The 60,948-nt window shown below is 37.3% G+C and overlaps 1 protein-coding gene across 1 annotated transcript; it reads right to left on the bottom strand.

Annotated features, from left to right (window-relative positions):
• Window positions 1–14,929: 14,929 nt before the first annotated feature.
• LOC140234685 (copper-transporting ATPase 1-like) lies at window positions 14,930–60,652 on the bottom strand. Its single transcript, XM_072314720.1, has 20 exons — window positions 60,524–60,652; window positions 55,065–56,376; window positions 52,408–52,675; window positions 51,001–51,163; window positions 49,438–49,599; window positions 46,893–46,972; window positions 46,243–46,396; window positions 43,648–43,881; window positions 42,743–42,989; window positions 41,879–42,003; window positions 41,287–41,438; window positions 40,231–40,405; window positions 39,162–39,347; window positions 38,535–38,769; window positions 37,310–37,474; window positions 35,912–36,054; window positions 34,558–34,761; window positions 32,417–32,534; window positions 17,217–17,319; window positions 14,930–15,402 (listed from the first exon to the last, which is right to left on the bottom strand). Exons 1-20 carry the CDS (start codon window positions 60,650–60,652, stop codon window positions 15,171–15,173), a joined length of 4,587 nt encoding a protein of 1,528 aa, XP_072170821.1. The 3' UTR covers window positions 14,930–15,170.
• Window positions 60,653–60,948: the final 296 nt, after the last annotated feature.

A 60,948-nucleotide genomic window follows, 5' to 3' on the forward strand; every position in this document is an offset into this window, starting at 1 on the left:
TTTACAGTGTACTCCCGTTATAACGAACACGGTTATAAGTAAATTCTGGTTATAACGAAGTAAATATTTGGGCTGCAATGTCATCCACTCAATGTATTTCTATTGTTTATTTGTTCGGTTATAACAAAATTCCGATATTGAGTAACAAAAGAAAACTACCGGTCCCGAGGATTTCGTTATAACAGGAATCTACTGTATGTAAAACCCCGGATGCTCGTGATATGCTCTAATGTCTCCCGCTGAACTCCTGACCCTGCAAAATACCAACTGTAATTGCCTCGCAAAACTACCTCGTATAGGTAATAATAATTATTATCATGAACATGTCAGTATAGTATACAAGTTGAGGAAATATTTCATTGTAGTAGAGCACATAAGCCGAAGAATTGTGCAAAATTTGACTAAAGCATGAAACTTTCACCATTGTTGCTACATGCTATAAGATTAATTTTAAGATCGGGAGGTAAGTCTGAATTGACCTCTGATGACCTCTAGAGGTCAATGACCTCAAAATCTAAGAAAATTGATATTTTGCATCATTGGTTAATGATAAAACACAGTAATGATGTACTAAAACTTAATTTTTGTCACAGTGAAATTGTCTTTATATTCCACAGAGCCCTGACAGGTTTCTATCTTTGACCTCTGATGACCTCCAGAGGTCAATGATCTCAAAATGTCAGAAAATTGATATTTTAATGCGTCACTCATAACTGAAACACGATAATTATGTACTAAAAACTAATTTTTGTAAGAGGAATTTCCTCAATGTTCCACTGAGCCTTTCGAGTCAGATTTCTACCTTTGACCTCTGATGACCTCAGATGACCTATGATGAGGCCAATGACCTCAAAATGTCAGAACATTGATATTTGGTGCAATTGGTTGATGACAAACATGATTTAGATGTTATATTCATTTGTATTACAATTGAATTGTTTTCCTATTCCACAGAGCAAGAGAAATTACGTGTCTCTACCTTTGGCCTCTGAGGAAGGTGACAGGTCAATGACCTCAAAATATCAGAATATTGATATTCTACGTATAGTCAATGGTCAACTTTGTAATACCCGATGTACAATCATTTATGCTATAATAGAAGAATCTTGTCATTCCATGGAACATTGGTCATTAGCCTGTGCATTATATCCAACTTTGACCTCTCAGGACAATGAGAGGTCACTGAGGTCACATGTGTAGGCTTACCTGTATTGATGTTTGGCTTCATTGGTGTAATCGTAAATGCTTAATCATGTACAAATCGCGCATTGACGTTTTGATCAAAGTATGTATGCATATTCCACAGAGCATTGGTTTATAGTAACAGGTCTCTGAAATGTGAGAGGTCAATTACTTCAGAAATAAAGCTTAAGTTTCTTGAGTGATGGCAGTGACCTCAAATATAACTGTTATGTTTGGGTTAGTTATGTGGACTAGCAAATATAGGCAAATATGGCCATTATCTCGACACTCGAGGAAAACAAGGCCCACGAGACTGATATACAGAGTGTTTAATCTATTCAGTGTAAGTCTCATAGATCTTTTCTCCCATTTGTCGGACTCATTATGGGACTGGTTTGCCTAAGTGTCAAGCTCATGAGCAATATTTGCATAGTTTCCAGCTGGTGGGCCTGTATTGGCCAGTGTAAAGCTGGTGGGTTGTTACAGTATGACTGCGATGAATGACTCATGGTCCTGGAGTATACAGTCCACAGCTGCGACATCATGGACAATCTTGAAAACTTCGACATACTGTGAGGCCCAACATGCATTCCACATGAAGCAATCCTGTGTATTGCAACTAGCTATTGCCATCCGAGATCTTCCCAGGGAATAGATAAGCATTCATGGCAAACCATGGAGAAGGCGGATTGTGCAAAATATTTTGGAGTTCCAATAGGAGGCTCAGCTGGAATCAAATCGCCACAGCAGCTTAAAACGGTTATACTTCAACCAAAGACTCTCTCCAGACGAAGATACGAGTATCATAAAGTTCAGGTGTTTTGCTACTCCATGCCGCTCAGGACTGTCCTGGAATATGCATGCATCATCTGGAAGCCATTCACCCAGGTGAAACATCATGAAGTTTGGAATGATCCAGAGAAGATATGCACTCTTTAGCTGCAATGACCATCATATGCAAAACAAGCAGTGTTACAGCCACACTTGAAAAACAAAACAAAGCAAAACAAAACAAAACTACAATGGCAATCCCTGTAAGAAAGTACAGCACAGGCAAATTCAGCGATGATGTTCTGCATCAAGAACCCCACAATATCCACTCCGCAGGAAGTTGTGGCTCTATTGCTGCATTCTTCAAAAAGGGCAAATGACCAAAAAATAAATGTCAGGCATCATTTGCAAGAACACAAAGTAGGCCTACTCCCAAAAAAAAGGTGGCGGCTACTCTCGGCCACTGTCTCTTGTATCTCATTGAAACACTTCAGGAGAGAGATACTCAATATTCAGCTCTGTTATTAAAGATACATATGTCTCTCTTTTTGTTTTTGCATTTGTTTGTTGTTTTTTGCTTCATATAGCTCTTTGGATACCTTCTTTAACCAATTAAGAAAAGGCTCCATGGCAGAATATTACAAGATTACACAATATAATGAAGAAGAAGAAGAAGAAGGAGAAGAATATGAAACGAGATCTGCTGTCAATGATGCAGAGCCAATACCAATCAGTTCCATGGCAGATCTTAGTCGGCACTGCAAAGGTTTGGATGTCTCTCTCTGTTGACAAAGGATATTCTAAAGCTCCAAGTAAGTCCATGGGATGGTTTACATTGTCTGGACATAGAGGGTTGGGTTGGGTATATGAGGATATGATGCTTTGTTATAACAATTAGGTCTGAGATATCTGTTTTTTTTTTAATGTTTGTTTTGACCATCCCGCATGGATCTCCAACGAAAAGGAATGATAATGTGTTAGACCCAGCCGCCACCGTGTTTTTTCAATAGATTTTGATATTACAGTGTAGTTGAGAAAAAAGTAACCGCTCATTTGCCTAGATGGAAGTCAAAATTGAACTGTGTGTGGAATACTCTGCATACAATTTTGGACACACACACACACACACACACACACAAAATGCATTTTTTTTTAATATAATTATTATTTCATAAGCAGCTGGCCATTACAAACCAATGAGACCAGACATCAATATTCTTACATTTTGATGCATATCTTTCAATATCCTCCAGAGGTCAGAGGATCATCGCTAATATTCATGTGAAATGAGTACACGCCTTTTGAATTGCTCACTTTTATTGCTATAGAAATACACAATATGTGCATCATGTCAATCATTAAATATTGTATTAGTTTCATTTTCAGTCTTGGATTATTTTTTCTATGTACAAATAAAATCAAAATCACATCAAAATATAAACGAGAATACTAAAAAAGAAATAGATGTAATAACGTGAAAGGCAAATACCAGACCTACACAGGAAATCACCTTATTGATAAACAATTTACTTGACTGGGATAGCGACCGCTGAACAATATTGTTTCTTAAAACTCTCTCTTCTCTTCAACAAGTGGAATAAAACACATGCACATACCGGGGCATCAGTTTGGAGGAGGGGTGGGGTGGTGGCAGGGATAGTTGACCCCCACCCCATTAAATTCTGAGATGTGGACTATGTTTTGTTGTTGTTAGTTTTTGTTGTTTTTTGTTTTTTGCTTTTTAGACAGAAAACTGCCCAAGTTTTTCACTTTAAGTGTGCATCGGATTGTTAAAATTTAATTCTGAAATGTAAAATCTCCCTTCTGTGAGAGGGGATATCTCCTTTCGATAGACTCCTTCCCCCTGCTTGGTTCCTTCCACAGATATAACATATTTTGGGGAATTATAATTTCCCTTATACTATGAAAAATGTTTTTAAGAGATATTTTTATTTGAATTCCAAAGATGAAAAGGCTTTCCTATATACTATTATGCACGATTGTTCATTTTGGAGGGCAAGAGGCATTTGCCCCGCCTCCCGAGAAAATATGGGAGGGGGAATGGTGGGGACATAAAACTTTGTCTCCAAGTATTTCCTGAGATGGAGATTTTTTTTTTATTCACTTTTTTGACAGAAAATGAATTGTCACTGAACATTTCAGCTATAGTATGCACCAGATAAAAAAGGCAGAATCTCCTTTGCATACCCCCTCCCCCACACTATCTTTCGTTATGTCCCCTTCCATATACGCTCAGTGCTTTTGTCCCATTTTTGTTCTATATCATCACAAAGTATGTACTAGATCTTTAATTTCAGTTCCGACATATTAAAAAAAAATCACTCTTGTTGGAGGGGGTAGTGTATCTTTCAATTAAAAATCCCTCCTCGGTTTCTACCCTTAGATTTGGTACACTCCTTTTACTGATAATTTCCCAAATATTCCATCATAAATGTGTATACTAGATTTTTTTTTTTTTTTTTTTTTTTTTTACATTTCTATTCTTACTGCAAAGGCTCCCTCGCATGGGAAGGATTGGGGGACAGCCCCGTTCATACCCTCCTCTCGCTGTATCAACCTCTCCTCCATGCATTGATTATGGCTACACATTTGGGTATGAACTTTTTTTTCTTCAAAATGGTAGTTCAACCAAGAGTGGCACGAGATCATTGAATTGCAAACAAAAGAATACAAAAGCTCCATAATGTGGGAGTGGGATACCTCCACCCACATCCTTCTGTCGATTGGTCTCCCTCCATAGATGGCTGACTTACTACACCTTTTTGATACAAATTTCGAGGTATTCCTTCAAAAGTGCCTGTGTGCCAGGTCGTTGAATCTCATTTCTCAAACTACAAGAGCTCTCTCGAATGGGAATGGAATACCCTACCCTCGCCAACGCTGCGCTTGCTGGGTTCCCATCCATATAGACTTGGTACACCTTGGTGATCCATAATTTTCCAAATATTCCCCAAAACGTTTGCATCAGATTCTTAAAAAAAAAAGGGAGGAGGGTAGGTGAGATGCGCCCACACCCCATCAACTTCCGTATAAGAGATGACGCTCACATTAAACAAGAGCTACACTGAATCACTGATTTCAGGTCTAAACCTGCAAAAATCCAATCCCCCACCCACATCCTCCCCTCCCCCTCCGCTTCATTCCTTTGCACCATGAACTTATGCTTTTACATTTTCCAAGTTCCCCCCCCCCCCACGTGAAAACAGATCGACACCCCTTGCTCTGTGCACATACCCGACTTAGATAATTACCTGAAAAGTTGTGCGGAATGAGTAGCCACTTTTTTGGTAACAGAAATGAATGGTTTGTAAGCCCTACATCATAAACAATTAACTATCGCAATATCAATATTAACATCCTCACATTTCATTCGAGGTATTTGACCTTGTGTGATTTTCATAGGTGAACGGTAATGGCTCGTTAATAAACAGGGCCTACGAGTGCTCTCTAGAACATCATCATGTTTACCATTGATGATGCCAAACTATTCTGATACTTTGAGGTCAATGACCTCTCGAGATCATCAGAGGTCAAAGGCAGAAACTCGTCTGTGTGCCTTGGAATATGAAGACGATGTCATTGTACACAGATATGCTTGTTTTGTACATCTTTACCATGTTTGACCTTTCACCAATGATGTCATACTTCAATATTCTGATATTCTGAGGTCATTGACCTCTCAAGGTCATCAGAGGTCAAAGGTAGAAACCTGTCTGCTCTTTAGAATATGAAGACAATTTCATTGTAAGACAGATATGCTTGTTTTGTACATCTTAACAATAGTTACCATTAACCAATGACATCACAGATCAATATATTTTGAGGTCATTGACCTCCAAAGGTCATCAGAGGTCAAAGGTTAAAACCTGTCAATGCTCTGTGGAATCAGAAAATGGTTTCCCTGAAGTACAGATGCATGTTTAGTGAATCATAACCACATATATCATTCACAAATGTCTAAAAACATCGATATTTTGATATTTAAAGTTCATTGACCTCTGGAGGTCATCAGAGGTCAAAGATAAAAACCTGTCAGTGCTCTGTTGAATCTGGAAATGATTTCTCTGTGGTATAAATGCATGTTTAGTGCAACATAACCACATATATCATTCGCAAATGTCTAAAAACATCGATTTTCTGATATCTAAAGTACATTGACCTCTGGAGGTCATCAGAGGTCAAATCAGACTTACCTCCCGATCTTAAAATAAATCTTATGGTATGTACTAACACTGGTGAAAGTTTCATGCTTTAGTCAAAGTTTGCACAATTCACGTGATTTTGAGGGCTTAACTGCTCTACTATTGAATATATATATTGTGAAATACATTATGAAAATATAGTTTTCCCCATAGTAGCTGTGACGTCGTAATCTGTAGTAATCTTCTCATCCAGTGATGATCATGATGATGGCACTGAAACTTTAAGATAACATTTGAAAGGATCTTGTGATTTTCCCCAAACTTTACTGACGTGCGTTTTCTATTTTTGTTGCTGCATTCACTCAATCCTCGTGTATGTTTAGTTTCAACCCCCTTTAAAATGAACAAATATCAGCGTGGGGTGTTTCATACGGAGGTAAGTCGATCTTTATATTTAAGATCGACTTACAGTTTAATCATGGTAAACCAATGGTTTCCGTAGTGTTCAGTTTTATGAGCCCTTCTAGCATAATACTTCATCAAGACCTGTTCAAATAGTACGTACCTGTAGAAAGAATTCCTTTGTCACTTATTCTATTTTGTAGACCCTGTAGGCATATGATCGGCTGCATGAAAACATTAAATAAGTAAAAGAAAAAATATTAAAGCAAATTACAAAAACATTGAAGACACACACAGCGTACCCTAATATTAAGTTGATCTTAACTTTTAAGATCGACTCACTTAGTAAATTCTTCAGTGTGAAACATTGACGGCGATTACACGATCACTAATTGTTAGCAATAGGCCTACCACAAGACATGTAGATGACAGGTATAATCCAATTTGATATTTGCCGATTATAATATGATGCTGGTTGTGATGTTCACCAATCGTCATCATCATAATAATTAGTTCCCAATATCTATATAACATAATTTGAGAAACAGATTGCTCACAAAATGAGCAAATTAAGATTAAGCATGGGACCAAACAAAAGTTTTCCGTTTGTTAGTTTTGATGAATGAAGCAAAATTGGATGAACAGAATGATAAAATTTTAACGTTTCGTGAACCCTATTTTCAAATCAGCAGACATAGCAGAGGTGATGACGTCATGTCACCATGCAAGTCTCCCACGGAACTACAGGCTAATATTCATTAAGTTTTCTCTTCTTCTTTTTTTTTTTGAAATACATGTAAATCAATGAGAATAAGATGTGTCCTTGGCATAAAATCATTGTGAATGTAATTGGTTACTTGCGCACATTGTAAATCATTGGCAAAGATATGTAGATGTCATTAATTTTGTTGTAGTTAAACATGTTCCTCATAAGAATTATCAGACAATGGTATCATATTATCAATCTTTCAATTTTTTCACAGCACAAAACATTTTTTTTCATGAACTTCAATTCTGTGTCAAGTTTTGATAAAACTTCAATCGTAAATCATCTATTTTTATGATTTAACTTCACTTGTTAAAATCAATAGTGGTAGAATACCCGCATGATGTTGTAGGGGAGCTACGGACAATGAACACGTGACTGTTCAGTTCCAATTTGTTTGTAAAGGTTGGTGGTTACCGAGTACTGGTTAGGTCATCTGTTACGGTACTTTTTAAAGCAGAAATCCAAATATTATATAAAGTGAGTTATGACGGAGGAAAAGCCAGACGATCCGACAAATACTTCTTACGTAGTCGTATTTGCGTTGGGTGACGTAACTGGTTCCTAGTTCGCTGCCCCAAAAGTCTCGGGTTTAATGTCAGCGTCATTGCTATTATTACTTATCATCATCACTACTGAGATGCTGCATTAACTTACTACAGTACAGTATATGGCTATCAATATTCACATCAACATCATATCAAAGTCACGAAGGTCTTAAAAAGCAATCGCGGAGACACGCCGTGTGTGTTACATGCATCTCCATTGGGAAATGTATTTTGTACATAATGATGATGATGATGATGATGATGATGACGATGATGATGATGATGATAATAATGATAATGATAATAATAATAATAATAATAATGATAATGATAATAATAATAATAATAATAATAATAATAATAATAATAATAATAATAATAATAATAATAATAATAATTTCTTGTTATAGTTCATTCATTCATTCATTTATTTCCACAGGGTAAATAAAAATACATTCAAACATTACAATGAGCGCAAATTACATCATGCAAGATGCAATGAATATATAACACGTGGGGGAATCAACAATAGGCCATAATGGCCTTTCAAAGGCTGATCCCTTACAAAAAAAAAATGGTACAATTGTTAATAACGATCACACAATAAAACATTACAGAATTCATTGGGACTATACAGATGACAAAAACATTACAACAAGTGATTAGGCAAGCAATATATCTAACTCATTCATGCGTATGTCAAACGAGATTACTGAATCAAAAGAAATTGTTTCTACTTTCTTTTAAAGGACGAAAGACTAATGGTACTTTAAATGTTGTCTGGCAAGTTATTCCACAAAAGAGGACCAGCATACTTTATAGTACGTCTAGAAGCATTGTATTTATAAAGCGGGATATATAACTTATTACTTTGACGAGTACTGTATACAACTCGAGTATTGTTTTTAATAAAGCAGTTGTCTAAATTTTGGCAAGATATTGTTGATATAGGAATATGTGAATGTTTTTATCATCATTGATATTATTATCATCATTATCATCATTATCATTATCATTATCATTATTTTTATTATTATTTTTATTATTATTATTATTATTATTATTATTATTATTATTATTATTATTATTATTATTATTATTATTATTATCATTATTATTATAATCATCATTATACATTGTACTAACAATAAGTTCGATATAACTCCTTTCAGATTTTGAAAAAAAAAAGAAGTTAACGAGTCAAAAAAAGCCTCTACTAAATCAGACACCTCTGCATATAGATGTCATCGACTGAAAAAAAATAAAAAATCTCAGTGCAAGATTATGACTTTGGGGAAAGGCAGTTTAATCAGTCTCTGGAACTGACAGCTGAGAATTGAGTTTGTGTGTGTGTGTGTGTGTGTGTGTGTGTGTGTGTGTTTTTTACTTCTTCTTCTTTCCCTCTGCTGCCGCTGCTACAGTAAACAGATAATCACTCCTATTTTACTCTACTTTTTAGGGTAAAAACGGGTAATACAGACTTGTACAAGAGCAAAGATTTATTGTTTAGTGAATGGTGGCGCTTCATCATAAGGAATCCTTTAAAAAATCAAATGATAGTAAGAACATAATCCATACATTAAACGCTCATACACACATACACTCTCACATAACTCATGCATATACATACACATGTTCACACACACACACACACACACACACACACACACACATATATATATATATATATATATATATATATATATATATATATATATATATATATACATATACATATATTTATATATTTATATAATATATAACAGGAATTACTTTCTGCTCGGAGTCCCAAGTATAGATTCACAACAGTAGTTCAATATGACAACACCGTGAGAGACGTACACTGTAGTTTTATTTTGATTTATATCTGCTTCAAAATAAAATCTGTCATTGACTTCACAAAGCCCTATGGGCGAAAATTCGTCAAAATTACGTCTCTCACGGAGTTTTCATATTGAACTACTGTTGTGAATATATATATATATATATATATATATATATATATATATATATATATATATATATATATATATATATATATACACACACATACACATGCTCACAGGCACATACATACATTCTATGCTACAACAAACAACTCAACAGAATGTTCAAAATGCACCAAGAGTAATTTCATTTCTTCTTGGTAAAGAATCGACACTGAAAGGTCCTATTTACATTTTGGAACAGTGATTTACAAAGTTTTCAAGATATGGCATATATGTGTAGGTCTGTTCTACACAAAACATCCTATCATATAATATTTTTGAGATAAAGCCTAAAATATAAGGAGATATCTGTATTTTTCTCAACAAACCGTAACTGTAGACGGTTTAGTCTGGAAACATTTTTATTGTAACTATTGTTCACAATTTGTATATCTAATAACATCGATTTTACCTCTTCAAATTTTTGCAGTGGTTGTTTCTATCCCTAACTCATTTTAGAACTATTTTAAAGCACTAATGTTGGGTTTTTATTTCATCTGCAAATGCTAAATTATGCCTTTAATATGTTTTTTACTCTATATGTGCAACAAATTTGATTTCAAGATTATATTTGTAGTACATGTACAAAAAACAGATAATTTTGCTATATCTTTATGTATGCCTGTCTTTTATGTACATCTGGGAGAAATTCAGCAATTTCATTGCTGCAAACAAACAAAACCATACACATGAATACACTCACACTCATGCACACATACATTTACATGCATACATACACATAACATACACATGCTCACAAACACATACCGGGGTACACCCTACATTCCCACAAGCACCTCAAAAGAATGTTCAAATTGCACCAAAAGGCAATTCCTTTGTAGCAAAGATTGAAATTCTATATCTTTAAGTATTTTAATCTATATGTACAATGAATTATATTTTTGTGGATTGTATTTGCAGTACAAGCAATAGACAGTTTTGTTATATTCATATGTACCCATGTCTTTCATTTACAACTGTGACTGTGAGCAATAAGTCATCTATAAGTCACTGTAATTTTCCTTTCATTATTACTCAAAGCAAACAAGCTCCTGCCTAACACTGAATAATATATAAACATTTGAAATAATTTCTGTGACTTTTCTCCTTCCTTTCTTTTTTGGGGTGGGGTGGGGGGGGGGGGGGTGGGGGTGCAGCAGGGTGAGAGATTCCCTCATATCTTCAAAGTTATCTTCAACTGTGATGGTATAGGATTACTCAAAGCTGAGAGACATCACATGCATCACATAATAAGCAGTTTTGACACAACAATGTAGCCATGGCAGCATGAAAACATATTAAACATATAATTGTACATAATATGTATTAAAGCAAAGTAAGGTATCATCATTATATCTTCATGATACTGACAACAAATAAAAACAAAACAAATCATTATTTGTAATAATGGATAAAACATTGTTGACTAGAAATCAGTTACTCATGCATACACTCTATTGGGAAAACTTTCAGCAGCAATTTGGTAATGAGTACAATGTATATGAAAAAATAAACTCTAAATCTCCTAAATATGCAATGATCCATATCATTTACAACACTGCTCCTTTATGTGAACAAGACATAATTTGTTAACCAATTGAGGATGGTTTGATTTTGCTACAACAAGCATTTCCCACAGACGCTTGCCCGAGTATAATCGGGACTCGTCCTCAATGGGGTAATGATGATAGTAATTTGAACAAAAAATAAATAACACACACTAAGGGCATGGTAATTTGCTTTCCAAGCGTTATTTTTACAACATTGAACACGGCATAACAGCATTCGCTTACTTTCCTGTTTTTTGTTTTTGTATTTGTTTTTTTTTCACTGAAAGACTATAATATGCAAAAAGCTACACACTTTATAATCATGTATAATCCAGTTACAATATGGAATAGGTTTGCTACAAAATGATTAGAAATAACACAAGAGCACAACCAGCATTTCCAGCTGTGCAAAATCACACTGAGGCATTTGAAAGAAGTAATAGACAATCTAATAATTTACATATTGGTACATCAAGGAGGGTTTATGTGCACTTACAGTTATGTTTACCCTGTCTTATGGGCAAAGAAAAATAATGATAGTTAATAATTAATGATAGATAATTGTTCGGAAATTACCAAAAAGCTGAAGATACAACATCTTTGGTGCATTACAATTCTAATACATGGCAGGGATTATTTTGCATGAGACAATAATATTACACATACAAGAATGGGTACTTTTCATTATCAACAACATAAACATTAACTTCATGATAATTTTTGGACTTTGAAGGGTTTGAATTTTGATGTCATTGGAATATTTAACATGTCACGACAGTGTCTCTATCTGGGAATAGAACTGTGTTGTACACATTTATAGAACCTGAGTATGTACAATTCATACAGACGGAAGGAATCATCAACATCTTGGCAAATGCTGGCAGGTAAGAAGTGAAGGGACATAAAAACTAATAGGCCCAAATTCACGAAGGTGGTACAAATGAAAACATGGTTTAAACCACCGACAAAAAACCATGGAGCGCCAAGTGTCGCACGGAATATTTCGTTACGAAATTGGTCATTTCGTCGACAAAATGGCCGTTTCGTGGACGAAATGTTCATTTAGTTACAAAATGTTGTCATTTCCTTACAAAATAATCATTTCATCAACGGAATAACTGATTTCGTAACGAAATATTCCATGCAACACTTGGCGCTCCATGGTTTTTGTCCATGGTTAAACCATGGTTTCATTTGTACCACCTTCGTGAATTCGGGCCATGGAGTCTTGCATTAATGCCATTCTCGCTCTCAACCGACCATCAGGATTATATACCCACATTTGAATGCACATATATATATATATATATATATATATATATATATACAAATATATATATATATATATATTGTTTTTTTTCCCTTTATTCTTCTTCACTCCATTTTGCAGAGCTTCATCTTTAAACACACCATACTAATACAACATAAAGATTTGATCTCATATAAACATTTCTGGCAGGGTAACTCAGCACAATTCCTCCAGACCCACTACAAGTTGGACGAACAAGAGAAAAACTAGGCAAAACAAAAACAAAACACGAGAGCACAATTCAACAGGCAGGAATCCTATAGATGAGGTCACCTTTCATCTGAGCACATATCATCTGAAATATTCTCTCTGATTAAACATCTCTAATAATTGCACTTGCATTCATCTTACTGCACTGACACCATACTACACTATCTATGCCACAAAATTTGGACATATTCTGATAATCACATCTGTACCTATACGCCGTCAGAGTTTGAGTACTGCATGAACAATATCGGCAGATGAAAGCAGTGATTAAGTACAAAATTGCATCATAAAGCATCAACTGTAGATCGAGTACTGTATTTGCTGGACTAGATCAACGTCATAAACATAATATTCTACTTGGTGCATTTGTCACACCCATGAAAGCAAACATAAACTTTTGTTGTTGTCAAACGTCCAAAGGACTCTTGTTATCAATAACCCTGATTTCACAAACTAATTCTTGCACTGAAGGTCAAAAGTTTTTTTATTTTTTTTTTATATTTCATCCATTCCTATGGAATAAACTCCCACAAGATATTCATAATCTGTCCTCTTAGTGACTCCAAGATTTCATTCAAAACCTGGTTATCTAAAATAAGCATTTTTGTAAATATTTATGTTACTCCTTTTTTCATAGTTCTCTTCATAGATATTTTCTATCTGCCTATCTCTGTGCCATGAAAATCTATTCATAATGAATCCTGGTGTATGGCAAGTACCGATATCATTATCATTCCTATCATCATTATCATTATAATCATCATCATCATCATCATCATCATCATTGACATCGACATCATTATTGTTGTGTTTAAAACCCTACTGTAGCCAATTTTGATATGCTCAATAACAAGAGTTCAGTGTATCAACTCCTTGTGCTATGCACTGTATCATACCAGACTCTCTTTGCCATCTGAAACACACCACTATACATACATGTATCAACCTAACATAACCATGGGCCCTTTTGTCAAGTGCATGCACCCCATACACAGGTGACCTAGGCGAATGACCCCATCACAGACGACCTCTATGAGTTGACCCCATCATGTGACCTCTGTCACAACTTACAAGCCTCTCTTCCCTGCACACAATGCCTGCTGGATTGACTAAAGCACCATGCAATACAAAATTACATGATTATTCAAATTGATAATATTCTTGCATCAAGTTGTTTCTATTGCAACTGACAGACAAATTACCCCACATGGACGTAAACCAGTTGCAATAAAAACTGCACAATTACTCTCAAGACAATCAATGACAATAACAAGGATTCAAATGATATGAAATCCACATCCTGCCAGACCACAAATTGTTTTCTAATATTCACAGAGAGGGAATATCGAAGTTCTTATTTTTTCTTTGTTTAAAATGAGGCAGGGATTTCTGAGGTACTCCAAATACAAAACAATAACCTTCTCTGGCCACTAACACAAAATAAACTTTGTTTAAAAACAGCCTATGTGTTATGAATGCTATATGTCGGAATGTCAAGTACTACTCTTAACTTGGTCACTAGTCTTCTAGGAGATTCTACAGAATGCTATGGAATAAAATGCCACATCCTACTTTGCTGATGGTGGTGGTGTCATTTCTTAATTTTCTTTTTTTTTTTCTTCTTCCTTCTTTGTTCAGGAAGACTGATTTTCTAATTCAGGATGCAAGCTGGTTTGTGCTGATCAGTGTCAGGCTGCCAGACAAACATATGCAGCCAGTTTACTAATCTGCCTTTATTTTGTCTCAAGGATGGAAAACAGAGCCTTCATTTTCTACTTCTGCAGAATTCTAGAATTGGAGAATGAAGCACCCATAGGATGCTGGAGAACGAACAAGGGAGGGATGTTTGATAAGTTGTCCATGGATGGACAGTGTGGAATGGGTGTCAAAAACTTTCAGCTTATACCATCTGCACTGACCTATTGTACAACCCTCTCTGGCCCTTCCAAAGGGACTCTTAGCTGTTGTGTGGCTTAAGAACTGGGTACACAGCAGCAACATCAGCTTTGCCTAAAAGTTATCTTTTCACTTGTTTGTTTGTGTTCACATCGCTGCAAACAACAGCTTCTTCCCAAGAACTTGTTCAATGTTGGGCAAATCTCTATAGATTGTTGCTTCTTGCCAACTACGTAGGCAGGATTTGATGCTAAAGACTATCAGAGGGAGAAGTCTGACTTGCAATTTCAACATCTTTCAGAAGCCTGGCTCCAAGCTTTACCCACACTCGGACAAAGCTGCAAGAGATTCCATTTGAAGTATGGTGAAGATTTTTTTCTGCACATCATAACGTCCCGTCATCTTCTTCTTGTAGTAGCTTGATGCTGTAGCCGCGCCCAGCTCTGCTCCCCTGCCCAACGGCCCTCCTCAGCCACGACGCACCTCTGGTGGGTAGTCTGACGCCAACCTCCGCATCATCGGCAGACAGCCTCTGGTGTCGGTCCTGGGTGGAGAAGAGCCACCTGGACATCCACAGCTGGTGGCCAGTGACCTGCTCAATGTCTGGCTTCTTGTACCTGTAGGAATAAGGTGTATTGACAGGAGATCAACATGATACATGGCCTGAAGAATACACTATACATGGTGTTGAAACAACATTTGTATACCAGGGTAGTCTTGTCCCTGCATACAATGTGCACTGATGCATTTTGTATCACTTACAGTACTTGAATAGACCCCACTGTGAGCATGAATATATACAAATATATGTCGTACATGAACACACACACACACACACACACATTTCACACTATATAAAGGATGTTACATTTGCTATGAGTAATTACATCAGGTCCCTGGCCTCAAGCAGCAATACACCCCTCACTGCCATGTGTATATATATGTTCCTTAATTTTAGGATGATATCACTTTAAGTTATAACTTCACTGGAATGAGAGTAGCAAAGGCTACATTTATTGGAACAAGAGCAGCAGAAAATAACCCAACCCTGATCGATGAACAGAACTTGTCCCACACCATTGGTCCGGTGCGGTCCGGTAAAGTGAAGTGAAGTAAAGTATATATCATTATGCAATACATATTGTAAAGCATAGCATTTCTCTGATCACGACATTCAAGGTAATTTTGGAGTGAGGGAGAAGGAATGAGAAATACGAATTAGCCCTATTACAAGGAGCAAGGAGAGTTATACTGTAAAAGTGGATATTTTCGCGCGACTACTTCTTCGTGCTTGGCCGGGTAAGAAGAGTTTCGCGTGTTTTTCATTCCGCGGAATCAAGACATCACGCACAGGAACATATGGCTAGCAAAAATATTTGCATGCTTTTATTTATGCGGTAGTTTCTGGTTGCGCTAAATGCGCGAAAATTTCAACACCACGAAAATTTCCACTTTTACAGTATCTCCATTTCCATGAGATGGCACTGATTGCAATCTTGTTACAGAAGACAATAAAAAGGAAATTAACCCCAAATACATATCGCTGTTTGGGCGACACAACACATACAATCTGTATGTCGAAAGTGTTAATTGCTCAAGAGAGTCAAAGAACATTGCAGTCAAAGCACTGCAACAAATTAGATCACCTTTCCTATGACATGCTGTGGTGGCTTCATATTGGATAAAGACAGCTAGGATTTGGACAGAGCATCACTTACTGTTTTTCTGACAATAGATAAAAAAGTGATTTTTACCAAAATTTTGAAATACGTCTTGTCACCCTAGCGATGATATGCGGCTTGAGTTAATGTACTAGTATTAGTATTATTAGTAGAAAACATCACTGGAGTTTCAGAAAATCAGACAATCTGTTCAAAAGTTATGAATTCTTAAAGTTTTGGTTAAATCTATGAGACAACAGGACAATAATACAAACAAATTGAGATGATTCTACAAAATGTCATTTTTGTTAAAGTATACATTCTTTTGATTGCTTAGCAACATTTGTTGAGGTTAATATTGTTCCCCCTGCCTTCTGAAAGAGGTAGTCAAATGCTTTTACACTATGCTAGAAAAATTAAAATTTAAAAAAGACGGATGCATCTGACTTCATTCTTAAACATGCCAACTGTGAAATTGGCTTTATGATCTTTGCACTGCACAGTGGACTTGTTAACCAGTTGAGGACAGACTGATTTTGCTATAACACACATTTCCCATAGACACCTGTCCAAGTATTCTCTGGACTCACCTTCAGTGGGTTCATACGACTACAAAGACAAATAATGGCTGCAATCTTTAATGCAGTAAACAATGGAAGGAAATGGCTGTAATGAAGTCAGTTCACGGTAGGCAGAAGGTAGATAGTTAGTCTACATTGCATGTATGGCAGTGGGGGGGGGGGGGGGGGGCTGTCTCTGTGAAAACTTACATTTTAAGGAGCAGCGAGGAAGTGACCACCGACACGCTGGACATGGCCATGGCCCCAGCGGCCATCCAGGGCTGGAGAGCGATGCCCCAGGGCATCAGGGCACCTGGCAGGAAGCAGAGGAGGGAAAGACAAAATCAAGTCGAGGCTAAACAGACCATTTATCAATAGGGTCAGTCTGTGATCCACATCATGGATGGTTTCTGAAGGACTTTCACTGAAAAACAAACGCCTTCACAAAACTCTGCAAAACACTCAATCATAGACCTTGCAGGACTTACCGGGTCTGTACACAGTAACAAATGTTTACATTAAAAACTGTTTTTCTTCTTTATTTCTGTACAATGAAGCTATCCATCTCCCCCTCCCCCCCCCCAAAAAAAAAGATTAGGCACTACGACTATCTTAATGTCTTGCATGCCCTTGAGAAGTAGAGCAATTTGACCTATCATGTGACTCTCTCCATTCGTATTGTTTCACTTTATCTTATTTCATTCTGTCAAATTTCAACTAGAAATCCCTTGGAGAGCGCAGCCTTCTGTCAAACAGTAATTACCCCCTTTGTAATGGTCCTACATGTACACTCCCACTGCATAATGAAAATCTATTAACGGTCATCATCATAATTTAGTGTACAGAAGAGTGATGGCGGTGCTAAGCAATATGGCTATTTATTGTGGAGTTATACAAGATACCCATATGCCAAAAATGACCCTATTTCCCAACGATAAAGAATCCTTCAAAAAATCAGACAAAACCTCTGGATCCAGGTGGTGAACAGGATCACTACAAAAATATAATAATTTCTTTGTTGTGTCATAAGCATTTTACCTAAAAATTCCATCCAAGTCCATTTTAATCTAACTTTTTCATCATTTTGCAAACAGACACATGAACAAACCAACAGCAGCAAAAACACAACCTTCTTGGCAGGGATAATAACTACAGGTTTCATATTTTGATGGAAATACATATAACACTGCAATACTAACAATGACAATACCATAATGTTGATATTGATGTTGATGAGGGTGACAATGATAGTGTTAGCAATAATAATGGTGTTTACAAAAGGTGGAAACTATGGTGAGGGTGACGTCTACTTGATTAAACAACATTAACAATGATAAATAACAGTAGTAGTAAGAGGTAGTAATACAGTAATAGAAGTAATAGTAGTAGTAGTAGTAGTAGTAGTAGTAGTAGTTGTAATAGTAGCAGTAGTAGTAATAATTATAGTAGTAGTAGTAGTGGTAGTAATAGTAAACAGAGTGTGGTTGGAAATGACAAATTCAAGCATTGTCAAGTTTTCCCAAAATTCCGTTAAAAACCACAAAAATCCTCCACATGGCCACAGTTTAGTCCAAGAGGTAAAAAGTGCTGAAATTACACAGCAAAACATGACAATCCCCTTGATTTTCCACAATTCTCAACACTCCATTTGCATCAACAGTTTTGCTGTAATTTCAGCAAAACTTAGAAGTGCATCTAGGAGGGTACTTACTTCTGGAGTACTGATATCAGCAGAACAAGTTTTGCTGTAATTACAGCAAATCTGTTGGACCGTTGCAGATGCACAGTGAACACCATGCAGGTGGGGGTCTTTCCTTGCACACTATTTTTTTGTGGTCATTTATGTGTTGAAAATAATTGTATTTGGAAAAGACTCCTGAATGTATTAAAAGAGACTTAAAGGAAACCAAAACCCAACGAGAAATGTGGATTGAGTGAAAGCACTTGTAGAACACATCAGTGAAAGTTTGAGGAAAATCAGAAAATCTAGTGCGAGTGATGAGTTTTAAAAATTGTTGGTGTTGGAACCCCTGGATGAGGAGACTACTAGAGGATATGATGTCATGCGTGGACAACAATATGAAGAAACTGTAAAGGGAATTCCACAAAAAGTCACTTCTCATGAAAATTACTTATTCTATCAACTTGATACTGATACATTAAAGCGTTTATATTCATTATATTAAGGGTTTAAACTAGTAATTATTCTCCCCTTCTTCCTGAAAGGGTTTAGTCAAGTGCTCTTTCATTATGCTAGAAAAGTGAGTTTTTGTGTAATTCCCTTTATATTTTCTTTATTGTTGTCCACACATGACATCATAGCCTCTAGTAGACTCCTAATCCAGCGGTTCCAACACCAAAACTTTAAAAATTCGTAACTTTTGCATCGATTGTCCAATTTTCCTCAAACTTTCATTGATGTGATCTACCTGCACGTACTACACAATCAGACCAGTCACACAACTAGAGAGGCGAGCCGGTTCATGACTTGTTGCATGACTCAATAATGCATACTATGTATGATCAAACTACACATACATGTATCTGTAGGCTTACGGCCGTTTGGTTTCAGTACATTATAATGTAGCATGATTCTCAGAAAGCCCATGACCCGTTGTGAAAATTGGACATGTCAAATCTCTCCACCTGGCAATAAGACCCAGTCACATGACTGAAAACTGGCAAGACTGGTACGCTTCCAGTCTTAAAGGGGAAGTACGGTTTGGTTGGCCATGGCACATCTTTCTGTTATTTAGTGGTACCGGTATTAGCAGAATACATGATAACATTGTGTTAACCGGTAAATTGTGGCAAAGGCATGAAGTGTGTGATCTGACTTACAGTTGTAACTGCATAACAAAAGAATGCAAGAAACAGAAAAGTTTGCAATCACAATTACATCAAATCATTAGAGGATATTGGACACTCATTTCAAGAAGTTATACATGTGTTCCTGGAAGAGCTATTCCAAATTTCAGTTCTGCCTACACTTGTTCATCTTCTCAAAGGTCTATAGGTCACATATTTATATTCCAGATGATCACAATGCACATGATCAGTAAGATAGTGTGTCCACTAGATGTTATGGGACCGCTACTTTAATTCCATATCAGATCTGCCAGTTGTCATGTCGCCAAGTCATAATCAGCACCTTTTTGGATTCTAACACTCAATTCCAGAATCCAACAGAAATTTCACACCTTTGCATTTGGAAATTCTTTACAAATTTTTACTGCCAGTCTGATGAAAGTATCATTCCAGTATCATCCAGTGAAACACCATTAGCCATGGTTCCTCTAAAGTCCCATCCTGCTCTTGACGCCATTATACCAACTGTTCATGCTCATTCTGTGTGAATGAGACGAACTGTACAACTGACGGCTTCCATGTCACCATAATATCTTCTTCGTCAGCAATACAGTATTGCCATAGTATGCTGGTTAATTGATGAGTAGCAATACGTCTTCTGGAGTGGCATACATCTCAAAGAAAACGAAGTATACAGATTCCCATATCTGCTAACGCAGGCATGAGGTAGTACCACATTATTAGTCAACCAGTACTTCACTGTCAATTTTGGCAGGCCAGAATGTGGTATTTTCTCCAGTAAATTTGTCTTCCAAGTCACAACTCCACATAACCAATACACTGTACTTGTAGGTATGTGGGAACAGGATTGTACTACAAAGTGTAGTCTGCCCAGTTTGGCTGCTATGCATTTGACTACATATCAAGTTCAACTTGCACAGTCTACATCCAAGTTCAAGTAGAAAGGCCTACTGTGTAGTTACACAGGGATTAGCTCCTCCACAAACAATCCCTATAAGGATGCAAACATTTTCCTGTTGAAGCAACTACACCTAAAATGCAAGGCCTGGCCTCAGCTAATCCAAACAGTCAACAGGGCCTATACTTCATAATATGCTGGATAGGCCTACATGTATTAAAAGTGTACATGTGAAAAGTGTTGTTACAGTGAAGGGTACTCTCTTGCATTCTGTGTTGTGTGTGTTTCATAATGAGCAGGGAGGTGAGGCATGTATCTCACCTGCCTTGTGCAAGAAGACAATTGTAGTTTCCAACTATATCACCCTAAAATGTTACTTCTAAAGATAATATAATACATTTATGAAAAATATACAAAAGAATAATAAATGCTCCTTGAAACTTTGTTGTTGTCCAAGTAAATGATGTGATATAGAATAGAACATTTCTAAACAGCTCCGAAAATCTGTTGAAAATTGTGTTTTATAGCATTTCTAAACTAAGTTTAACAAAATTACATTGCACAGTATACAAAACTATTCTTTATAGCATTTTTGTTGGTCTATGTTGCATATACACTGTACACTACTGTGAAAACTTCAGCTATGAAATGCAACTTTCAATAGAATATTAGGGCTGCTATCTTTTCTAACCAATGATAGGCTATTCAGTTGAACAACAGCATAGATGCCAAGTTCAAAAAATTTGTATGAGTGAGATTTTCATGACTCAGCATCTCGGCGCGCGTGCATGTGCGTGAGCGAGGGAGCGAAGCGACTGAGCATGGGGAGGGTGTTGAAGGGGGGTGTCTGCCCTCCCACGGTAGGGAGCTTTTTCAATTTTTAGCTGGTCCATACTTAAGTGACTATTTTTTACTTATTTTGAAATACAAAAGATAAATATGCCTTCAATTGCAGCTCTCACTGTAATCCTTTAAGCTATGCTCCTAATGCGTGAGAAAAATTGGTGTCATATATGTGTGAGATCGTGAGACAGACCCTAAATGCTTGAGTCTCACTCACAATGCGTGAGACTTGGTAGCTCTGCAACAGCAAAGTTTCAATGAGCATTCATTATTTGACCTTGGTCTGCATGTGTTACGCCAAAATTTTTATTCTATTGGCAAAAATTTTACTACATTGCTTCTTTGAAGCAATTTTGGGACAAAGTTTTCTGTCATTCAAGTGTTCTACAAAAAGTTTGTGTGATATTGGAGTAATGCATTGTGGAAAATAAAGGGACATCCCCGCAGTACTAGTGTTTACTGTGAAAGTGCCCATATAGATTTGGCTCAAAAGATATCAAGAGAACATGTCTATAAGCTTGTCTTGTATCAAAAGAATGAGTTGATATACTATTGGTACATATGTATAAATCCCCCCAAACTATACCCAACTAAGGCCTCCTGTCAATGATGACAAGTCGTAAAAACGTGCTGACATGAGTACAGGTATATAATAAGAAAACATGACTTATGATGATTATACATTGCTTGAAATTTAAATTGCTTGATCATTATTATTAGTGTGGTCATGGATAATATTCCTTATTGATATATCTAGCTTACCTTAGCACCAACCATGTGTATAATTATGGTCATTTTCATGTGTATATGTCACGGTAAGATAAACACATATTTTTTTTTTTTATAGAATCCACTGGGAATAGTCTTTACTTACTGTGAGAAATATGAGTCTAAACTACACTAAAGCAAATATCTACAGGCTTTTATTTCTACATCACAAACATTCTTTCCTGATTGGTTTGACTGCAGTTCAGTTGTTACATAAGATTTCAATCATCTCTAGCGATAATAATAATATTCCACGATGACTAGTTCAATAACATATGTGTGCACGCTACAGTTTGCACTTTTGCCTTCAACTGGACCGGTTTGTGAAGCAATCATACCAGATGCCTGTACTTTTGATGGCTACATGTTGTGAATATAGCTACTCCATGAATATGCTGTTTTCATTTTCTTTGTACATCAGTCTTAGCAAGTACAGTCAGGTTCATTCTGTGCAGTTTAAGCCAAGATCAAACAAACTTGCCAACATCAAGGACAATAGCTGAGGCAGGAGGGAAGTTTGATTTAACCCTGATTGTGCAAACACCAGTCTCCTTCCATATAGATGTACAGTGTATATTCAGCTCTCTTTCATTAGCTCATGGAACAAGACCAAACTTTTTGGAATGCTTCATAGTACTGAACATGCTATGTGCGGAGGTATTTGGCTGCTGTCTGCTCAAACTGCAAAGGCCCATCAGGTGAGACCACAGTAATAGTGAATGATAAATGTGTTGCTTTTATCAGTGTCAGGCAACAGTATTTCTATCTGAATGAAGCAAGAATGTTAATGTTAGCTGACACTTCACTTTTTTCATACCCCTTTGAACTAGTTTTGTTGCATGCAGAATCACACACATTGTATTGTACCTTGTTACCTCCACCAAAGGGGGAGGTTATGTTTTTCGTTACCGTTGGTTTGTTTGTTAGTATACAGTAGTTAGTTCGTTCGTTAGTTTGTCTGTGTGCAAAATAACTCAAAAAGTAGTTAACGGATTGGGATGAAACTTGCAGGAAAGGTTGAGAATGACACGAGTAACAAACAATTAACTTTTGGTAGTGATCCGAGAAATTTTGGGAAATTTATGAAGGATTTTGATATTTTGACAGGTAGGGTCAATGAACTTGGGAGTTCAGGCTGCGCGTATTTGAGGTTTGCATGTTATGCGCACACTAAAGCGCGTGCTCTAGTTTCTGCTAGGGCGAGGCGCGCCGCGCATCTGAGGGTTTAAGACGTTACAAAAGCTTCTATATTGTGAAATCAGGAGACTTTCAGCATACTACAGTTGTATAAACACTTCAGCATGCTGTGAGTACGTATGGGTGGAAATCGGGGGCCCGTTGCATAAAAGTTACAATGGTGATAATTTTGCCATCCAATGGTAACCTCCATGGCAACAATACTCAACAGCCAATCACAATCAAGAATTCCATGGAAGTTACCATTGTATGGCAAAGTTACCATCATTGTAACTTTTATGCAACAGGCCCCAGTTATCTCTATGGAAGAACAAGATCAGTGATGGAAAAGAGAGCTCTGCATGCTTGGTGGAGGTCTGCGCTCTCAGAGTGCTTCTCTAGTTAAATTTGTTATTGAATTACAATGTGATGTGTTCGTATCCATTCAATTTCCAGGTTGAGTAATGAACTTGTATGAATTTTTGAATGATTTGGAAATATATAGTGTGCACAGGCCTCAATGATGGAGCATATCACTTTCAGCACTTACATGAAGTTAGATTATATTTGTCTCCTAGACTAAGTTTTTCTTCATTCAAAAGTATTTGGGGGGGGGGGGTGAATTCAAAAAGATTGAATGGATAATAATGAAGATCTGCATTTCCAATGCATTGATAAAGAGTGCTACTGTATTCTATTATACAGAAATGCAGTTGATATGTAGTTTGAAAAAAGAGTACAATTTATTTAGCATAACATTGATTTTTTTTTTGTCAAAATGAGATGAAAAATATGGAATGAATGGCATTTTAATCCTATTCCCACCTGGGGAGGCATTTTGGCCCCCCTTGACGTTTCGCATGATCATTCCGCAACGCATGATGCTCTCACTGCGACATTTTATAACTTTTTACTTTCAAGTATCACATAACTTTTGAGACCAAATTTGTCGCTCTCGGACATACCGTTTGAAGCCACCCTGTATGCCCCTTTGAAAAATATGTGTTGACCCAAAAATTGCTAAAAAACATGATTTTCTGTACAAATCCAATGTAGATTGTGTTTTTGCATTTAATTCATACAAAAATAAATATTTTTACTTTCAATAGCTGACAATTAGCTGAAAATGGCTGAAAATTTATTTTAGGCTGATGCTTTAAAAAGTTTCTGCGACAAATTTTGACAAAAAACAAAAACGAAATAAATAAGACATTCAATAAACAACAAAATTCAAAAAAGTAATTATCAAGCCAAATTTTTGCTTCAATATCATTGTTAAGGATATTGAAAATTGTATATTCACCTAAAAATTTTTATTTATGTGCAAAAAAAAAGCATAAATTAGCATTTATTAATTCAAAATACATGAATCAAAATGTGAAAAATCGAACCATACAGTCTTGTAGATTACAATGGCCTCTACCTTAGTGCAAATTTTCGCGAGGATCACGTGATCCACAACTGAGATCTGAAGTGGGGCCAAAAAGACCCCCCTCCCCCGATGGTTTTAAGTCCCTCAAAAAACCAGGTGGGTGTAGGGTTAAAGTTCTTGAAAAGTCAATAATGAATATGCAAACAATGAAGTGATGTTGCCATACCATCACAACTTGCCATACAATTCAAATTTTGAATTTTCAGTTATTCATTCAAAGGCAAACATGCATCAGTCTAAAATCCTGATAGATCGACCTGATCATTGAAGTTATTTAACCAGGAATGACACCACTTCAATAACAGAAAATTGAATCTTATCATTTCTTTGGACATGATCAATAGAGAATTGTAAGGTTATAGACAACATCAGCTCACTCGTTTGCATATTCATGTCAAATACATGCATGAAAATATATAAAAACTGTTCTGCAGTCAACAGTTCTGCTTTCAAATGTTTGAAAACTGTACTGCAAAAATTAGCAAAACTTCACAATTTCATAACTTCCCTATTTCACTATTTATCCAATTCTGATAAAAAAAAATTTCACTGTTCTCCTCCCAAGTTTTTACTCTTATCATACTATACAGGTTGATTTTACTGAGCATGTGAACCATTTGGAAAGGATGTAAATGTCAAAAAATGGCAAAGTCCAACATTCTGAAATTTTCACTTTCTTTTTTTATTTGGTGCGACAATGGCACTGAAAATAATTCTCATCATGAGTAACACACAGCTAAACATTTGTAAGTAGAAAAGCACTCTGAGAGCGCAGACCTCCGTCAAGCAGCTCCCACTTTCCACCATGATCTTGCTCTTCCATAGAGATCAGTGATTTCTGTCCACTGAAAAATCGCCCGATTTCACAATATAGAAGCTTTTTTAACGTTGTAAACCCTCAGATGCGCGGCGCGCCTCGCCCTAGCAAAGATTGGAGCGTGCACTTAAGTGCCTGCATGCAAACCTCAAATATGCGCAGCCTGAACTCCCAAGTTCATCGACCCTTCCTGCCAAAATATCAATAATCCTTTATAAATTCCCCCAAAATTCTTGGATCACGATCACTACAAAAAGTTAATTGTTTATTACTTGTGTCGTTCTCAACCTTTCCTGCAAGTTAATCTGTTAATCCCAATCCCAATCCGTTAACTACTTTTTTAGTTATTTTGCGCATGGACAAACTAACTATGTAACAAACAAACCAACGGTATAATGAAAACATAACCTCCTCCCTTGGCGGAGAGGTAGTATAATAATGCCTCAAAAGGTATGTGAATAATTTGCAGATATGTTGTAAATGATCAGAAAAACTTCACAGATTTTGCTATTGACATACACAAGATATTCTACAAACTGTTGAGTTCCATAATATAGAAGTTCACAAAGATTTCCAGAGCATTATGCACGTCTTGTGAAGGTTATATATGTACACATATGACAAGGCTTTAACGCCCTTTTTCAGAGCAAATTATGAGCAGATCACAAACAACTGTGCAAATGCACAAGAAATTGTCCTTTTTTTTTTTTTTTCCAAAAACTAAAAATGACACCCACAAATATTTCACAACACTTTCAATTCCCTGCTTAGGTTTTGCAATCATTTGCAAACTGTCAAAAATGTGCATGTTGAAGTTTGCTAGTTTTTCATCCACATCCTTTGCCAGGTTTACAAGCTCTGAAATCAGTGCTTGAACCTGGAATGGAATTCCTGGTTAATAGCAAATGTTACAAAACAGTGTAACAAGGCACCAATATGCGATATGTGGTAGACTTGCCATTATTGTGTAGGACTTAAGGATTTGAATAGAAATAATATTGTAATTAATTAAGGATACTTGTAGAAAACTTCTCAAACAATTAGGAATCTAAGGAGCAAGCATTTTGTATTTTGTTTGTTTACATATTTGTTTAGTCTCTGGCATCAGAGCAATGTTAAGCTTTAAGGGAAGAAATGAAAATGAAAATTAATGTAAGAATATGTAGCAGTACATTATTGTAAGCTTTACAGAGCAGCACACTCTTGCTTTGTGAAAGAATACATGCCGCAGTTTTTGCAGAACTCTCCTCCGTACAAATTTTAACTCTTCTGATTTGTTCATTTCATTTGTAGGGTATCAGTTTGATGGATTCCAGCTTCACGCAACATCACCAACAAGCAGCATCAGTCCAAAGTTTGATGTAAACCCAGGGGCATAATGGTCGCATCTTCAAGTATCTGGTAGTTCAACAGATGCATCAGTTATCACAGAATGCATACTGGTGTGCCACATGATTTAGGGTAGTACAGATATAACATAAGAGTTAAAAAAATCTATGACTGTAGCTTAAAGGACAAGTTCACCTTCATGGACATGTGGGTTGAGTGAATGCAGAAAAATAAAATAAGTAGAACATATCAGTGAGAGTTGGAGGAAAATCAGACAATCCGTTCAAAAGTAATGAATTTTGAAGTTTCTGCTCAGCCACAGCTGGATGAAAAAACAATAGCTTGTGATGTCACATGTGTACAACGATATAAAGAAAGAATAAGAAAATTCAACATATTCCCATTTTTCTCGCATAACACAAGAACACTCAACTTCTCTTTCAGAAGACAGGGGGAATAATATCACCCTTAACATCTCCAGTAACAGGTCGAAGAAATGCGCACTTTATTCAAAAAATCAAGTTTTGTGAAATTCTCTTTTTTATTTTCCTTCAATCGTTGTATGCAAGTGACATCCACACTGTAGCAGTCTTCACATCCAGCAGTGACTGTGCAGATACTTAAAAAATTTCATAACTTTTAAACAGATTGTCTGATTTTCCTCAAACTTTGGGTTCTACTAATACTGCTGCATTCTCTCAATCCTTATGTACATGAAGGTGGACTTGTCCTTAATTGTCTTATCACAGAATGATACAAAGTGTGATTTATAAATCCAAGTAGGTGAAAAAGAATGGAGTCACGACCATCTCTTATATACTTTGCCAGATGTTCGATGCTGCCACTCAAAAATGTTTGAAGCATGTGCCAAACTGGGTCTGCCGTGCAGATAGGAATACAATGGACTCGTGTCTCATTGTATCACCAGGCACTCTCTGGGGAAGATGTGTACATCTTTGTGATGGTAATTACTTTTTGGCTATCCCTTCTTATTAAAGACAGGTGATATAATTATGATGGTTAAGACACAGGGATGCGCAAATAGAAATTCAAAAAAAAAAAAAGGAAATAAAGATGAAAATTACCAGACTGCACAAGTGTCATCGAAACCAGACATAAAACTCTTTGTTAACATGTAACAGCGATTTCTAACGCCATACCCTAAATCCTAAGTGTACTTGGTCTCGTTTTATGAAGAGTTAGAATTTATTACAAAATTGACTTCTATCATAAGTCTGTGGCAGCAATTTAAAATCAATTATATCTTGTTATTAAACAGGGTCCTAGACTATTTTGACCCATGGAGATACAAAGGTAGATGTACAAGACACCGTTTTTGTTAGTATCGCATAATGCGTTGCCATGGCAACGGCAAATTTTCATGAAAAATTATTGATTGACCTACTTTCATTTTTTGAGCAATTAACCCCAAATGTGGCATGTGTAACTCCTATCAAAAGAAGATGTGCAAGACACTTTCTTCATTGGTATCGCCTGGTGCATTGCCATGACAACAGCAAATTTAAAAAAGAATACAGAATGTTGTGGATGGAAGTACTCTTTCATCTTTTGAGTAATTGACCCGAAATTTGGGATGTGTGACCACTTTCAAAGGAAGATGTGCAAACGCTTTTTGTTAGTGTTGCATAATGCATTGCCATGGCAACAGCAAATTTTGACAAAATCTTATACATTGTGGTTGATCAAACTACTCATCAGTTTTACAGCAATTCAGTTGAAATTTCGGATATAAGATGCCGTCAATGTAAGGTGTATTTGTGCAAGATGCTATTTATGTATGTGTGAACAAATATGTTGCCATGGCAGCAGCAGTTTTTTGTACCAATCATACAAAAAAAAAAAAGAGTGGATTGACCTAACTCACTGTGTTTTTGGAGTACTTGACTTGAATTTTGGCACATTTATGACTGTGTGTAGAAGTGCAGAACACATCTTCTATCTAGACGTTTATCAATACGTTGCCATGGTAACAGCATTTTTTCACTAAAAGCATTACCTTTATATATGCTTTTTAGCTAACTCCCTAAATCTTTAAGCATTTAGCTCGAAATTTTTAGCCCATGTGACTGCTATGATATATGTGAAAACTTATCTTTGGTTATTGTTGAATGATGCATTGTCATGGTAACAGCATATTTTGAATGAAAATCATCCAAAATTACTGTGGATTCAGTCAACTTCCTCAGTTCTTGAGCACTTGGCTTGAAATTTTGCATATGTGACCACTATAGTACGTAGATATGCAAACTTAATCTTTCATCATTGTTGAGCTATGCGTTGCCATGCTAACAACATTTTTTTTCATTAAAAAGCATACAAAAATACTGTGGATTCAGCCAACTCCCTCAGTCTTTTAGCATTTAGCTTGAAATTTGGCCCATGTGGCCACTGTGGTATGTACAAAATGTGGATGTGCAAACTTAATCTTTTGCCATTGTTGAACAATGAATTGCCACGGTAACAGCATATCTTGAATAAAAGTCCTACGAAAATACTGTGGAAACAGTTTACTTCCCTAGTCTTAGAGCATTTAGCTTGAAATTTGGCACATGTGACTGCTGTAGTACAAAAATGTGCAAATATAATCTTTTGTCATTGTTGAACTATGCGTTACTAAGGTAAAAACATTTTTTCCTATAAAGCATATAAAATACTGTGGATTCAGCTTACTCCCTCAGTCTTTGAGCATTTAGATTGAAATTTGGCACATACATTGTATGACTGCCATGCTACACAGATGTGCAAACTCAATCTTTGGTCATTGTTGAATAATGTGATGCCAATGGTAACAGCATAATATTTTCAATGGAAATCATGCAAAAATACTGTGGAAACCTTCCTGAGTCTTGAGCATTTGTAGGTTGAAATTTGCCACACGTGACTGCTATGTTATGTAGATGTGTGAACTTACAGGTGTTTTAAAGGTGAGTAAAATAATATTTCTACAGGGTCATTGGCACCTCCATGCATTCAATTGTCCCTGATGTTGGGAACTTAATTAATAATTTCATTAATTTTTACATGCAAAAATAGATAAATAAATACATAAAATGAATACAAAAACTTAAAATATGAGAGAGAGCAAAGAAATCATTTACAAAACTCATCAAATATTTTTGAAAGAAAAAAAATGTATTCATTTTCCTTCATTTTTATTTGTTTTTGAGTGGGTCCCTTATGTGTTTTATTGTTTTTCTATAAGTTTGTTGAGTAAGTCTCATAATCATGTGAAAGTATAAAAACAGCTAATTATCTCTATGTAGAAAAACTTACCACCTTTCTCAGAAGGAAACTTTTGTGAGGTAATTCTTTGTTTTGTTTTATCTGTTCAATCAATCAATGGGAGCAGTTTTATAGAATTTGCACAATTATTATTCATAAGGCCTGACTGTTAGTCATTGAAGCTATTTAAAAGTTAACAATATGACAACATTATTTTGAATGAAATTGTGTATGTCTTTTATTTATCCTAAGTTTGTATCATCTGAGCAATTCATATCCAAGATGCCATAATGATTGCAGTGTTTTTGAAATGATGAGAAAGCACATGAAGCATCCTAGTATTTTGCATGAGTTCTGCCTGTAAATGTACATGTATATTGCCTAGATTTAACAACTGTCAGTATTCTTCTTTTCTGATACAGCATTTTTCTTTTTCTTGTATGAATTCCCATGTGTATTACAAATGCCACATATCAAGTACCAAACTGTAACACCCCCCCAAAAAAAATGGAAATAAAGAAATTTATTTCAATAATAAACACAAATCTTGCTATATTATTTATAATTACTTGGTATTTGTTGATAGATGTACTGAGATATGTTTTGTGGAGTAAAAAGGAGATAGAATGAAAGACAAAAAATTGAGTTGATGAGTGACTTGTCTTACCTTTGTCAGAAATCATGGAGAGTGAAAGCATAAACATGTTTGAAATCCATCATATGCGACAAATTCATCGCATTTAGTTGACAATTACACACTAATATTGTCAATTTCAACAAACCAGGACATATGCATAATAAAAAAAATCATAACAGATAATAGGTCCTACAATATGCACTCCAGCATCTGTCCAAAGGCCTATATAATTTTGCTGAAATTACAGCAAAATTTGGTCTGCATGGAAAGACCTGCACATACATCATGTTTCCTGAGCATTTGTGGTGGTCCAAGAAACTTGCTGTAATTACAGCAAAACTTGTTCTGCTGATATCAGTACTCCAGAAGTACCCTCCTAGATGCACTCACCAAGTTTTGCTGAAATTGCAGCAAAACTGTTGATGCAAGTGGATTGTTGAGAATTGTGGAAAATCAAGGGGATTGTCATGTTTTGCTGTGTAATTTCAGCACTTTTCACCTCTTGGACTAACCTGTAGCCATGTGGAGGATTCATGTGGTTTTTAAGGGAATTTTGGGAAAACTTGACAATGCTTGAATTTGTCATTTCCAACCACACTCTGTTAGTAGTACTAGTAGTAAATAGTAGTGGTAGAAGTAATAGTAATAGTAATAGTAGTAAGTAGTAGTAGTGGTAGTGGTAGTGGTAGTAGTAGAAGTAGTAGTAGTAGTAGTAGTAGTAGTAGTAGTAGTAGTAGTAGTAGTAGAAGTAGTAGTAGTAGTAGTAGTAGAAGTAGAAGTAGTAGTAGCAGTAGTAGTAGTAGTAGAAGTAGTAGTAGTAGTAGTAGTAGTAGTAGTGTAGTAATAGTAGTATTAGTTAGTAATAGTCATAACATTCATGAAGATGATAACACTACTTCCAATAATAATGACAACAATGAAAAAATTATAAAAATGATAATAAAAATGAAAATAATTCCATGAGTGTTCTTACGTAATTAATATAAAGCTCTGTACAAGGGCATTTAGTGCTAAAGCTACCTTACAACATGCATAATCATTTAATGGAATCAAACTGCAGTCGACACTCAAATTATGCAGCAGTGTCAATTTAATTAGTTGGGCTTAACTGGTAGTTCTGGTTGAAAGTAGCTTCTCTTTTTTCATGCTGTAAGGATATTACTTTAAAGGGATAGTACAGTATTGGTGGGGATGAGAATTTGGCTTTTAACTTTTTCAAAACCAATTTTCATCAAATAAATGTTGAATTCCTCATAGAATTACGTGCTCTTTCATATTTCATAAGCAGTTTCTCAGTTTTCATTATCTCACCAAAAAATGTTAGAAATCCGAAATTAGGTCTCAACCAAAACTATATGATCCCTTTAAGCTTGATGAGGTACAGAGACCTCACCAGTCTATTAATAGGGATAACACAAAGACATCCATCAATACCAACCTCCTGCTATTGGGATCGCAACCAAGTTGTAGATGAGGGCAAACATGAAGTTGATGTGGATCCGTCTGACGGTCTTGTGAGAGAGGTCGATTGCTGCCACAACATCTTTCAGATCATCCTGTGAGTGGGCAAAGGAGGACGTGGTGTGAAGTGCCGTAATTCTAACCCTTTGACATTTACTCGGCTCATCCCAGAAGAATACTGAGGAATCAATGTCTACATCACATCATTGTCTGATTGGACATTCATTGAATGCTTCAGAAATTACAAGTATTATCAACAGTTTTGACAATGACCTTTGACCCCATGACCCCATAGTCTGATCCCTTTATCTTTGCACAATGATTCCCTGTTCAATTCTTACTCTAAAAATTTACATTTGGGGCAGGTGGAAGAGTGTAGCATTTCAGATTTGAATATGTATGTTGGGGATTATTCTTTCATTTTGGGGCTTCATACATAAGGTGTCAGATTACTTATAATTTTCACTGATCAATGGGATGCCAATGTAAGTGAAACTGTGAGTTTGAAAAAAAAAAAATGTAGGAGTAGAAGAATTTTTATGCTAAAGTGAGACTGGTAAATGGATACCACTTCAGAGCCAACTTTTACATAACTGTGTTTCAATAGCGGAGAGAGACCAAAAACTAGAAATGTCGCTACGGCGACTGATGCCTCCGCCATAATGCATGATTCTCCCAATAGGTGTATAGTACAATGTCTTGACAATGTGTGATGACAGTTTCACATAACTGGCAAAATATCGAAATAACAGGTTTGTCAGAAATATCTTGAATGTTCACTTTCCACGAACTGGGTTTGCTATAATTGTCTATTAAAGAGTGCAGGTACACATATTTGGGGAATTGAAAATTTTTACTTGACTTCTGACCGACCTTATTATAAGTTTATGCATTGAGTATAATTTTCAAGGTATGAAGAAAGAGTGTAATTACAGTACAAAATATTTCTTTTTCATTTAAACCTGACCTTTGACCCTTAACCTTTGACCTTTGACCTTCTGGCTGGAAATTTCCAAGAGAATCTCCATCAAGTAATACATGTACATATATTAAACACTTTTAAAACTAATAATGCAATCATTGCATATACTAGTACACATGTATGAGGGAAATACAGTAGTAACATTTTGAGGAGTTGACCTTGACCTTTGAACCCCTGACTATTGACCCATGACCCCTAAATTCCCTAGATAATCCCTGCCAGTCAGTACATGCATATGTACCATGTTCCATGAAGATACATTGAACCATTTGCGAGAAAAGTGATATTGCAACATTTTCACCTAACCTTTGACCTTTTGACCTTTGACCTTATGACATGAAACTCTCTCTGGAGAATCCTTACGCAGTAGCATGTCTACACTAAGTTTCAAGAAAATAACTGTGGGCATTGCATAGATATGGGGGAAATAGCAACATTTTTAGCATTTGACCTTGACCTTTTGACCTTTGACCTCGTGTCAATGTCACTAGAATCTACTCAACTAATTGTCCCATCATACATCATCCTTGGACCAAGTTTGGTGAAAGCTGCTTCATCCAGTTTTGAGTTATCACATAAAAAGATAAATTTTAGGATTTGACCTTGATCTTTGACCTTTGATCTCTGTCCGATTTCACTGAAAAACTAATCAAGTAATTGTCCCATCACACATCATCCTCCAACAAAGTTTGGTGAAATTTGCTCCATACAGTCTTGAGTTATCGCGTAAACGGATACAATTTCATGATTTGACCTTGACCTTTGACCTTTGACCTTTAGCCGATTTCACCCAAAATCTTATCAAATCGTTGCCCCATCATACTTCATACTTGGACCAAGTTTGGTAAAATTCCAGTACATATTACTCAAGTTATCGCGTAAACGAAAGCGGACGGACGTACGGACGTACGGATGTACAGACGTACGGACGTACGTACGGACGTACGTACGGACGGACGGACAACCCGAAAACATAATGCCTCCGGCACCACTTCGTGGCGGAGGCATAAAAAAAATTCTCTTTATACTGTTTATTTGTACTCTATGCATCGCTCAAATGCTAATTGTTTTGCAGTGTACACCCCCTCTCAAAAAAACAAAACAAAAAAATCGGCATGTACAAAAGGTTTCCTTACTCTGATGAGTACAACATTTGCTGCCTCCACCGCTACGTCCGTTCCTGTGCCGATCGCCATGCCGATCTCCGCCTGCGCCAGGGCGGGCGAGTCGTTGATTCCGTCCCCTACCATGGCAACTAGATGACCCTTCTTCTGCAGCTCACGCACCTTGTCCACTTTGTGCTGGGGAAGCACCTCAGCAAAGATGTGACCGATACCAACCTGGTCAGACACAAGATACCAGCAATACCATCATTACACTTTTGTTGCCTGTTTGGATCTGACTCTGATTCTTCAAGAAAATTATCGAAACCACTGGTGGAGTGACAATTATGTCATCATGTGAGAGGCTTCCTGTAGACATCTCAACATGGGTTGGTTTACTGAACTGTCAACTAACTACTCTGAGGGAAAATAAAATATTCCGAGATATCCAATATAATCTATAAAGGAAGACATATTCATCTGATTCTACCAGAAATGTGTTTTTTCATTAGACTTAATGCACCTGATAGATGTCTCACGTAATCAACATCTCTGAATGTGAAATTGAAGCATTCCGTGCATGAGTTTTTATTGTTACAATGTTACTATACTTAACTTGCCAGTTTGGTAGTTTTTGGCATTACCCAGGAAGGGTTTTTAGAATTGTTGGCATGAGTTTGACAAGTACTATTTTCCATGTGCCAAATTTGCATCACTATGGTAAATATGAGGTCATGCAAATGAAGGATTTTACCTTCATATCATCCAACATAAACTCCAACAAAGTTGATACTAATGTCTTGTCATTGCTCCCAAAAAGCTAAGACCTCACCCACTGAAGGAGTGTGAGGAAAAACCAGTATGAACATTGAACATTTATATTGCCAGTTCAATTCCCATACACCAATGAAAAACTAATTCTAATGGAAAAATTTGACAGTAAAAAGGAAGTGTGAATTGTATCCCTTCTTTGTCTACATTCCTCCACTCAATTATCCAGCCATGTAAATGTTTGATGAAGACATCAATGACACCAACTTGATCAGTCTTGGGCCTGTTTCACTATGCTCTAAAATCAATTCTAAGTTTAATTCAACTGATCTTAGGAACAGTTGTGTGATCAATCAGTCTTCAAAAGTTAGGAAACGTTTCACTAAGCCATTTTGGAATAATACCTTGCATCCATCTTGCCAAGTTCTAGAATACATCTTGAATGTCTATGTATCCTTCCCAACCAGATCTGATCTGAATCTCTCCCAACTTTGGGTTCCTTGTGTGGCTCAATATAGTTTCCATGCTAGTGAAACAGGCCCCAGATAGTATTTCTTTAGATCAACAAATGTGCACCATAAGGAGTCAGACACTGCCTCTGTGTCCCACCACACACCTGTCCAGCGATGGCCTGAGCCGTTTTCTGGTTGTCCCCCGTGAGCAGCATGACATCCAGACCCATCTTCTTCAAAGCGCAGACAGCGGCCGCTGCTTCTGGCTTCACCATGTCTGCTACACTAATCATCCCAACAAGCTCCCCTGGAATCAGGACAATATTGAGACAGACAGTATATTGTGCTAGTTTGTTTCATTTCCATCTCAGAAGAAAGCTCGTATTCAGCTGCAATAGCTAGTCCTCCATGAGGTCCAGTTAGATGTAAGGCGGGACCACTTCACCAGGATAAATACCCTGCTCTTTGTGATGAACAAATGAAGCAGGATCTTTTGCGTGCATGAGTTGTGACTCTCTCACACACGGGACCTACATTTTATGTCCTATCTGAGGGGCAGAGTGTTTTGCCTCTTACTAGAGGGACAGTATCATTACACACAACACTCCTCAGTGGGACCAAGGAATCAAACTGGGGTCCTTTGGATCATGAGACAGACGTATCACAACCTTAGTCCCTACCAACATAATATACACTTCTCATGTGTCACCCACAATTACTCATCTTAAGAAATTATTTGCCGTAAATAGGTACAGTGCATATCACAAACTCACAGATAATTAAAGGCCACTTTGTTGCCGCGTCGGCTCCAATTCGTGACAGATTCATGCCGCCAATGTTTCTGGTTTTAGAGTACTTCACTTTCACATACAAATCTTACCTCCCCAAGAGATGTGAATGGAGGTTGTGCAATGGTGGAAGCTTATAACTCATTACCTCCATTATATGGTTACTCCAATATTAAAGAGCTAATACTAGCACATTAATTTTTACATGTAACAAGCTAAGGACTTTATTCTTATACACAGTTTATCCATTTCTTTCCATGATCTGGAGGTGGAAAATATTAACTTATCACTGTTTCATTCAAGCATATGGCACAATGTGCCTGGTTGATACCACTTGCTGACTATTGCTAGTCACCTGGGACAGACCACCAGGGGTTGGCATCATTCGCCAATTCTTCTTGTGTGGGTGGGTGGGGGACCACTTCAGCGGGTTAGCATCCTGCTCTTTGGAATGAATGAAGAAAGAGGAATCTTTTTTATGTGCGTGAGTCGTGGCTAACTCACAGCGACCTCCATTTAATGTCCTATTCGAGGGACAGAGTTATTTGTTACTTACTAGAGGGGACGATATGCTTACGCACACGATTACTCAGTGAGGAAGACTCCGGAATCGAACCTGATTACCTTTGGATCTGGACGCAGACATGCTACCAACTGAGCCATATCACTACCCTACTTTTCATTGTTATCATCATGGATTGGTTGTAAGTACACATTCAGTCCACCTGAACCACTGAATAGCAAAATATTACACGTCATTCTATCCCTTCTCACCATTCACAGCTACAAGGACTGCAGTCTGTCCAAGTTCCTCCCTGGCCCTCAATGCCCCATCAGCTGTCTCCGTCACTGTCACAAAGTTGCGATGCATCCACTCCCGGTTGCCAATGGCAACCTGGTACTGGTCACTTTGATTGTCCCGTGTGTTGCGGATGTTCCCTACATCCACAAAGAAAGAAAATACATTGTACAATGCTGTGAAAAAGTGCATAAAAATCAACAGTGGAAATAGTTTTATATTACATAAAATATAGTACATAATACTTCACTGTATGTATAATTATATCATTTGTGTGGTGGCACTGTGGCATAGTGGAAGAGACCCTTGGCTTTGAATTAGAGGTCCCAAGTTCAAATCCAGTCAAGTACCTACATCCTTGGACAAGATCAAAATTCAGACACACTCTGGAAATGTTATGCAAACACTGCACTGAAATTTGTTTGCCCATATCAAACTTCACAATATCACACAAGCCTGCAACTTCATTTTTCTGCTTGACTACTGTAAAAGTGGATATTTTCGTGCGAGTAATTTTTCACGCCCGGCCGGGTAACATGGATTTCGCGTGTTTTTAATTCCGCGGAATGAGGACATTAACTACTGGGATATATGGCCTTCAAAAATATTTGTGTGCTTTTATCTTCGCGCTAGTGTCTGGTTGCGCGAAATGCGCGAAAATGTCCACCTTTACAGTACTGTGCTTTGGAGTTATGAAAAAAAATAATGTGCTACATAAAAAAAAAAGTTAATATCATTATTATCAATCCATAACTACATATGGGTTACTGACATATGTGCTTCTAGGAAATATAATCTCTAGAAAAAACAGTGGAACTGACATCCATCATCCATGTATAAGATTCTACATGTACAGTGTACAGGTGGACCCCTGAATTTCTCAATCTGAATGTCTTGATATCTTATAGAGAAGAATCCAAACACACGTTACCAGTCTCCATTTATACACTTAATCAAAATATAAATATCGGTGTTCTGAAGTACCAGAATCTTAGCATTAGTTAGAAACCATTTGAACATATAACAAGCCAAAAATCTTAATAGGAAACATGCAACCCAGAATTTGTAAAAAATGTTATATGTTCGAAAAAACAAAAAAAAACAAAGACAAAACAAAAACAAAACCATATCTGCAGTGTTGAAGTAAAGGCATCTGTAATTTGGAAGAAAAATGTAATGCAAAATTTGCATTTCACGTACCGGCTGATTCTGGAGTGATGACTGCCGAGGTGTCATTCTTCGGCCCCCTAGAGAAGACATCCACGGTGGTGCGCTCAATCTCCACGCGGAGCACGTCTGCGTCTCTGGGGACCCCCTCCTTGGGCCGGTTCTGGAGGAGGAGTTCCAGGGAGACCCCATCCACCAGACACTTGATCCCGCATCCCGGCACCCCTTGGAACTCACTGCACTTTGCCAGGCTCTCAGTGCAGAGGACCTTGAGAAGGGAGGAGGGTTTGGAGAGAGAAAACCACACTCTTCTCAGATCTTTAGACAATTCATCCTCTTATGTCCTATAGACTTATTGTCACATATCAAGCCATTTTTTTCCCCACGGTTGGTTTTTATACTCTCTTTTATCAGCCTGAACAATTGAAAAATGAGAAAATGCAACAGTTTTTGAGATATAACTGAAAATGATGTCAAACTTTTGATCTCAATACACAATACAGATGAGCTAAGCTTCTACTCTAGTTTCTGAGATACTTTTCCTATAAATAAACAAATCAACAATGAATGCAAGGGGTTCTGATTTTCTTTGAGATTTGGGATAAAACATTTCTAACACCTCTCATAAACACACATAGATACATGATCAATATGACGTACCTCTTTAGCCTTTGTTGCTATGGCAACTCCTACGGGATGCTCGCTTCCCATCTCCGCAGACCCAGCCAGAGCCAGAAGTCTGTCTGTGGAGTAGGTCTGTGATTTGGCTTGGAAGGCGGAGACATCAGTGACACTTGGTGCACCCTGGGTGATGGTTCCAGTCTTGTCAAACACAACGGTTTTAACCTGGAGGAGTGACCATAAAGTAAACATGAATACTGTAAAACCTGAAATGTTTGCCTGCATTTCAATTTCGCAAATTTCGTGTGCACCAAGATTCATGAAATTAAACTACAAGTGAAGACAGTTCGTCTACACCGTAGGCATTGAATGTCAGTGGCAATTCGCTAAAATTCCATGCTCTGAAAAAGGCCGTCACTTCCAATTCGTGAAAACATCTTGCTTTACAGTACAGGGTACCAACAGGTGAACTGATTCATAAACCAAACGGCTTCATTTCATCCCTTCATTGCAACTGCAATAATTTTCCTTGGTCCCTATGATCATAATATGTAACTTAGATGACATTTGACATTTCTAACAAATTAAAATCTCAAACTGATCAATAGCTAAAGTAGTAGTTTGAGACAGCTGCTCTTTTCCTTTCTTAACCTCAGAGCAGGAAAAACAGAAAACTTTAATGACTTCAATTTGGTGAGCATTGTTAACAACTGCACAATATAAGTCCAAGATCCACAGTACATTGTATACTCTGATAACACTGTCAAATATACATCAAATTACTCCATATGGAGCTGAAAAAAAAAATATGAATGATAAATCATACACAAATTGCATTGATCATTGGAATTTAACACATCAGAAAATGTCAAATTATCTGACAAATATGTAAAGAAAATTCTAACTTGAACGACATAAAAGCACAGTTCCAATGAAGAGAGTAAATCTGCAGGTACATTTAGAACTGCAATCAAAGGATCACACCATTTTGGCATCATGGAATCATGTCATTTTTGTTTGAGTGACTTTAACACAAATACACAAATGTGGGAGTTCTTTTAATCCTATGCTCTGCTGGGGCTTTTTCGTTTCATTTCTTCTCCCTCACCTTGTGTGCCAACTCCAGTGGCTCACCCCCTTTGATCAGGATACCATTGGTAGCTCCCACTCCAGTTCCCACCATTACAGCTGTAGGGGTGGCAAGTCCCAGTGCACAGGGGCAGGCAATGCACAGTACTGCGATGGCACATTGGAATGAATACTGCCACACCATCATGGACTTACTGCCTTTTGCATCCTGAAAGAGGAGATAACAAAATAGATGAACATGAAGAAGAGATATGATTTAATCTGAAGGTACATTTGCAACTACAATCAAAGGACAGTGTATCATATCATACATATATCTATTCTATCACTATCAATCTGCCAGCAATATTTCAAATGTTCTTTTTAAAAGAACCAAATCTAAATTCTAATATGCACAAAGTAAGCAGGTACTTTTTACCTGTAGTTTAACTGACTGTGTATAAAAGGAAACAACTTGGCAACACATTTTGGATGGCTATTAAATTTACTGTGTAAGGAGCCATGCCTAGCATGGACCATATCTAACATACATGTATATGCCAGTAAAAGTACACAACACATCAAGTGTAAAGACTGGTGTAATAAATAATTCTTTATGATTTCTCTCGCCCATGAAATGCATTGAAATGATCTTTCCAACCAATATCTACCACAAAAGCATCACATGAATTTGAACTTAATTCACATTTGATTCTCACACAAAACTTGCATGTAAAAGCATCACAGCTGTTGCAATGGCACTGTTCTGTTATTTTTAAACTTATTACATATCTTTTTAACATCACATATAGCAAGCTCAAGCAAATTTAAACACCAGTGTGCAGTGGTGGATCCAGGAATTCCGTAAAGGGAAGGCGCCTTTACAAAATTAAGGGGGTGCATGTGCCCCTCATTTTTTTCCTTTTTATTTCTTTTGTTTTAATAAAAAAATAAAGAGGGCCCCCCCCCCCCCCCATCCACCACTGAGTGTGGGTGCGACCAAACAGCAAGTGCATTTCATAGACAAACATTCAGAAACACAAAAGTTTGCCATCAGAATGCATAGATACAATGTATGTGATGCTGTTGTCTCAACATCGTACTCACTTCAGGCGTGGCCATCGGGTGGACCATTCCCGCCCCCGACATTCCCATGGCAACGTGGCAGATAAGTGTGATGACCGAGACTGCGACAATACCCGGCACAAAGTAAGCCGCAATTCTGTCCGCCAGCTTCTGGATAGGAGCCTGTAGGGGTGTGAGAACACAAAAAGACATTGGAAAAACAACAACAACAAAATGACCGAACCACAAAGTTATGACAACAAACTTTGGCCCATGTGCTCAACAACTGACGCATAGCAATTAAAAATTAAATTTTGGTGCACAACTTTTTGGTTAATGACAACAAAGCTTCCTCAAGTTCAATCAGGGACTTCGTGAGTTGTGATTTAATGTTTACATTAACAAATTTATCAATTGAACACTTGCTTATTCATTTGTTACACAAAAATCGTTGACAATTAAAGGGAAATCTACACATTTGTGACTCAAGTCTGACAAAGACAAATATCTCAGAAATCTTAGATTCGATCGACTTCATATTGTTCCAGTTTCATGGCAGCAAAATATTTTTCATTATGCTGACACTCAGAAACAAAGAGACTATAGAATTCCTTGTATCTTACCTTTGAAGTCTGGGCCTCCTCAACAAGTTTGACAATGTTTGAAAGGGTCGTCTCAGCACCAACATGAGTTGCTTTCACAAAGAGCACGCCGTTCTGGTTTATGGTACCTCCAATTACATTACTCCCTGGGATATATGAGAGCAAAATACTAGAACATGAATATATGACATTGCCCTCTCCCTTTCTTTATCTTTTGAAGACTTTTCAGTATCTGTTCACATTCAAAATCACTGCACACACACTGTGAAACAAAGTTGATGATATACAAATAATTGTTTTGTTTTACAACTCAATTACGAGTTCTTGATATTCAAAACTAAGTTAGGCTTTTTCATATACAGTATCATGTCAATTGAGATTTGAGATACCTGGTCTTGTCACCTCAGGGATGATCTTGTAATATTGCTTCCTTTCTGCTGCTACTGTCAGCCATTACTGAAATCTTTCAAATGCAGTTCATCATATTACAGAGTATAGTAGCACTATGAATATCTGGACACTCACTTTGTACCACTCCACATACCCATAATAGTTGGTTGTACTAATACTGCGCAGATTATGCATTTTCATCACAATACATGGTCCGTTGACATGATAATTTAGCAGATCTGGATACCTGTGAAACACTTCATACTACAGAAAAAGACTTATGATGGTATAAAAGGGGGGGGGGGGGTGGCAACAGAGACATAAAGTACATAAAATGGGCCCCATTTTATAAATCTTGTTTTCAGTGACAACTGCCACATTTCTATTAGACAAATTTGCTCTAAGCCAATCACATGCAAAGATTTCAGTAGCTTGTAACAACTACCACAACTTGTCACTTGTTTATGAAACAGGGCCCTGGTGAAGCTAACCCACCTATTTTCTTTGTGACAGGCATAGACTCTCCTGTGATGAGAGCCTCATCCACCATGGACATGCCCTCCTCTACCACCCCGTCTACTGGAATCTTCTCCCCAGGCCGCACCTTCACCAGATCCCCTCGCTGGAGCAGATCCACGCTGGTCTGCTTCTCTAACCTTTGACCCTTGTCGTCAGTCTCTACTAGCGTGGCATCGGTGGCCTGAAGCGAGATGAGCTTGGCTAGGGCAGCCGAGGTCTTGCCCTGTGAAAGAAAAATCTCTTTTTATTGACGAAGGAAATCTTATACAACCTTTTTAATACATCATGAATAAAAATTTTATCTTGAAAATAAGAAATTGATCATACTGTTGAACAGAGATAACCATAGATCAGCTTTGACAGGAAGAGAAAATACACTTTATGTTACATTATGAATTAAACAGAGCTTCTATAAGCAGTGGCTACATATAAGCCTTTACATTTCATTGTGGCTCATTACAACACAAGTTGTTGCATAATACTGCACTATGCTACCATTGTTCACAACACTTCATTACACTACACTACACTACACTACATTACACTACACCACCCTACACTACACAACATTAAGCCACACTACACTACATTACACTACACTACCCTACACTACACTACATTAAGCCACACTACACTACACTACCCTTCAGATTATACAGCACCACAATAAATAACGTAATGACACTTTCTGCACAAACACAACACTCTGCAACATCCTACTACACATACACCAAAAATCTCGTCTACTTCATCACATAGTATGAAATTTACCAATAGACAACATGCTGACAGGATTCAATTGGGGAAACCATTCACTTCACAGCTTCCTACACCTCACATACCAGCCATACACCTGTACCATCCTCCAGTGCAAAACAAACCTTGGTGTAGTGTTCCAGCCACCTGCCCAAGGTGACAAAGATGTAGAGCATAGGGGGCTCATCAAAGAAGGTCTTTGGGCTGAGTTTCTCGTTACGACACACGGCAATAAGCAGTACAATGACTGAGTAGGAGTATGCAATGCTTGTTGCCAGAACAATTAGCACATCCATATTGGCTGCACCATGCTTGAGAGACTTGTAGGCCTGGACGTAGAAATATCGCCCTGCAATGAACTGACATTAGAAAAGACAGATACAGTGAAAATAAGAATAAAGTCATGAAAGAACTCTTCAATATCACAAATAACAAAAATACCCACAACCCTGTTAATATCATCACTGATATATACTACCTCATTCCATGATCCATGATGCACACAATCTGCTTAACCCTTTGAGGACAGACTGATTTTGCTATAACATGCATTTCCCATAGACACCTGCTCGAGTATTCTCAGGACTCGTCTTCAAAATGTTAAAGGTCCTGTTTACTTTTGGGAACAGTGATTAACAATTTTTTTCAAGATATAACATTTAATGCATATATGTGTAGGTCTGTTGTACAGCAAAATATCCTATCATATACAATCTTCGCGATAAAGTCTAAAATATAAGGAGATATCTTATTTTTCTCAATAAACCGTGACTGTAGACAGTTTAGTCTGGAAACATTTTCATTATAATTATTGTTCAAATTTTGTATATTTAACAAAACTTAACATCGATTATACAGATTCAAATTTTTACAGTGGTTGTGTTTTATACCTAAGTCACAATTTAGAACTATTTTAAAGCACTAATGCTGGGTATTTGTTTCATCTGCAAATGGTAAATTATGTCTTTAAACAAGACATCTTAAAGTAATTTTGCGAAAGGGCTCCTATTACCGTACTGAATGGAAGGTATAACACATCACTAAAATAGTAATATCAAACCTGTACTTTGACAGATATACACATACTTTTCAAATCATATGAACAAATGTGAATGTTCACATGATACATTTCTTTCTCCCATTCTGTTTTATTGTCATTATGTTTGGTGGAGTCTGTCATCTACAATCATGCTTCATGTGCCATACTCAAACTTAAGTTCCGCAAATACAGATTGTACTTTTTATATGCCTCCGCCACGAAGTGTTGCCGGAGGCATTATGTTTTCGGGTTGTCCGTCCGTCCGTACGTACATCCGTCTGCTTTCGTTTACGCGATAACTTGAGTAATATTTACTGGAATTTTACCAAACTTGGTCCCAGTATGAAGTATGATGGGGCAATTATTTGATTAGATTTGGGGTGAAGACATTGTACTATACCCCTATTGGGAGAATCATGCATTATGGTGGAGGCATCAGTCGCCATGGCGACATTTCTAGTTCTAGCATGTCACTGTGCACCTATTCCTGTCAATCAATAGATGATGTCCTCCATAAAGCATGCAGTGAAAATCTATGGACAGACAAAACTGTAATACAGTCTTGTGACATGATCTTGTAGAGTGAGCAACCCACTGTTTTCACTGCCATGTTTACAGTGTGCTATGCAATGTTTGTTTTTACTTTTCGCATATTTGCAAACAACCAACAGCTGTAGACTATTAAAGACCGAAGATCAAGTTTTAAATGCAGTCATATGGACTGTGTGAGCATTTGGAAATATTTGCAAACTTTTAAGATACCACTTTCTCACATAATCTTGATCCAGTATTTATCAGCAAAGATTGGGAGTGTGATCTGCTCTAAAATGCATGTTTTGTTTGGAAAAAAAAATCAAATATGTTATAATCAAACCAAAACAATCATGTGACCTTACATTACAAAAACAAGAAAAAAAGTTGACAGGGCAGACATTAAAAAAAGCAGACTCAAAGCTTTAGAATAAGGAATAAAAACACATGTAACTCCAAACAGACATTCCTAACCTAGTGTACCTAAATAATGGAAAGAAAGTATGCACTCTTGCAAAGTGCTAGCTGAGAAAAAGAGGATCTGGAGTTAACCCGTTGAGGACAAGTCCCGAGTACAGGTATACTCGGGCAGGGGTCTATGGGAAACGTGTATGTAGCAAAATCAGACCGTTCTCAACGGGTTTAAAGAGTCTTTTTAAGTGCTGTGCTGTGTGTAATGATGGAACGAAAAAACTCTGAGGCAACTGCAGTGAAGGGATTATCAGATTACCCTGCAATTGTGCATGTCCATTAGCACGTTATGCATGACTGATCACACCTCTCAAAGCAGTAGCTCTTTTCTTTCAAAAGCTATTAGAGTTCAAAGTGAAGAATTTGTATTGAAAGGGCTTTTAAGAAATGAAAGGGACCTCTAGTCAAACCTAATCACACTCTTCTTTGAAAAAAAAGCACCCACGAAAAGCTGCAAAACCACAGCTAATATTCTTTACATGATCCCAAACTTGGGAATAGTGTAAAAGAAGAATTGCTCTTTCAGGAAATATAGAAACTACAAATTGACATGATTGACCCACTTCACCCATTTTGAGTCCTCATGTAAAGTCACGATGTGCAATTTTTGGGAGTCAGGAGTCTTATCCATTATGCCACAGCATCCCCTATCTTATGGAATCCTTGATGACTTTATTACCTGCACTGGTGTACAGAGGAGAAAGAGGAGGAGGTTCATCACGGACACGCCTGGGAAGATGCAGACAGGAAGAGGATGAGCGATGATGTCATAGAGGAGGATACCGATCACTGGCAGACCAAAGAGGAGCGAGATGAAGAAAGATCGTTTCCACCTAGAAGAAGATTGATCAGCATATTGACATGTGCACAAACAAGACAAAGAAAAGTACAAGAATAACTTCACAATACTGTGTCAATACTGTAAAACGAGGAATGCTGGAGTGCATCTTCATTTCGCGAGAGCCAAGATTCGCAATTTGCAAAAATATTATGCCAAGAATGAGGCCATCAGCTTAAATTTTGTGAAAATTTCATGCTGCAAATATATTGATTTCCAATTGAAAGGCTGAACAGCAATATTCACACACACAAACACACCTAGCATCCAAGCTGTGTCTTTACTTTGATAATGAAGTATCAAATTGAAAAGCACAAAGATTATATTTGTTAAATAACTTAAAAATACAATTGTAAATGATTCAGGATGAGATTCTGTACTTTTTTTTCATGATAAATGTGTTGATCTTGTTCATCCAGATGTGAAGAAAAATACATACAACTCAACAAGCAACAAAAACAAAACAAAACAAAACACACTATTCCACTCACTGGTTAATAGTTTGGGAGTGATCCACGCTGGAGTGAACATTTGAATCTTTTGGTATCATCGAAGCCTCAAAGCCAGCATCCTAAACAAAAAAAAAAAAAAAACACAAAAAAAAAAGAAAAGAAAATAATAATCAATTCTCAAAGTCAAAATTTAATGTCTGACTGCTACCCTTAACCCTATTCCAACTGGGCTATTTGAGACCAAGTTTTTACGGGGGGGGGGGGGGGGGGGGGGGGTCAATTAACCCCCCCCTTCAGATCTCGGCCGCCAATTGCGAGATCGCCGCAAAATTTTGCCTGAACATAGAGCTGGATGTCAACTACAAGATTACATGGTCATACAATAGAAAAATGTTGATTTCATATTTTTTGATAAATTAATTATGCAAATTAACGCATAAATCATATTTTCACCTGTAACTCCATCAAAAAGACTGAAGGATTATTAAATTTTTGTGTCAGAGTTTCTCAAGACACATCAAACAATTTTCTTGTAAAAAAATAGCGCAATCAAAATCATTTTCTTTTGTTTTTTATTGTTTTGTTAATTTCTTATGTATTTTATTGTTTTTTCAATCTTTTGTTTTCTATTGTTTTTTTGCCAAAATTTGTTGGAGACACTTTTTCAAGCTTATCTACAATAGAATTGATTTATTTCAATGGTTAAAAGTTGAAATAATCTAATTTATATCAATTAAATCATGATTTCGAGCGGTTTTCGGGTTGACATGCATATCATGCAAAACATTGCATAACTTCAGAACGGTGTACCTGGACGTCGCAAATTTGGTGTCAAAATATGCGGGAGACTTAAATGAAAAAAGTCATGAAACGACGCGGCAAAATCTTTGCGCGTTGCGGAATCGTGGCGTGAAACGTCAAGTCAATTTGACCCCCCCCCCCCCGTTAGAATAGGGTTAAAGAAAATTCATCCTTACTTCCAACTAACATTAATTCGTAGTTGCTTATTTGGTTACTGATAGGAGAGAATGAATCAGGTTTTGTATCAAACTAAATACATCCATATTTCGTCGTGCGCATGGCAGATTGTCGTTAGCGCGCTTCCCTGCGCCTGGCAGATTGTCGTTACAGCGTGGGAGTGCGCATGGCAGATTGTCGTTAGGGTGTGGGAGTGCGCGTAGGGTTAACAACATTCTGCCATGCGCACGGAAGTGCTCTAACAACAATCTGCCATGCGCACGGAAGCGCGCTAACGACAATCTGCCATGCGCACGACGATTTGTTCATTTTGTGCCTAAAAATGAAATTATTTCATTACTTTCCTCTCATGTCATTCTTTGGTCTACCATCACTTTTCCTTTCCTCAATGTCTATCCCTACCATTTCTAAGGGTTATGTTGGAACTTTGCCAATGGCTCATGAGCGATATTTTCTTTTCAGATAATTTGAAAGTGCATGATACGATGGCAATCACAACATCTTCAGTTTTGTAACAATACCATTAAGAATCCACACAGCCATTTTATTATCTTCAAAATATTTACACTTACGAGAAATCTGAAACTTCAACTTGAGTGAAACTATTAAATGATAATAGACATCTTTGGTGACTTCGGCAATGGTAAACAAAATCCATGACAAAATATCAAACAAGTTTTGTAGCTCTGCTGTTAAGAATTTTAACACTTATTTTGTTCTTTTCAGAATATTTATTAAGAAGTCTGAAACCCCACCTTTGTATGAAAACTAAATAATAAACATTCAAGTGACTTCAGCAATGGTAAACCAAATCCATAAAAATCTCAAATAAAAAAAAAAGAAAGTACAAACATCTGATCTGACGCACAACAAACACAAATATGCCAAATCAGGGAATACTTTTCCTGGTATCGCATCGTAATTTGCCAAGCATTTTTTTCTATCACTGCTACAGAAACTTTTGCGCAGCAGTTTTCTTCCATTGTAATGCATAATTTATCATTTGAAACATCATACATCAGCTGAAATTGCTTATCACATTCAAGTTGGAAAATTAATCCCTGCAACTATATACACAAATACACAGACATTAATCACACACACACCATACACATTATTTGCAAAATAGAAAACTCCAACTCATATACTAGTACCTTTGTAAATGGTTCTGATAATACACTTTATGCTCACTTAATGCTGTTTGCAATTATGATATGTGGGAAAATCGGTAGCTATTCATACACACAAGCTCTACATGCACTGATATGTTAGGTTTCAGATCTAAAGTTTAGCTCTCATGTTGAGTCCATTGACAACCAACCTTCTTAACATTACTGAGTCAATGTCTTTTATTCCTTTTCTTTCCTGATGAAAGACAGAAACCATTAATCACAAACCACAATCCTTGCAAACGTTCCACACTTGACGATGATACATGAAAAACAAAAATTAAGTGTCCCCCAGAAACCACTGCAAGATGTCTTTTTTTTTATATGAATAATAGAGACAGCAGTAGGACCTACCATGTGCAATATTTGCAATGTCTGAGTGGCTATTAAAAGATAAAGAGAAACAGGCAATGAAAATCTGTGAAGAAACTATGCACCTTGATAGCTCTGATGATGTCTCTAGGTCCTGTCACACTTGGGTCAAACTCAAAGTGACCCCTACTGGTTGCCAGGGCAACCGCTGCTGACTTCACGCCTGGTTGCTTCACAAGGGTTGACTCGATTAGGTGCACACAGGATGAACAGGTCATGCCAGATATCTGGAAATATGGAGTACAGTTCAGATGGAACAGAGATCTTTAACCCGTTGAGGACGGTTTGATTTTGCTACAACACGCATTTCCCATAGACACTTGCCCGAGTATACTCGGGACTCGTCCTCAACGGGTTAAGATCATTTTGAAAACTATGTACTGTAATACTGTATACGCCGAATATTTCCCGAGGTTTTTATTTTCGCGAATTTCGCGAGTCGAGTGCTATTCGCGAAATTAAAGAAACGCGAAAATAATGACTCTGATCCCGATATGAACATGATGCACACATCTATCTCTCCATTCAGTTCAGTACTCCACGATCGCGAATTCAGCCACTTGCAAAATCATCGGGAAGTCCCGATTCGCAAAAAATTTAGACTCGCTAAATATATGGCGTATACAGTAAATAAAATATATTCGACAAACATCAACTTTTCACAAAGTATGCAATTAAAAAAACAAAACAATTATAGGCTTGTAACATTGGAACACTTTCATGTGACTACTCCAGTTTGCACCATGTATTAATGTCAATATTTGAATAAAACAGACACACCAGAATAACAACATCCCTAGCAGTAATTCTCACTATAAAATTGGAAATGTTGCCAAAAAAAAAAAAGACCTCCCAAAAAACTCATTAACAGATTTAAAAAAAGGCATGAACAATCTACTCCCAAAAGAAAGGAAAACCAAAACAAAACAACAACAAATCCACATCAATATCAGATGTCCTGACTGGTTACAATGAACTCTTGGAACAGCATTATGTTCTATTTTTAGATAAAAGGGGGGCTGCTGAACTCCATTCATCTGTCTATAGATGTATACCATGGGTCACTGCACTTTGTGCTGCCCACATACCAAACGCATTCCTGGTTACTTACTGAATGTGAATCTCACCACACAATGCACATACCTTTTTCCTGCCGCATGTAGTACACACACTGAAACTTGCTGTATATGTACACCATCACACCTGTTGTAAACCCTGATTTGTCAAGGGGTGTGATCAATCAATGATTTCACATCACTGCTAATTCTCTCTTGATGGATGATTTTTTTCGTAATGGCTGGCAGCCAAGCTGGTCTGTTCTAGTTGCATGAAACCTTTAACCTAAGAAACACTTGGGTTGATTTTCAACAGGATTTTTCCTGTATTATCAGAAGTTAATGGCAGCATCATGTACTACTGTGAGTTTTCAATTCTGGATACCCGATAATGAATGTTAAATGTTTTGCACAACAGGCCCCTGGTGTTCTAGCAAGTACATTGTAAATTCTAACATGCTTCATTTCTACATTGTATCCACATGTACATAAAATTGAACAAATTCCATAACACCTCTACAAGATTGCACTGAATAGACTCTAGAAATTAAGCTGCCTTGAAGAGAGACTAACCTGTAGCTCCACTATGCCTTCCTTGTGCTTCTGCTCCTCATCAAGCAGGACAGCAGCATTGAAGCCTAGGTCCTGTATCTGGTCTGCTATCTTAGATGGAGACAGAACGGTTGGATCGTAGGTGACCTCCGCCTTCTGTGCCATGAGGGACACACAAATGGTCCTGATGCCTTGCGAATGAAAATAAACACAAGATATGGTTTGATCTGAAGCAGGAAAGCTGGCAACTAGATGTGCACACTGTTGAGAATATCAGTTTGCAAATTAGGAATTTACCCTATGCTGTAAATACACTTATGTGAGGTAAATTCAAAACACCATACATGAACAGTAGTTTATCTCCAGGCTGCGTGAAATCAATTTACAAGGTTTTCAATCTTTTAATACAAATTGTACCCTTGACCTCTGCAATTTAGACCAAGTTAGATCAGAAATTTGAAGTCACATTTTTTTTAAAGGTGTGCAAATGGTCCTCATCCGGATCATGTGGTGTTTAGAGACAAACATCATTGTATGATGGTTTTTATTCTTCAGAAGCCCTCCCAATTCAGCAGTGGGTGGGTACAATATTATGGGATAATTGATCTCACCATTTAAGTGATAATATTTCCCTTACTGCCTGCATGGAACGGGAGAATGTACTTAGAATGTACATAAAGCTGTGCTCTCATTGGGTCATTTCAAGCATGCTTGTTTCAACGTCATAAAAACAATTTGCTTCGATGTCATAAAAACAATTTGCATGGACACATGACAACTGATTACTACCAGCAACACTTGAATTTTGTTTATTTTGATACTATTCATCGACGACAAAAACAAAATAATGACACAACATGACCTTCTACCCAATGTATATATAAACTGCACATACATTACACTGGCTGCAACATGCAAACTCTGCACATGCATGCATGCACCTATATTCCTCCCTCACATGGTTGTATAATGTCATTTGAAAGTCTATATTTTGCTAAACGATCCAAAAATCTCTCTCTTTTCTTGATGTCAGTTTTAAAGTAATATGGTCGCAGTGGAAGTCTCCACACTGAAATATATGGTTGGTATTTGTAATCACCTCAGGTATAACTCCTCTAATCCGTTTTTTATTTTTATTTCATTTTATCTTATTTCCTTTTACTTCAGAAGTGAACTTTAAACAATCTCAGCGATGGCACATTGATGAGGGCTGCAAATGCTGTAATTAAAGCCAACATTCTTTCTCATGACCAAAAATAACAAACAAACAATCAAACATAGACACAGACAGCACACAACCAAAACCCTATTAAAACATTTACTAAACAAAAGTGGCAACACAGGAGATTTTTATCACTGACTGCCTGTTCTCTTACAATGTGTCACTGTTTATCATCACAAAGCAATTAAAACAGTCAATGATGTGACTTAATACCTTTTTGCTTGGCCATCCTGCCTTCAATCAAAGCAACACAGGAGCTGCAGGTCATTCCTGTGACCTGCAGGAAGCACTTCTCTGTGCCCTCCTCGGCAGGGGTCGGCTCCTGGGACATTTCCCTCATGAAAGCCCCACGAGAGGTACTGTTACTGGGCGAGGGCGCTTCACCTTGTCCCTGCTTTGAGCTAAGGGCATGTGTTGGCGGACTGTGTGTGACGGGAGGACTGCTGAGGGGTGAAGACAAAACTTGGCAAGCATCTGTGCAAAGTAGAAATAATATCAAAGATAACCAGCAGAGATAAAAGATATTAACAAACACACATTCACTCTCAACATTGAACATACTGTAGGCCCTACAGTGTAGAATGTACATGTACCATACATACAGTACATTTGTACTCGAAATGCAAGGCTTGACAGGGGCCACCAGAAATAGATGTTGGGCCACCACTTTTTATGGAAAGATACAGTGTATATTTTGGTGACCAAATCAGGTCACTATATTTCATTGTCAGGCCACCAAGAGAAAAAGTTATTGGTACTGTCAAGCCTTGAAATGCAAACTCCATCTCCATGGTTCACAGAGATTTAATAGTCATGTTACACTGCATTATCGTTTACTGCACCTGTACCTGTAAAATTAAATGCCTTTTTCCACAAGGAGAAATATATAAAAAATCAAACTTCACAACACTCATCATTATGATACCAAGCAAAATGTCCCATAAAATAATGAAGAAAGTGGAAACTTATTTAAAAGCATTATAAAGCGTTTTGGTTGCCAGGTCAATTTAAGTGAAATGCACTTTCATCCAGATCAGTCTTCTCTTGTACAAAATCTGATATGTACTGTACAATCAAGTACACGAAGCTTTGTGTGTGTGTGTGTGTGTGTGTGTGTGTGTGTGTGTGCACATGTGTGTTCAATTTTTTGTATGAATACAGTCAAGTGTGAAATTCATACATACATTGTAAGGCTTTAAGGACAAGTCCACCTTCATATAAATGTGGATTGAGTGAATGCAGCAATATCCGTAGAACAACTCAGTGAAAGTTTGGTGGACAATCTGTTCAGAAGTTATGAATTTTCAAAGCATCTGCACAGTCACTGCTGGATGAAATGACTACAGACGGGAGTGAGTGATGTCACATGCATAGAATGATATAAAGGAAAATATAAAGAGAATTTGGCAACTTTTTTTTATTTTTTGAAGAAAGTGCACAGTTCCTTTACTTGTCACTGATGTATGGATAATATCATTCCCCCTGCCTTCTGAAAGAGGAAAATCAAGTGTTCTTTTATTATGCGAGAAAAGTGAAAACATGTTGAATTTTCTTTATTTTCTTACATCGTTCTACACATGCGACATCACAAGGTGTAGTACACATACGTACATCTTCTCATCCAGCAGTGAGCAAGCAGAAACTTCAAAAACTGAATCGTCCCATTTTCTTCAACTCTCGCTAATGTGCTCTACTAATATTGCTGCATTCACGTGTCTAGATAAAGGTGAACTTGTCCTTTAATACACCATAAAATGAACATTCCAAGTTTGAGTACTAGAGCACACACAGTATCTATGGATGCAACAGTGTTAGTAATTTTTTTTTTTCTGTACCTTCACAGTATTTCTCTCATATCATTCAACAGATGCAGTACTGCACATGTTTTTGACAGCTTTGTGATCTACAGCTGTACATTGTACATCATAGATTTAGTCTGACACATCCCCCTCTCTTGAGTTACATTGTACCACCATGCATACCAAAAATGGAGCGCTACCGAGCTTGTGTACCAGATTGTGATGAAGTACAGTGTATGTGTATTGTAGCAATTAATCAAATGTTATTGTACTACAGTAATGTGTATCGGTACACTGTACATAACAGACTTTCATTTTGATTAACTCCTCTCTGCCATCAAAACAGATACAGCTGTTGATATACAGGGTAGACAATGCAAACATATTGTAATAACAAATAATTAATGTTGCAAAGGTTTTTTAAAAAAATCTAAAAAGTGTGATACACCGTCCAGACTTTTTGGGAGGATGAAATCTTTAAACATACAAAGTAAATACAAACTGTAGGGTCTGGCAATCTTAAAGCTTAAAATGTGAACTGTCCTTGCCTTTGGGGTTGACAACACATTTCTTATACTGTAACATGAGGAATGTTCATGTGCATAAATTTCATTTCACAAAATTAAAATGCAAGCAACAATGCTCGTCTTTACTACATACAAGTGTATGCATTGAATGCCACTTGCAATTTGCAAAGTATGTGAATTGTGATGAATATACACGATGTACACGTGAATGTACCGTAATTGAAAATTCACATCAAGAAACACATGTGTCATTGTACCCCACTCCCATGATTGAAATAAATTCATCACAATTTCAAATTTGAGTCGTGAAAAAAAAACAACTTGCAAAATGCTACATTTCAAGGACAGAATCTAAATTACAATAGGAAAGTGATCACAGCTTTTCTCCACTGATTCATGGTGAATTACATTGTACATGTACATACATTGTACTATGTACATGTCCAATAAAATATTTGAATCCATTCCCATGGTTCAGACAAATAATTGCATAGACCATAATATAATTGAAAACCAAAAACTTCTTTACACTGTTACCTTGAATTGTGACATCAAAGCCCATATCATACACCATGTCTCGCAGCTGCTGCGGAGTAATGTGAACAGGATCAAAGGTCACGACAGCATTTTCATCAGCAAGGCTCACTTTCACAGACTTGATATCAGGGTTGTCCGACAGATTTCCTTCAATACTTTTCACACAAGAGTTGCACGTCATGCCCTTTACACTGAGAACCACTGTCTTAAAGATGTCTTCTTGTGACGGCTCGGGCATGAAGCAGTCAAATCCCATATCGTAGATTGCATCTCGCATGGCAAGAACGGTGGTGACCTTAGGGTCAAAGGTCACCTCTGCAGTTTTCCCTTCCAGTGACACCTTGATGAAGGTAAGTCCAGGATGGTCAGCCATCGTTCCCTCTATTGTCTTTACACACGAGTTGCACGTCATGCCCTCCACACGCAGAACTGCTGTCTGGATGTCGTCATCCTTTTCATCATCGTCATCGCTGTGCGGTAGCGTGGCATCGAAGCCCATATCATATATTGCCAGGCGAATCTCCTCAGCCTTCACTATTGATGTGTCATACTTCACATCAGCAATTTTGTCCTGCAGTGAGACCTTGATGCTCCGAACTCCTGCTAGGGATCCTATTTTGTCTTCAATTGAGCGCACGCAAGAATTGCATGTCATCCCCTCGATACCGATGATGACCATTGCGAGCACTGGGCTATTGACTGACTGGCTGGTAGCAGGAAGTGTTGCCTCGAAGCCCATATCGTAAATGGCTTCCCTCAATGTTTCTGGGTTGGTCAGGGATGAGTCGTAAGTAATCACCCCTTCTTGGCGGTCCAGAGACACTTGTATTGTTCTCACACCAGGAAGAGTACCCACATGGCCTTCTATGGACTTTACACAAGAATTGCATGTCATTCCTTCAATACGAATAGCAACGATGTCCGTATCCTGTTCACTAGATGTCTTCCTGTTCAATCCAGGCATGGTTTCATCACTCAAAAGAACAGCTGCTTGGAACCCCATACCATTCACCTCCTCGGTAATCCTCTCCAGAGTGATGACTCTGGCATTGAACAGAACAACAGCCTGACTTTGGGCGAGTGACACGCTTATCTTCCGCACTCCTTCAAGTTCCCCAATCTTGCCTTCTATTGACTGTACACATGATCCGCATGTCATCCCTGTGATTGATAGAATGCCACAAAGATGCTGGTGATCGGCATTATCTAGGCTGGCCTCAAAACCCATGTCGTAGATAACCTCTCGCAGCAATGCAGGATCGATATGGTGGGGTTCAAAGGATACAAGTGCTTGCTTATCCGTTAAGGATACCTGAAAATGGCACAAAGACCAATAGAGAAAATGACAAGAAAAAACACTGATGAAATTACCCCTATTGCGGCTGTGTGTTTAGCTATCAATCTTGTACCGAATGTCTGCAGTTAATTACACCTTATCACAGCCTGACTAGAATACGCTTGTCACACTAACATTTTATAGCACGATGGGTGGACACTAGAATGCAAAGTGGACTTTACCCCTCAAAACTTCTTGATAATAACAGGATTCCTTCATGTACCTTAACATTTCCTTGTGGTCACGATTGGTGTCATTACGTTTAACATTTGTCGGGCTCTATTTTGTTTATATTTTTAGAAGTGATGCCACATGTTATAGCAGGGAGGTGGGGTCTCACCTCCCTGGTTATAGAGTATTGACTGATTTCAATGGATATTCTCAAATCAAATACACAATTACATACACAGCAAGGGAGGCATCATACACTGTAGTTTGGGAGGTACTGGTTCAAAATATCCTGTCAAATACTGAGAAATTACATTCAATAGTACTAGTGTCTCGTTCTGGTATTAAAAATAATGCTCTTTCAATATATATTAAAAAAAAAAATCACATATATTGGAATCCCCAATCAAATGCCATAAAATGTGCACACCAATGTATGCATGCAACAATTGCTTTGCATTCCATGTTCAGTTTAAAGCATACACTGTAACCTAGATCACAACTTGCTTCATGATATTAATTGAGACTTGTATTTATTTGGTCAAAGCATTGCCTCTTAAATCAAAACAAATATGCATAAAAGATGTTTCTTTCCTCATGGCTTTTTCCACTGCACATTGGGAAAGCAAAACATTATCAGACAATCTCGATTTCTGACTTCATTCAGGTGTTTACTTGGCTACTGACAAAACTATGCATCAGATAAATGGGAGAAAGAGGAGTATCTGTACAAACAGAAACACTGCCTAGCCTGATGTACATTGTATGCAGCACTAAACAGCTTACATACTGTAGTACCATCAAGGAGATGGGGAGAGACCTCCTTGGTACAATCACACATACTAGGATTTGTGTGGATTCAGTTGATGTGTAAAGTGTATGATGTCATTCACCATGAAATACCATACAACTGTATACCCAGGCTAGATGCTACCAGGGATGTCAAGTTCAAAAAATTCTTATGAGTGAGATTGTCATGACTCTTCATCTCGGCGAGGGAATGTGCGCACAAGCGAGGGTGTGGGAGGGTTCTCCCCCCCCCCTTGCCTCCCACGGTACGAGCTTTTTCAATTTTTAGCTCTTAATGGTGCGTTTTAAATAGGTGCATACTTAAGTGACTATTTTTTACTTATTTTGAAAGACAAAAGGAAATATACCTTCAATTGTAACTATCACTTTTATCCTTTGAGCTATGCTCCTTATTATGGGCCCAAATTGCAGACTTTGCCCGATGCGTAAGAAAAATGGGTGCCATGCGTGAGATTGTGAGACGACCCCTAAATGCTTGAGTCTCACTCAGAATGCGTGAGACTTGGTATGTAGCTCTGTGCTACTGCTGATAACTGAATATTATCTTCTTCTTTTTACCCCAAGACAGTGTCTGCACCATTTAAAGATCACAGACCACATCGCTGGTACTGCAACCTTTGACATTTGAAAGTGACATGCACGTTTGTTATCTTCTGTCAGGGCATTAAAACAAGCTTACATCAGAGAAGCACAGTACCTGAGGGATTGCGGACAATGTGGAACATGATTGATCACTTTGTGTATTCCCAGTAATATTCTGGTTGAGGTGAGGATTTAGCTTTTAACATTTTGTGAGATATTCAGAAACCACTCTGATGAGGTACACTGTATCAAAGAGCATGCAATTCTAAAAGGGGAATCAAAAGTTTACTTGATGAAAATCTTTTTTTTTTTTTTAATGGCTGAGATACATGTATCCAAAAACAAAGTGAAAAAAAGAGATCCTGATAAAAGGTGTGGCCTGTCACCTTTTATTATCATCAATTTTTGTTTGATATACATGTATTCTTGGTCATTTGAAAACCAATTTTCATCAAATAAACATTGAATCCTTCTTCATGCTCTTTCATAATGTTTCTCATTATCTCACTTAGGAATGTTGAAACCTGAATCCCCACCTCAACCAGTACTGTACAGTCCCTTTCAGCTCTTTCTCAAATTATTGGTTTTCCTTCATCCCCCACTTTTTTGCTCATCTCCAGTCATTGATAATATTCATCACCATGCATCACAAAACCAACAAAAAGTGGCACACCCTAATATCATGTGAGACACAAAATGGGTGAAATGAGTTTAACCAACTTGTAATCAATCCTGAGTTTTTCAAATTTACTGAAATCATGAGCAATTCTTCGTCAGCATTATTTCAAAGTTTGGGATGATAAAACAGATGGGGACCTGTGATTTTCAGTTTGTCTCAGAGAACACCTGTTGGTATAATTAATAGTCAGATTAGTGGTAATTAGTTTACAATGTATGTCTTAGAGTCCCTCTTTATTTCTTCAAAATCCCCTTATACTTGTACACACTCATTTTCAATACACACACTCTTCACTTTCACCTCTGGATTTAACACACTTAAAATGGATACTGCCCTGACGGTTGGTATTAGTCATGGACTGAACGCATCATTAGAGCACAATGTATCCATTCATTGCTGATGCTACAACAATGTACACTGTAGAGTGTTTTTCACCTTTTGTTGTTGTTGTTGTTATTGTTGGGTTTTTGTTTTTGTTTTTTTGTCCTATTCATTGCACAGCTAGCATGGCTTGGTAATATCAAGTGCTATACCGTAAACCCGAAGTTTCAGTCTCTTTTCTCACTAAATACACCTTTTTTTTGGTGTGTGCCTGTTTATCAATATATTTTTTTCAAGTAATATATGTTTTTAACAATATTTTTATTTTTGCCAATATTTCTATTTACCAATATTTAGACATGTACATAGGTTAAGCGAGTCCAGTTGAATTGAGTCACCAGTATCATTTTAAAGCTAAAAGTCTGCTCATTCAGAATTTGCCCATAACTAATTCATGTCTGGCGACTTTTTGTTGGTTTTGTGATGCAAGGTCAATGTAGCGACATGATGCGTGTATACATGTAGATCTACAACTTACGTGTACATGAACTTCCATGGACAGCTACTTGTGATTAATCTGTAAATCCAACCATATAAGCATTGGTATCCTTCAAGACATACAAGTATTTTATATGACCCTATCTTGATCTATCCACTTTTTAGATCCCACCTAGATAAAAGCATCCCTCTAGCCTTTAACAAATCAATTTTGATTTATGGCTGAAAAAGCTGCCTCCTATTAAACATGTATATCGCATGCTAGCCTACAATACATTGTACACATTCTCTCTCTCTCTCTCTCTCTGTTCTTTTGCATGTACTGTATGTTTGCCTTTACAGTACACACTGTCCCCCCCCCCCCCCCCCCCCCCCCCCGCCTTTTGTTTCTCTTTCCCTAAGCAGCCGTTCCATAAAACTTGGCATTGATCATTACTGATGTGTGGGGAAGAGTACAAAAATATTTTCAAGGACAACACTTAACCAATAAAATTTTGTACATCATTCAATGTGTACTTGTATAGATCTCTTGATGCGTACACCAGTAGAGTGTGTGCACGGACAAAAACACACTGTGCAGACTATAGTGCATTTGTATGGTTGATGCGAATTTGATTGTGGGTCATGCACAGGAAAAACCATGATGAATATGATTTGCAGACTTTTTAGCAGTTCTCTGAATCTAATACACGATATCATTTTCTTCTTTTTTTTTTTATTTTGATCTGCAAGTTCATTTAATCTAAAAGAAGAATATTATGCAGTAATATAATGTACATTATACATGTCAATAATCATACATTTGCAAAGTGTACGCCTCATTTCTGTTCAGGTTCAGAAAAGAAAGAGGAAAACTGATGCACAACTGTACCTACACTGTAGAATTGTAGAGTATTAATCTGACGGTTTGATTTTGTTACAACACGCATTTCCCATCTAGACAGTTGCCCGAGTATACTCGGGACTCGTCCTGAAGGAGGTAAAGAACTTGCATCAGGGCCGAGACCCTATCGTAACAGCTGTTCTCGTCATTGCTGATGCATAAATTGATAAGAGCGGCCTTACCTTAACAAGATGAACACCATTGCAGTCTCCTACTTTGTCTTCTATGGCCCTGACGCAAGAATTGCAGGTCATCCCATCCACATTTATCACAGCAACTTGCAGACGATGGCCTCCACTCTCTGTCGCCATGGTGATCTAAAATGAGAATAGTGTCCGACAGTAAGTAAAACATACACTGTATTGCATCTCATGGACATTATACAAATGTAGGTCTGCAAATTCACTGGTACACTCCTGGACTTAATGTACAACGTAGACGAGTTGTCTTTTAAAGATCAAGGTGCAATATACAGTAAGTCCTTGCCTGATTGCCCAGGGCAAGTGATAATTAAAGGGGGCAAGTGTTGTGAAACATTGTGACAAAAAAAAATGCCAGAATTGGGCAAGTAAAGGGTTTTGAAGCCATTTCTTCATTAGTTATCTTT

The sequence above is a fragment of the Diadema setosum genome, chromosome 11 (assembly GCF_964275005.1).
Source record: "Diadema setosum chromosome 11, eeDiaSeto1, whole genome shotgun sequence".
In the NCBI taxonomy this organism is placed as follows: Eukaryota; Metazoa; Echinodermata; class Echinoidea; order Diadematoida; family Diadematidae; genus Diadema; species Diadema setosum.

What these genes read in the sequence shown, in the direction of transcription:
- LOC140234685 (XM_072314720.1), bottom strand. Translation starts at nt 60,652, where the DNA reads ATGGCGACAGAGAGTGGAGGCCATCGTCTGCAAGTTGCTGTGATAAAT. An exon ending in ATGGTGTTCATCTTGTTAAG is followed by an intron (nt 56,377 to 60,523) that starts GTAAGGCCGCTC and finishes TGCCATTTTCAG; the next exon opens with GTATCCTTAACGGATAAGCA. An exon ending in TGCGATCCCAATAGCAGGAG is followed by an intron (nt 17,320 to 32,416) that starts GTTGGTATTGAT and finishes GCTTCCTGCCAG; the next exon opens with GTGCCCTGATGCCCTGGGGC.